The sequence below is a fragment of the Bactrocera neohumeralis genome, unplaced genomic scaffold (assembly GCF_024586455.1).
Source record: "Bactrocera neohumeralis isolate Rockhampton unplaced genomic scaffold, APGP_CSIRO_Bneo_wtdbg2-racon-allhic-juicebox.fasta_v2 cluster10, whole genome shotgun sequence".
In the NCBI taxonomy this organism is placed as follows: domain Eukaryota; kingdom Metazoa; phylum Arthropoda; class Insecta; order Diptera; family Tephritidae; genus Bactrocera; species Bactrocera neohumeralis.
The window spans coordinates 11,066,240-11,132,260 of record NW_026089623.1 but is presented as its reverse complement, the minus strand read 5'-3'; the positions used below and the strand labels follow the sequence as shown (position 1 = coordinate 11,132,260).

Below are 66,021 nucleotides of genomic sequence, written 5' to 3'. Positions count from 1 at the left end.
ATCTACATAACAAGCAAAAATATAGTCCTAACAGCGATAGACAAATTTTCGAAATATGCGCAAACCAAAATACTGAAATCGAGAGCAATAGAGCATGTTAAAGAACCTCTTCGCAAACTACTCTTTCAATTTGGCGCACCCGAATCGGTCGTATTTGACAATGAAACATCCCTCAACTCAGCAACTATAAAATTTTTATTGGAAGACACACTTAACATAAAAATTTTTAAAACACCGCCTTATGCAAGTTCCGTTAATGGTCAAGTAGAGCGTTTTCACTCGACACTCACGGAAATAACGGTTGTTTAAAAGCAGAACGAAATTTCAATTCATTCGTCGAACTCCTTGACAATTCCGTATACGAATACAATTATACAGTTCACTCAACCACGAAAAAGAAACCAACAGAAGTATTTTTCGGTAGAAGAGTCTCCACGGATCCAAATCAATTCGAAAAAGCAAGGGAAGAAAATATCTCGGAATTACCCTTCTCGTGCTCATCTGTGAATTTGGTGCTCTGGCGAATTTATTTAATTTAGATTTATTTAATTTATATTTAAAACTTTATTGTGAAAATTTCTGGATTAAGTGATCTTTTAAGATAAGTATCAGTGTTATATTGTGCTGGTGAAGCAATTGATTTTACTTTAATTCTGTTCTGGCTAATTTTAATTTATTGGGCCGAGTCATTTTCAATTTGTTTTTGTTGCTACATTTTAAATTGTGCAATTGTTAGTGTTAATTTATATTGCTTACTTAAATTTCTTTCTTGTTTTTTATTCATTTCCATCTTTGTCCACAGCTGTTCGCGAGCTTCTTACTTTTCGTGTGTTACAGTGCATCTCAAACTGCTCGCTACATTGGTTGTTATCTTTGATAACAAATTATTTTATTGCATTCATTTGTTATAATTATTTTTGTCATCGCGCTTTTTACTTTTATTATTTAACAAATTTTTTATATTTTTGTTTAATACTGTTTTTGTTCATTATGACTTGTAACTTTCCGAACTGCTCTGTGAAAGGCGAGTCGGAACGCTTTGTTTCTTGTTGGCTTTGTTATGGGCTTGCCCATCTTAAATGTACTGGACTGACAGGTAGGATTTTGGATTCCATTCTTGACAGTAAGGGCTTGCACTCGTCTTGCTTGAAATGCAGACCTACTGAAATTGAATTGCTTAAAGTTTTTAAGCAGGCGCGCAATGGTTTCAAGGAGATTGATCGAGAGCTTGAAAACCTTACTGAAAAATTTAGGCGTTATGAAACGCTATTTCAATCATTTCAATGACTAAATATTCAGGATGAGAATCCAAAACCTAAACGAAAACGTCCGTCTGATGAAGATACCACTGTATCTTCCTTAAAAAGAATGCCCCCACCCACTATGACCTCATAAATCTTGCATCCCCTTGTCCTCAAGGAGAGAAGGTTCTGTCTGCTCAGGACACAGAGAAAACTGTTACTGAACACGGTAAGCGGAAAACTTCTCAAGATCCGCCTCCAAATACCTCCAAGTCAGCTAATAAAAACTTAGTGGTAATACCGCGGAAAAAAGCAATTTTTATCTCGAGACTTGCTGCGGATACCACAGTCGAGGATATAAAAAGTTACATCTCGTCGAAATTAAAAAGGAAGATACAGACATCCGTAAATTTAATTTCAAATACAACAGGGATATTTCCTCGTTTAAGATCGACGTATCCGCTGACAATTTTCCATTGATACTTGACAACTCATTCTGGCCATCTGGGGTCTTTGTGCGCGAATTCGAGCACAAACGTGATAAGCCCCCTGTAGTTATCACTAAAAAAATAATTCGCTGATTATTTATTATCAAAATGTTAGAGGGCTTAATACAAAACTTACTAATTTGTATCTAAGTAGCATTCGTTGTAACTATAAAATCATTGCTTTCACAGAAACTTGGCTAAAGCCCCACATTTTTTATAACGAAATACTCAACAGCGAATTCGAAATCTTTAGATATGACCGGCTGAACAGAAAAGGAGGTGGTGTCTTGTTTGCTGTTCATTCTTCAATTCCATCTGAAGAAGTCGATGTTCCGCATGCAGACTTCATAGAATTTAAATGCATTCGTATTTGCGTTAATAGTGGCCATATCTACTTAACATTGTCTTAAATATATACCGCCTCACTCGGACATATCTGTATATATGCAGCATGCTTCATTAATAAGTAATGTTTTCTCAATGGTTAATGATACTGATTCCATGATTGTTTTGGGAGATTTCAACTTACCGTGCGTATCATGGAAATCTAGTGATGATCACACCATCCCTATTAGTACTCGTTCATGTTTTAACGAGTTCTTAGATGAAATGTCGGAGTTGGGTCTTAACCAAATTAATTTAATTTCATAAGAGTTTGGTAAGCTCTTAGATCCAGTTTACGTCGATAACGCTTCAATGTTCTCTGTTGTCCGATGTGATCCTTTGGTTCGGCCAGAGGACACGTATCATCCTGCTTTGGAAATTAACATCGAAATCATAGCCAACTTTGCTCATAATAATACACAAGACCTTTGTTTTCGGTTCAACTTTGCGAAAGCTAATTTTAAAAAGATTAATTACGAACTTTCTAAAATAACTTGGCCAGATTACAGTGGCAATATTGAATTTAGTGCTTCCCATTTTAATGAAACTATTGTAAACTTATTTGAAAAATATGTTCCGAAGTGTGTTGTTACTCAAAAAATTAGTTCTAATTTATGGTTTTCGAAAGAATTATTTAAATTAAAAAATAGAAAATCTCGTGCTTTTAAACTTTTAAAAAAAACTGGTTTAGTTGCTAACTATTCAAAATATTCTGAACTGCGTCGACAATTTACTGAACTTAACAAAATATGTTATCATAATTATATAAATAAAGTAAAAAATAATATTATACGTAATTTTCCGTCCGCTATGAAATATAAGTCTAGTATGTCTAGTGACAATCACACCATTTCTAATATGTTCGCTGAATTCTTTAGGTCCAATTACTCTCCAAAATCTCCACAAAATGTCCCGCATCAGCACAAGTTTTGTCCGATTTCTGTCATTAATGCACCTAAAGTTTCAGAAGCAAACGTCTTAAATCAGTTAAATATGTTAGAACAATCATACAATTATGGCCCAGATATGATTCCCTCATGCTTTCTTAAGAAATGTGCCAAATATATATACCAACCCCTAACAAAACTATTTAATTCATCTCTTATGCAAGGCTTATTTCCGTCCATATGGAAAAAGTCATTTATAATTCCTTTGCATAAGAGTGGTTTTAGGTCATCTATTGAAAACTATAGGGGAATAGCAAAGTTGTCTGCAATACCTCAACTTATTGAAGCAATTATAACAGACGACATAACCTTCCGGATCTCTCCACTAATTTCTTGTTCTCAGCACGGTTTTCGTAATGGGAAATCTACAATAACTAATTTGCTTGAATTTGTATCACATGTATCAACGGGCTTTAGGGAGAATAAGAACACTGATGTTATATACACAGATTTTAGTGAAGCTTTTGATAAAGTAAACCATTCAATTCTTTTGAATAAACTTGATCTTCTTGGTTTTCAACCAATATTTCTAAAATGGGTTGCTTCTTATCTTAGTAATAGAATTCAACAAGTCATATTTAAAGATACTTTTTCTGACTTAATCAATGTTCCTTCAGGCGTTCCTCAAGGTAGCCATCTTGGTCCAATTCTGTTCTTGTTATTTATTAACGACATATCATCTGTTGTTAAGTTTTCAATGTTTTATATGCTGACGATGTTAAACTTTTTAAAACGTATACTTCAAACAGCGAAAGATGTCAGTTGCAAACAGACTTAAATAACCTAGTTTCTTGGTGTGATAGAAATGACATGCCATTGAACCTTAAAAAATGTAAAACGATGTGCTTTTCACGTAGAGCTGTAGACCCTACCTCATATGCAATACAAAACTTTAAGTTGGAGCAAGTATGCAGTTTTGTTGATCTGGGAGTAACTATGGACCCCAAACTCAATTTTAATCTTCATCTTCCACGGTTTTTAAAGCTAAAGGCGCTCTTAGTTTTGTTAAACATTGGTCTAAAGAATTTAGAGATCCGCTTACGAGAAAAATTCTTTTTACATCTCTGGTGAGGCCTATATTGGAGTATGCTTCTGTGGTTTGGAACCCTAGTTACCAAGTCCATTCGGATAAGTTAGAGTCCGTTCAAAAATAATTTTTACTTTTTGCCTTAAATCATTTGCATTGGGATTCCAGGTTAAATCTTCCCCCTTACATTAACCGTTTAAAACTTATAAATCTCCCGACACTCGCTAGTCTTAGGGAGATGCTGGGTGTAATATTTCTTGTAAAACTCATGAATGGGTCAGTCTGTAGCCCATCTCTTTTATCTGATATTAATTTTAACGTTCCCGCTCGCCCTACCAGGCAGTTTAGACCCTTACTTTTAAAATTTTCTAGAACAAATTTTGAGTTAAACGAACCATTCCGCCGTATATGTCATGATTTCAATTTTCATTCCAGCACATTTGATCTAACAGACTCACTCTTTACCATTAAAAAAATTATTTTATCTACTCTTAACAAGTAACATTTAAAAATTATGAACTTTAATCTAATTCTTAATTTCGGCTGTTGAAATTTTTGTTTCTGTAGCTGAGCAGCTTAAGATCGCAACGCTTAAAACTCTCTTGCCTTTTATGACTCGGCTAATTCCTCTCGTTCGCGGATTGCGCCCCTCGCGTCGGTTGGGCGGGAGGAAGGTAATCGTTCGGTATTATTAATCAAAAAACAAGCAAGTAAAAGACCTTTCTTATCATAACAAAAAACGACATCCCATAAAAATTTACCACCCAGGAGAAATTATTTATGTGAAAATAAACAAAAGATTAGTTACGAAAATCTCTCCAAAATTTAGAAAAGAAATAGTAAAGGAAGACAGAAATTCAACAAGTTTAACGGAATCAGGAAAAATAGTCCATAAAGGTAATATTAAAAATCAAAATTAACCTCTCTCTTTCAGATGTCTTTTAATTTACGATGCCACTGCGACAACGGACATCTACGACTACTCGAACGCACAATTAGTTACAATAAATGGCGGACTAGCAAAAATTCAGAACGGAGCCTTTAGACTAATACACGTAATAGACCTTAACAAATACGAACAATTTATGATGGACATTGGTAAATTCGTTTACTCGGACATACCTAAGGACACTATCCTATATCCTATCCTAAAGCATGAACTAACCCAACCCCTCCAAATTTTAGAAACCATTAAACCGATTGAAAAAAGGTCAAGAAGATCAATAAATATTTTGGGAACGGCTTGGAAATTAATCGCCGGATCCCCCGATCATGAAGATCTGGAAATAATATCCAGTAACCTAAATGAAATTGTTGAAATGCAACCCTTTAGCAACTTACATTTTTGAGTAACCCTGATTTTTAGTTTTGTAAGAAACCCAAAAACCAGAACATTCTTTCACTTGCATTTTAACTTTTGAATAAACTACATCTTTTTGTCTTTTTGAGTTGAACATTCCAAAGCGTTTTTCTTGGATTCGTGCAGTGCAAAAGTAAGATATCCAACAGGTTATGGGCCCAGGTGCAAATTCCTGGGAACCTAGTAAATCGCGTTAAGTAATTAATAAAAAATATGAGTTCGTCGCTTTTTAACATAGAAAAATTGGATGAGTCCAATTATGACTCATGGAACTTGCAGCTACAAAGTGTGCTTGTCCATCAAGAGTTGTGGTCTGTTACGGGCGGAGAATTGCCCGCTCCAAAAGAAGGTGCCGATGAAAAAGTTGTGTTGCTGTGGAAGGCAAAAGATGATAAGGCAGAAGCAACAATAATCCTCAGCATTACGCCTATGCAGATAAGCCACATTAAAAACTGCAAATCGGCGAATGAGGCGTGGAAATGTCTACAAGAAGTGCATAGACCAAAAGGGCCTGTGAGAAAGGTAACTTTGTTCAAGCAGTTACTTGGAATTCGAATGAATGACGGTGAGTGTGTCCAGCAATACGTTTGCAAGTTCACGGCAGTCGCAGAGAAGCTTGCTGAAATTGGAGTGTGTCTCCAGGATGATTTATTCGTTATTATGCTTCTTGCAAGTCTGCCGAAATCATTTGAGAGTTTGGTGGTTGCTTTGGAGTATCGCGATGAACTACCAAATCTCACAGCTGTTAAAATTAAGTTAATAGAAGAAGGCGAGCGACGTAAAACATGCCAGTCTGAGCATACCGAGGGTAGCGTGCAAGCTTTCGTAGCACACGCAAACACAAACGCAAGAAAAAATATTTTTTAACATGCAAAATCGAACGACAGCGCAGATACCGTAAGCAAACGCAATGACAATAGCAAAAGATCAAATTTAAAATGTTATAGTTGTGGCAAAAAAGGTCATTTCGCCGCATAATGTAAAGGGAAAGATAGAGAAAAATCTTCGCATCAAAATGTAACAAGAAACGGACTGTTTGCTGCTGTTAGTAGCAGAATTTTACACAACGATGTTTGGTGCGTTGACAGCGGCACTTCTTCACACTTATGTTGCAACCGCAACATGTTTGATGAGTTCGAGCCGTGTGAAGAATCAATTATGTTAGCGGCGGAACACAAAATATTAGCAAAAGGCAAAGGTGTTGTTCGATTGAGAACAAACGAGTTTGATGTGACTCTCGTAGATGTTTTGTTCGTGCCGGGTTTACAGTGCAACTTTGTGTCAGTTGCCAGAGCAGTTAACAGTGGCTACACTGTCGAATTCAAGGGAAACACGGCGAAGTTCTTTGACAAGCACGGAGGAATAATATTATGTGCACAAAAGGTCAGAGATTTATATTTACTTGTAATAAATAAAAATAAATTGTTCTTTGCGAAGAAAATTGCTGACGACGTGATGAAGTGGCATAATAGATTTGGCCATCTGAATTTCGCAAGTTTACGGCAGTTTAGTAATAAGCAGATGGTGTTTGGACTTCCGATTAATATACCGACTGATGTCAACTGCGCTTTGTGCATGTCGAGTAAATGCACTCAGCGGCCATATAGTAGCTCACAAAATTATGCAGCCGATGTATTGGGGGTGGTGCATACTGATGTTTGCGGTCCGGTAAATGTTGCATCGATCGGTGGAGCCCGATACTTCTTAACCTTCATGGATGATAAAACGCGCTATATATTCGTGTATTTTTTACGGCACAAAAGCGAGGTGTTCGAAAAATTCAAGGAATTTAAAGCAATGGAAGAGCGTCAAACTGGGGAGAGATTAAAGATATTAAGAAGCGATAATGGGACAGAGTTTGTCAACAATATTTTTGATGAATATTTAAAAGCGAATGGCATTTTACGGCAATTTACGGTCCCGTATACGTCACAGCAAAATGGTGCTGCTGAGAGGTTAAATCGCACTCTACTTGAAATGGCAAGGTGTATGTTGCTGGGTGCAGGTCTCGAACAGTCGTTATGGGGTGAAGCGGTATCTACGTCCGCGTATTTGCGGAATCGTTCTCCAACCAAAGCGTTAGATAGTGTAACGCCTTATGAAGCATGGCATGGGCATAAGCCAACGGTGGTGCATTTAAGAGCGTTTGGATCATTTGCAGTGGCACTTGATAAACGGCAGCGAGACAAATTCAAGCCAAAGGGTAAAGAATATGTTATGGTAGGATATTCTGACACTTCAAAGGCGTATAGATTGTACGATAAAGAAGCAAAGCGTTTGATTGTTAGTAGGGATGTATACTTCATCGAGCAAACGCAACACAAGCAACAGCATGAGGCAATTTTAGACGTATTGAATCCGATACACGTCTCCGACGATGAGCAGATGGCTCAGGTACCTGTCATTCAAGTTGATGAGGCAAACAATAACGCGAACGAAGATGAAGTTGTCGATGATGGTGGCATGCAGCCAGAGAAAAGTGATGACGATTTCGAGTCTGCTGAAGATGAACCAACTCCGCTTAAACGTGGGCCAGGTAGACCTAAATTAATTCGTACTGGTGAATGCGGTAGACCGAAAAAACAGTATAATTACTTAAGCTTGTTGACGTATGACGATATTAAAGTACCTGATACAGTAGGTGAGACGTTATCAAGTGAACTTTCTGGCGATTGGTACAATGCAATGAAAGTTGAATACGAATCGTTGTTGAAGAACAAGACTTGGAAACTTGTGAAGCTACCAAGAGAGCAAAAACCAGTGCGTAATAAATGGGTGTTCGCGGTCAAAAGAAATAAGGATGGAAATGTAGAACGGTTTAAAGCGAGGTTGGTTGCGAAAGGGTGTTCGCAAATTTACGGTGTAAACTATACCGAGACTTTTTCACCCGTCGTACGTTACAATACCATCCGAATGATTTTTGCGATAGCAGCGGAATACCGTTTGCACTTACATCAAATGGATGTATCCACCGCTTATTTGAATAGCGATTTTTCTGAAGATATTTATATGAATCAACCCGAAATGTTTGTGGATAAGCGTTATCCTGATCATTGCTTAAAGTTAAAGAAAGCTTTATATGGCCTTAAGCAATCCGGTCGCCAATGGAATATGAAATTAGATTCCATATTGAAGCAGATAGGATTCAAACAGTGTGAGTGTGAACCGTGCGTATATGTTATGCACAGGGGCAAGCAGTTGAATATTATAGCCGTTTATGTTGATGACTTACTGATTGCCAGCTCGGATTACAGTCACTTAAAACTTATAAAGAATATGATATCAAATAAAGTTGAAGTTGTGGACAAGGGTCAAGTCCAGCACTTTTTAAGCATGGAGGTTGAGAGAGATGGTGAAACTGGAGCTATTGCTATTAGTCGGAAGGGACATATTAAAAGGTTATTGCGCGAGTACCAAATGGAAAATTGTCGACCGATCGCTATCCATTTAGATCCAGGACACCAAGTTGTGTGTAATGACCAGAATTGTAAAAAAGCAGATCAGGTGCAGTATCAATCACTCATTGGGTCACTTATGTATCTAGCTGTGTGCACGCGACCTGATATCTTGCACTCGGTTTGTAAGCTAGCACAGCGTAACAATGATCCACATGTAGAACACTTATCAGCAGCAAAGCGCATATTAAGGTTTTTATGCACCACACAAGATATGCAACTGAGGTATAACAAAACCGGTAAACCAATTGAGTGTTTTGTGGATTCCGACTGGGGTGGCGACACAGGTGATCGGAAATCGTATACTGGGTATGCAGTTATGTTAGCCGGAGGAGTGTTTTCATACGAATGTAAAAAGCAGACGACGGTAGCACTTAGCAGCACAGAAGCCGAATACATGGCGCTAGCATGCGTTGTTAAAGAAGCTGTTTACTTGAAGCAGCTATCAACTGAAATGGAACTCGAATGCCCGGATGCGATGATAGTGAACGGAGATAATTTAAGCGCGATGAATTTAGTCAAGAACCCCGTATACCACGCTCGAAGTAAACACATTGATATTAAATATCATTTTATAAGAAATATCTATCGTGGTGGCGAAATCGAACTTAATTACTGCAGCACTAGTAATATGATTGCAGACATATTTACTAAGAACCTAGCCAGACCTAATCATGAAAAATTTACTAAAATGTTGAACTTGAGTTAAATACATTTACTTGTAACGCTCAAATATGTTCGTTGAGGTGGCGTGTTGAAATGCAACCCTTTAGCAACTTACATTTTTGAGTAACCCTGATCTTTAGTTTTGTAAGAAAAACAAAAACCAGAACATTCTTTCACTTGCATTTTAACTTTTGAATAAACTACATCTTTTTGTCTTTTTGAGTTGAACATTCCAAAGCGTTTTTCTTGGATTCGTGCAGTGCAAAAGTAAGATATCCAACAGAAATTAATAATAATAATAATAAACAAGTAATTATAAATGACATCTTTAACGAAAAATTAAATAACGTAACTAAAATAGTGAATAAACTTTTTAATAATATAAGAAAAGATTCGGATGTAGAAAATGAAACAATTATTAATTTGCAAAACAGAATAAGATTAATAAAAGAAGAATTGATTAAAGTAAAATACGCCATACAATGGGCGAAAAAAGATTTTTTGAATACATGATTGTTAAATAAAAAAGAAATTGAAATTGCTTTAGAAAAAGTAGAGAATGATGAAATTCCATTTAAAAATGCGGAAGAGGCATTAGAATTATCGAATACTAATATTGTTAGCAAAAATTTGAAAATTTTTTACTTGGTAAAAATACCATTAACTCTTAAGGAAAATTTCCAAAAAATTATATTAAGACCTGTTTTTAAATCTGATAAATCTATTATTAATATTGAATATAATAAAATTTAAAAAGGAAAAAAAAGAAATATATGGAATAAAAGAAAATTACGATAGCTTTAAGAAAATTGAAATTTGTAAACAAAATCAAGTAATTAACATAAGTAATAACACCTGTATACCTAGAATAATCAATAGTTATTATTTAACTTGCACCAAAAGTAACGGGCACCACATTCCACAAATTGAAGAAATAAAAACCGGAATTTTACTACTTAATGGCTTTCAAGGACACATAGATGCTGACGGAATGATCAAAAACTTGTCAGGAACGCAGCTCATCAATTTCCATAATTCAACGCTGAAAATCAATGGTCAAACTTATATTAACCTCGATTTAATTCCACTTCCCGCTATCCCAGCAGTCCTGCCACTCGCACCAATTGAGAAAAATAGAATTGAATTACTTTCACTAGAAGCTTTGAAAGAACTCCACATATGTAAGTAACATTCGAAGAATAAATCTCCTGAAGGCAGCAACTATATCCAACGGCTCACTTTCGCTTGGAGCAGTTGCAGCTACCTCCATCGTCACAATAATTTTTTGCAAATTTTGGAAGAAATCTCAAAATAAAATAAGCATCTCATCCAATAGCGATGCTAACCAGATCGCGGCAACAAACCTCAGGATGAATCAAATCAAAGATTCCCCAAATGATCAGCCAACATACATAAATTTCAACAACTTACCTTATTTTTGACAACGCTCGAGGACGAACGCTTTTAAGAGGGGAAGTGTTAACATGACATATGTTAACATTGCCGAAATAATAAACTAATTCATCAGCAATACTTACAAATGCAGTTAGAGCGGACATGGAACTCAAATTACACAATGTTTCCCACAGCACAGCCCAGACGCACTGTCAGCACACGCGCCACCTAAATTAGCGAATTCGTGGAATTTAAGCTTTTAGATTAAGAACATTGTAAAAATCACTTTTAAAAATAAAGTCATAACGAGAAGGCCGTGCTGACCAAAAACGATTTTTTTTCTTTCAATCAGTAGGAAAATCGTTAAGTTATACATATATAGCAGACTAACTTATTACATGGTTCTTACTTTTATTTATACTAACTAGTATGTTTACTTATTACTAGTTGATAGTTTGTTTAGATACAGATTATATTATTTGTTTAGGTTTGTTTACATATATATTGTTTGCTTAGATACATTTGCTTTGTTTTAAGATAAGGTTGTAGTGGTATTGAAACTCAATGTTGTTTTGATACTTCTTTGTTTAGGATTGTTTGTTGTAGTGATAGTGTTTAGGTTGTTTGTATTCTGTTTTCTGAAACAAAAGGTTGTTTTGATGTTTGTTACTATTATAAGGAATACGTTCCTTAACTCGGACATGGCTAAGAAATATAACCACGTGGGGCTCTATAACAAACTGCCTTTGGTTGTTGGACCCCAAATGAAATCAACATTTTCTCACTCATCCGCATGCGTGTTTGGTCAGAGCCAGCACGTACCAATGAGTTCCGTTTAGATGCCCACTTATGGAGGAAACGCCTTTCGAAGTGTACAACTCCTCGCGTCACAGCTTTGGCTAATGGAAATAGATGCATTGCAATGACACAATATAACAGCTTTTCTCCTGCACGCAACTGTTACGGGTAACCACATGGAGATTTAGGGCCCATCAACGATAGTACTTGGAGATAGGTTCAGAATAATTCTGATATGAGAACCCATCACATAAAGCGTCTAGACCGGAAGGCTCGAAGAATGGCCATTGTTTATAACGAATTACGAATAGTCAACAGAACGCTGCGGGTTTTCTGAACAAGAAAATTTAATACGATTACAAAAATCACTGCGCGGTGCCGCCCTTGAAGCTGTTCGAGGAAAATTGATGATACCATCAACATTTCATCCAGCTATCGAAACTCTTCGTGTGTGTTATTTGCGCTGGCATCATGTGCAAGCCAGGTGACGCCACTTAATGAAACCAACGGTAACGCTGCGGAAGAAAAAGTGTTAGAAAAGAGTTGTCGTGCACGACGAAATACCAATGGAGCTTAGCCAACGAAAACGCGTAAAGAGGAAACTAAACTAGCTTGTTCTTTGTGCGACAAAGAGCACAATCTTGCCGATTGTCCAAACTTCCAAGAAAAGAGCCGAAATGAACGTTGGAAGTTGATCAAGGACAAAATGCTATGCATTCGATGCTTTAAATCCCACTCTGCACCTCTAAGCAAGTTTGTGGAGTAGATGGATGTAGAATGGTACACAACCCACTACCACATGACCAGAATTCTGCAGCTAAGACTAATCGGGTAAATACCAACCTAATTAATGAACGTAAGCTTAGGAGACCCATTTTTCGTTACATTCCGGCAATATTGTATGGTCCTAAAGCCACAGTGGAGATATTTTCGTTGATTGATGAGAGAGCATAATGCACATTGATGGACAGTAAGGTGGCTGAGCAGCTAGGTCTAGACGGTCCTGGTGGAGACTTGTGTTTGAATTGGACAGGAGACATAACACAGCAGGAGGTAAACTCAAAGGTTTTAAGCTGTGAAATATCTGCAAGAGAGAGAAACTCTAGGCGATATCGTATACACTATATACGAACAATCACTGACCTCGAGTTACCGCAACAAACTCTCAACGTAGACACTTTAAATGAGCACAAACACCTGAAGTCATTGCCTATTCTACCCTACACCGACTGCAAAGCGCGATAATGGACAACATGGCTAAACTTTGTGTACCTATGGAGATGAGTCAAGCTGAAGGAGATCATCGAATAGCTGTGCGTCGCGTCCACGTTTCCACTTGTGCTAAATATGATCAGCTTGACAACTTAATGAAAGCCTAATTTTCTATCGATTCAGTGGGTACAGACGAGCGTGCATACCACACAATGGAGAAAACAGTCTTCTATGATGCCACTGTAAAGAAATGGGAAACTGGCCTTTTGTAGAAATACGACCACATTGACTTGCCCGACTAATATCGTATGTCCTTCGATATGAGTCGGGTATCTGTCTCCAATGTCTGGAAAAAAAGATGGAAAAGACCTCCGATCTGAAGAAGTATCTTGTTGGGAAGTTAAATTACTATCTCGAAAAATGTTACATAAGTAAGACGAGTAAGCACAAACCCGAGTACAAATGCTTCAGAGGGCAAGGATCAGAACTTCAAAAGATTCCCGGGACGTGGTGGTTACCAATCAGTGACGAACTAACATATGTCCACATTTTCAAGCCGGATATATTCAATGAATCCACTTTTCCAACGAAACGCACAAATGCTTCGAGTAATGATGACTATATTCGACCCTTTGGGACTGTTGAGATTTATTGTAATTCAAGCTAAGATGATATTACAAGATGTGTGGCGATCGGGCGTAACTTGGGATGAACCTGTACATGATAATGAACGCTTCGCCTAGTGGCAGTGGCTGCGAAAGCTACGCTGTATTGATAAAATCCGCATTTCAAGGTGCTACTCTTTCGCAAATCGCAGCATCGATAACCAACTTCATATCTTCGTTGATGCCAGCATATGCGGCTGTGGCCTTTCTACGTTCAAGTATAGGCTACAAAGTAGCAGCCAATTTAAGACTTCGTCTAGCTAAGTTCATAGGAAAGGAACTCTCCATACAAATCAACTGCCGGATCTTCTGTTGTGATTCGAAGGATGTCCTATATTGGATTGGGTCTGACGCCAGAAAATTCAACCAGTTTGTAGACGCGCGAATTGGCGAAATTCTAGAGGATTCCTAAATCAACGAGTGGCGGTGGGTGCCAACGAAGGAAAACGTAGCTGACGACGGTACGAAATGGCACAACAATATCGAATTTAACAGCTCTGGGAAATGGTTTATTAGCCCTGAATTCCTAAGTCTATCAGAAACTCTCTGCCCAACATCCGAATTCAAAAAGCCACAAACCGTAAAAGAAACTATACCACACGTAACAATTGATTCGTCGAAGGATATTGGTGATATGCAACCAGATCATACAAGGTTTAGTCAGTGGGAAAAACTACGCGCTGTACAGATTTGCGTTCTTCGTTTCTCCGTATGACTCTGAAGAAAACCGCAAGAAACCCGGTTACTCAGACAATTCTTTCCAATAGCACCTGTACAAATGCTGAACTGCTTCTCTTTCGAAAGTGCTAGCAAGAATGCTATGGCGAGGAATTTGATCAAATAAGAAAAGGAGCGGTAAGTAAGCTCGGACTGCTACGCGTAAAGGGTGGGATCGAAGAAGCAAGAGGAGGACAGCAGATATCAAACAACCGATTATACTTCCCCGTAACAATACTGTGACTCATCTGATCACAGATTTCTATCATCGAAAGTTCCATCACCACCATAACGAGATAGTGGTAAATGAGATGCGACAGCGATTCTGCATAAATGGTCTACGAGCTTTGGTGCGAATGATATTAAAAGTATGTCAACAATGCCGTAATCGGATAGCCACACCAAATCCGGCAGAAATTGGAAAGCTACCACCAGAGCGCCTCGCGTCATTCATTTTTATAAAAACAACTCAACGCTTCTCATATCTTCTGCCAATTGTCACGTCGAAGGGTACGAAATAGTCCACTTCTGTATAGGCGAAGGGATCAGTGAATGACGCGAGACCATACGTGTATATTGAATTTTCATCATCACTATCTGCCGACTCATTCCTCCTACTGCTGAAACTGTTTATATCACGACGAGGAGTTCCACGTGGAATCATCTATGACAACGGCACTAATTTCAGAGGCGCTAGTCGTATTCTGACAGATGAAATCGAGAAGATATCATCTGGCACACTAATGGAAAAATACCCCGAAATTGAGTGGACTTATACCACCAGCATCACCACATATAGGCGGAGTGTGGGAGCGCATGGTACGATCTATAAAGTCAATATTGATGGTCATATTACCAAAAGAACGTCTACAGGAGGAAGTACTGAGAGTAACTTTAGCCGCCGTCGAAGATATTAATAACATACGTCCCCTTATCTACGTTCCACTGGAATCATACAATAGCTAAGCATTAACGCCAAACCATTTTCTTCTGGGAAATTCAAGTGGCATAAGAGAAAAAGTTGATTGCGATGTTGCCAACCCGTCACTGCTAAATACGAAATTTCGAGTTGGCTGATCGATTCTGGAGCAAAATGGTTCGAAAGAAGACCAGAACCCATCGCTCCAAAGACTTTGTAATAATTGTTGATGAAAACACGAAAAGGAACACTTGGAAAAAGGAATAGTTTTGGATTTCATAAAGGGCAGCGATGGACAAATAAGAAGCGCCGTAGTCAAGACTTCCAACGGCTTAATAACGCTGCCAGTAGTATAACTTACATTAACTTAAGGAATGTACATTAAAATACCACTCTAAGAATTTATTAAATTTTACCACTTCTTACATTCCACATCACGCGCACACAAATACCACCACATCACAAATACAACACACATGAGGACATCATACCAAACTAACAAAAGGGACCGACTGACAGAGCACAAGCCCTTTTGATTTAGATACGACACCCCTGACGGGTCTCTTTTATTCGATCCCTTTCGCAACGAAATTTTTTCCGCTTACTAATATCCACAGTAAGTAGAGTGAAAAGGTGAAATTATATATGGTCCTTCGAGCCGGAAAGAATAGATAAAAAATTAGTCATATCAAAAAAACGTTCAAAACGACCTCAAAAGAAGCTTCAGTAGATCCCGAGCTAGAAGCAACAATAACTAATTTAAATAGAAGCTTTTTTAAAAATCAATCGTTCACATCCGAATAACATAAACAAATGTTATGCGTACTGTGTAGAGGAGGAGTGAATATTAGTGATCGAAATAATTTCGTAAGAACGTAAAAGTTATGTACCAACTGTTTGTCACATGCGCACATGCTTAAAGATTGCGAAAGCAAATTTAATTGCGTATACTGCCATAAAAGCCATCATTCAATGTGTATATAACAAATTATTCCAGCTTATCCCCAAACAGCGCAAACGTAAAATGAGCAACAGGTTTAGTTGCAACAATAAATTCAGAAAACTGCCAAGAAGCACCATGCTGCGTTAAAAACCCACACGCTACTTAACGAAAATCACAGTAGGGTACTACTACCCACAGCAGTCGTCTCCATCGAATACCGAGGAGAACTGTTTAAACTCAGAGCCTTAATAGACCAAGGGCACATTTTTAGCCCGCAAAGTTAGCAAAGTGCGCACGAGGGCTAGATGAGGGGAATATCAGTTCACGTAGGGAAGGGCATAAAAAGTTGCGAAAAAAATCAATTACATTTCTCGGTAATTTAATGTTCATCGCAGAATGGTTGCGGCAATACTGACATTGTATACAAATTAAAGAGCCGATGTTTACTTCATATCGGAATTTTACAGTTGTGTGAACAAAAAGAGGTAAACATAATTTGCAGGTTTTAGAGTTTCTCATTAATATTTGTTTTTATTTAGGTAGGAAAAAATTATATGAGTTATACTTGTATCTAAAAACAATTTTATTTAATAAGAAAATAGCACATTTTAAAATTTCATAACACTTTATGGTTGTTCCTATTTTATTCACACCAATGTACATGTGATAGAACAGTTAATGGTGGTGATGCCAGTTGTAAAAATTCATTTTAGCTACAATTGGAAAAACTTTTCTCAAGTTGTGGGCTTTTATACGTACATATGCAAGGCAGTTTTATATATCTGCATATGTATATAAAAAAGAAAACATACTTGTGACCATAATATATATTTTGTTTAAACATATTACAGTTCCATTTAATGAAAATGCTCATATAAATATATCATTTGTGATATTTTCAGTTTGGTTGTTTTACCAAAATATTCAAAGAATTGAGGATTTTTTTTTATTGTTTTGTTAAATTATAAAGATCTAAATTACCTCTGGAAATGTATTAATATAAAAATTCGCGCTATAGAAAGAGAACATATATTTTCAAAAAAAATAAGAAATCATCAAGTAAAAATATATTTGCGCTGTACATATGGCATTATTAATTGAGAGTGGCTAATCACATAAATAGAATACAAACTAAAAATAGTTAATATATTTATAAATAATAGCATTCGACTCTGATTTTGAGTTAGTTTAAGAAAATTTCGAAAATATTGAAGACATTTTTTATAATTACTACAGTATATCGAGATTGGTAACCCTGCGTTGTGAGAGAGCAATCTGCTGATTCGTTTCTACGGGGAAAACCCCAAGTAGTTGGAAATTCTATGGTAAGCGGGCGGTAGAAGCGGTGTTGGCTAATCATTTACATTGCGCTCTCATAAGATTCATTTGGGCATATGTGTTGGAAGAAACAGTGGTTCATAAACTGAAGTTATTATTGAAATTACTTTTTATAAGGAAATTTTTCAATAATGCGTGAAGCTACAGCAAATGAGATTAAACAAAACATAGAATTTATTACTTCAAATAAACTAAATTAAATGCTAAAACAAAGACGTATTAAACAAATTTATTACTAAAATAAAATATTTATTATGCTTTTTGTTATTTGTCTTACATTTTATAAATTTATAGTAGTTGCAAAGAAACTTAAAATTGATAAGCAATTTTACAGTTATTACCCACAGTGCAACGCGCTCTCATTTGTAAACATGGTGTGCTCTCATTTGTAAATATGGAGTGGTAAAATACGTTGCTCTCACTTCCCTCTTCATGTTTGCCCGCGATGATCCCCTCATCAAGCCCTCAAAATGTGCGCTCGTGCCCGAACGGGCAAAACGTCATGAGGGCTAATATGCCCACCCCTGGTTTATAGCGCTAGGACACAAAACAGGCTACAGTTGCCAACAAAACTATCCAATTTTGAAATCACGGGAATGGGCGGAAGAGTAGTTCAAAACTCAAATAAAATCTGCCCCATTACCTTCATTTCCCCCAAAGCGGATAAGCGCATACAAGCAGATTGTCTTACCGCAATTAACAAATATGCTGCCCAGCTATTATATAAATAGCAAGCAGTGGCAAAAGGTTTCAGACTTAAAGTTAGCAGACGCAAACTGCAACTCACCCGCTCAAATAGAACTTCTACGAGTATTAGGCAGCGCTCTCATACCACAAATATTACTTGAAGATATTGAGAAAATTGCAAAAACACTTCTAGCGCAGAAAACCATTTTCGGCTGGGTCCTAAGTGGACTAGTTATGGAATCAGTCACAACAATGACAACTCAAGTTGAGGAAATTTCAAACGAGTACCACAATTCACAATTGAAAAAATTTGGGAATTGGCAGAACTCCCCACCATATCAGTCACAACCCCTGAATATCAGTATTATGAGAACTTTTACAAAGCTACAACTACTAGATCAAAAAATGGTCGGTACGTCGTACGACTACCACTTAAGCAACAATTTCCTAACACACTCGCCTTAGGTCACTTTCGCAGCTCTGCAATGCAGCAGTTTCTGAGTATGGAAAGAAACCTACTTAAAAAAGGTGAACTCAAATCAGAATACGATGGTGTGTTAGAAGGATACCTCCATTATATCACATGGAGGAAGTAAGCCCAGAGTAAAAATCGCAAACGGCAAATACTACTCCTTTTACCTGCCACATCACGCAGTAGTAAAGCCAGACAAAACAAGAAAAAACGATAACTTCGGTTGCACCGAAGCTAAATACCCTTCACAGGTGCATTACTGTTAGTAACTATGTGTTCAGTTTGTATGGAAGCTATATGCTATAGTTAACCGATCTGATCAATTTCTTCGGAGATTACATGGTTGCTTTAGAAAATAATATATGTATACTAAATTTCGTGAATATATGTATCTTGTCAAATTAGAAAGTTGTCCATACAAGAACTTGATTCCGATCGTTCAGTTTGTATGGCAGCTATATGCTATAGTTAACCGATCTGAACAATTTCTTCGGAGATTACATTGTTGCCTTAGGAAATAATATATACCAAATTTCGTTAATATATCTTGTCAAATGTGAAAGTTGTCCATTCAAGAACTTGATTCCGATCATTCAGTTTGTATGGCAGCTATATGCTATAGTTAACCGATCTGAACAATTTCTTCGGAGATTACCTTGTTGCCTTAGAAAATAACATATACCAAATTTCATGAATATATCTTGTTAAATGTGAAAGTTTTCCATACAAGCATTTGATTCCGATCGTTCAGTTTGTGTGGCAGCTATATGTTATAGTGGTCCGATATCGGCAGTTCCGACAAATGAGCAACTTCTTGAAGAGAAAATGACGTTTGCAAAATTTCAAAACGATATCTTAAAAACTGAGAGACTAGTTCGTATATATACAGACAGACAGACGGACATGGCTAAATCGACTCAGCTCGACATACTGATCATTTCTATATATACTTTATAGGGTCTCCAAAGATTCTTTCTGGGTGTTACAAACTTCGTGACAAACTTAATATACCCTGTTCAGGGTATAAAAACAGCAGAAGTAAGAGTTGTCTTCAATGCATCAAAATCCACTAGCTCCGCGAATTCCTTAAATGATATAATATTTACGAGACCTACATTCCAACCAGATTTAATGCTCCTGGTATTAAATTGGCGTATATTCAAATACGTTTTCAATGGGGACGTTGTTAAAATGTTTCGGCAAATAGTCGTACATAAAGACGACCAAGATTTTCAACGAATTATGTGCAAGACCCACATTCCAACCAGATTTAATGCTTCTGGTATTAAATTGGCGTATATTAAAATACGTTTTCAATGAGGACGTTGGAAAAATGTATCGGCAAATAGTCGTACATAAAGACGACCAAGATTTTCAACGGATTATGTTCCGAAGATCCTCCACCAGTCCACTACGCGACTTCAAATTAAAAAATATACCTTTGGCGACGAATCTTCCACGAATTGGAAGAAAACGCAAAATCAGAATTTCCTCTGGCAACGAAAGTGTTAAAAACTCAAACGTATGTAGACGACATTCTGTCACATTCTACCACGAATACGAATCTTTATCACAAGTAATAAAAGCCCTCAAATCCGCAGGGTTTTCATTTAAATAGATTACGAAAAATCGTCCAAATATACCAACCGAAAATTTGTTGGACACTACCTTCCTTATATTCGAAAAACAAAATACAACAAAACCTCTGGGCATCCAATGGAATGCGATATCGGACCAGTTCTCATGCACGACTGAGTCCATATCCGCATTATCAGCCATAACAAAAAGACAGATTTTATCCTCGGTGGTAAAACTTTTCGACCCCGCAGGATAGCTTTCGCCAATTATGATCCAAGCGAATTCTTAATACAAGAAGTATGGCTAGATGGAACCAACTGGGACGAACAAGTGAAACCTCTTCACTTAGAAAAATGGTCACAGTTCGCTAACAATCTTAATGAAATATCACAGATACAAATTTCACGATGGGTAAATTATTCCCCCGAACACAAGGTCGAATTACATGGCTTCTGTGACGTTTCTGAGAAAGCATACTTGTCACATTATTTCTCAATTACATCCACACCTTAATGCTACGCGCCGAACATCGCCTAATGCAACATATGATACGTCAAGAAGTGCATCTTCAAAAGATGCGAACGCAGTTTATGGCAGCACTTCCACCTGAACGCTGAAATTTCGCTCTGCCTTTTACCACACAGGTGTCTTTTCAGGTAAAGGCGTCCATGCTAAGGTCTCCCTCTCTCATGAAGGGCTATATGGCTGTCTTTGTATGTTTCACAACAAAGGCAGTACACCTTGAGCTATGTAGTAATCAGACGACGGAGGCTTTTCTCGCCGCAATTGCTCACTTCGTCATAAGCGATAATGGCAAAACAAGTGTCACCTGACATCGTACAAAAGTACGCTCCTAAAGGCATCAATGGCAATTTATACGCCCTAGCGCTCCTCATATGGGCGGTTTATGGGAATCAGATGTAAAAAGCTTCTAATCGCACTTTAAACGGGTAGCTGGAAATTACATATTCAATTACGAAGAGTTCACGACGTTATTTATTCCAATTGAAGCCGTTCTCAATTCACGGTCACTCACAGTACTCTCGCAAGACTCATCAGATTTGACCGCATTAACTCCCGGGCATTTTCTAAAAGGAGCACCCATTTTGGCCATTCCTGAGCCAGGAGTGGAGTCGCTATCCCTATTAAATCGATGGATAGATTTAAAAAGATACCGTTGGAAGACTCCTGAACAAGCGCCTAAACTTGGAGATTGTGCCCTCATCCATAATGATTGTCTGCCCCCTAGCGAGTGGCGGCTTGGCCGCATAGAAAAGCTACATTACGGCTCCGACGGTCACATACGAACTGTTGATCTTCGTACGCAAAACGGAACACTAACCAGACCGCTCGTGAAGCTGTGCTTTCTACCAACCTCCGATGATCGCGAAACCGCAAACAACAAACCGATCTTACCGTGATACAATAAACTAATCAAATGAAAACAATAAAACAAGAAACACGCCGAAACCAACCCTTAAAAAATAACAAACCGTCAAAAAGTAACAAAGAAAACTAACAAAAATGGTAGATCAATACTAAGATCCATTCATGCCACATATCTCGGCACGATTCCATGTGTCCAATTATTTGACAGATATGTGTAATTAATTATCTACTTTATACAGAGTACTATGGATGTAGATACGTCAGTTATACCAACACCAACCGCGACAATAGTGGCAACTGACCTCGGAAAGGTATCGTATTAGATGCCTCTTATGTCGACGCCCACATCGTCTGCACAACCACGTCGCTCCAAGGGTCTTAACAGCGTTGTGACAACGGTTCAGCTGCTGCAGCGACCTCTATTCCAAACAGTCGCCTAGGGGGGCTGGGATGACTAAATGAACCTCTTACCCCCCCTCGCAGTACAGCACTGCTACACCACACACATCATACACACCACTTCATCACACACCACTTGTTACATTTTTGCTTTGAATTTTCAGTTATTTGTGAAAAGAAGACACGGGTACTATGTCAGTGTCGCCGTGTATCTCATACTCTTTTCACGGGTTTTTTCCAAGATTTGGCAGATGGTGAATATCTGGTCTGTTGTTGATTTTCCAGCACTAAAGTTACATTGATAAGGTCTGATCAGTTTGTTTACGGTGGGCTTTAATATTTCACACAATACGCTTGATTGAACCTTATATGCGATGTTTAGGAAACTTATCTCAAGGTATTTGGCGCAGATTGTGGGGTTTCCCGTTTTGTAGATTGGGCAGAGCAATTTTAAATTCCAATCGTTGGGCATGCTTTCGTCCGACCATACAAAGTCTACAAAGAAGCTGATGCATGCTCCTTAGCAGTTTTTCGCCGCCGTGTTTGAATATCTCCATTTTCATGGTTCATGAACGTCTGCTGCATCTGCGTTATAGTTTCACTACCATTCAGCAGGCTGAAGAAGTGTTCCCTTCATAATTTTGGTATGTTCTGGTCATCAGTTACTAGATCACTTATGAGGGTATTACAAGAGTATACTCCGGTCTTGAAATTTTCTGTTAGTCGCCGCATCTTTTCATAGAGTTTTTGAGCATTACGTCTGTCGGCCAGCTGGTCAAGTTCTTTGCGTTTCGTTTCCCTCTTCAACTCTCGTTATCTATCCCATTCCGTACGTGTTGTGGTCGATTGTACCAATGGTTTCGGTTGCAACTGTATGTAAGGAGCTTGAAATGCCAACCCGCAGTTTCATTAGACCTAGTTGTTGACGAGTGCTCTCAGAAAGCAGGAGTGCAAGTCGAGTAGAAAGTAAAATGGACCGGATGGTCTTCATAAACGTCGAAGGGATTTGATACGTCCACGGGAAGCATGCCATAAACGCGTGGTTTGTGATCACTCATGGTATGGGAAGAATTTCATCAAAAGCCAAGACTGAAATATGCTTTGTGAGGCAAAATGAATGCAAAAATCTACACTAATTTGTTGGAAAACGAACACCTTGATTTTGCCGGTCAAGTATGTTGCATACATGACGCTACGTTGCTAATGCTCTGATTATGTGCAGACCAAAATTTAGTGCTGCCAAATATTTGTCTAATTAGCGTGACAGCATAATGTGATGCTATTGCAAATGTTGCCAGACATAACGTGAAAGTTTGACTAATTTATAATGGGACACTCCCAGATAATTTAGTATTTGTTGTAATATGGCGTTTTTATTGACGTGTGTATTACAAAAGGTGATATCCTCGTACTTGACAAAGTCCTGCCTACAATTGGTGCTGTCATGTTGAAAATCGAATTGGCATCTGGAAACTAATTTTTCGATAGCTCCCTTTTTCCAATAGGCACGTTTTATTTGACAAGCTCGTTAAGTTCGCCAGAAGAAGTTCCCATTCGAACAGAAGACTGAGAAGCGGTGTACTCTAGATTTTACTCAATAGGAGTTTCTGACTTTGTAAATAGTGATGTTAGTAACTTGTTGAGAACTAATATATTGAGGCTATCTAGAGAATCTCCCTACAATATTCCAGTATGGGTGGTAGATAAAAAGGGATTAGACGAACAAGGAAACAGACCAGTTATAGACTTAAGAATTCTTAATTCTAAAACGGTTGAAGATAAATGTCCCATATCAAATATAAGTGCAATTCTGTCAAATCTCGGTAAAGCCAAGTATTTTAAAAAGGTAAAGCCAAGTATTTTATTAATTAATTTAAAATTTATTTTTGAGTCTGTAGCGCCCTCAAAATTTTTAGTAAATGCCCTAAAAAAATTTATGAAACCCATATGAGCTCTTAATAGTATTGATAATAACCCGTGCCGCAACGACGATTTAATTTTTTCTTTGCGAAACCAATTAATACATTTCTGCGGCACCGAATTATTTTTGTAGGAAATTGACCGTTCTACAAAAAGTTTCTCAAAGTTGAAAGTTTTTGAAGTGAAATTTGACACAGATATCACTGACTGGCCAAAAAACAAAAATATTTCGATTTTTATGTTCCCGAGCCACAATTATTTTGAATTAAATAATTTTTTGCATCTTTTACAATTATGATTTCGTCATTAATATTAATTATTTCTGAGTTAACATTTGTAATTAATTCACATGTCTTATCTATTGTACAGTGTTTTCATATGGTACGTTCATTTATGTATTTATTCTTCTTGTACTCATAAATCGTATCATTATATTTGATAACATTTGAAATTTTAGCATTTATTTCTTTATTTAAATAAGGGATTGGTATTATAGTTATTACTTGTATATTAAAATATATTTTAGGTACTTTGATTACAAATATTAATTCTCTTTCTTTTTCAAATATTGCCGTTCTTAAGTATTTAATTTTTCCAATGTTTATATTGTAATAATCTATTTCATTTTTTGTAAAGATATTGGCATCATTTATGCCATTTGTAGTTATATATGTTTAAATATGCTCAATATGATTTTTAATTGAATTTAACATAAGTAATTTTTCTAAATAGGTATTTTGCAGCAAAACATCTTTTCTACTTTTATGCAATCCTCCTATCTGATAAAGAACATTCTTCTGATTCTGGTTTATTGTTTCCTCAATAAGCTGTTTTGTTGAGTTAAAGTGACTGTTAGTTTTTTTTTGCTGATTTAATTCTGTTATAGAATTATGTAAGTTAGAATCGACTATGTTAAGGTGGTTGGTGATATCTTCTTGGTTAGTATTATCCATTGTACCAAAAAGATATTTATGTACATGCATTGTCTACTATGCTTATTAGTCCCCTTTTTTGTCTACTTGTAGGTGTTATTGTTTTTAGTGTACTTATGAGTGTATCTACTTGATTTATTATATAATTTCTTTGACTTTCACTAAAAATATTTATGTTATCTTTCATTGATGCGAGTCGATTTTTTGTTTCTTGAATATCTACTTTATGTAAAATTAAATCGGATTCTATCGGTATGCTTTGATTATTATTATAAATTTCTATGTATCCGTTAGTTTGTATTATTTTTTTAGTGAATAAATTACCTCTTACTCCTACTAAAGATGATGAGATTAATAATAATATCCACATTAATACCTGCAAATTTAAATTAATTATTTATTTTAATATAGATGTTCAATGATTAGTTGCGAAATTTGGTAGGTCTTTTTTGTTAGTGTGTGGATTCCTTGTAAGGGTTTTTTCTTAAACTTTGATTCCTCTTTATGTCTTACATTTTTATAGTGTTTTATAAATCCTTCTTGTCTAGTTTCGGTATACTCTTCCCTATTCATATTTGCTTTATTTATTTTTGATAGTTTTATTTTACAGAGCCTATCATAAATTATTGCGTGATCTATTATTTTATTTTGCGTTTCTATTAGGGTGCATTTAATTGTTTTTTCTGTGATAAGTATCATTGCAGTATGTGATAGCTTTAAAAATTTGTTGGGTAATTGGTAAATAATGCTCAAGATTTAGAGTCCGAACTTTTTCTGTGATTGTATTATTTAATCTTTCCACATCACTATTTCCAGTGTGACAATTCGGTTCAGTTATGGGGTATTGTATTCCATCTCTTTTTAAAAAATCTTCAATATGTTGAGCTCTAAATTCATTGTCGAACACCATTTTCTTTACTTTTCCTTTTATGGATAAATATTGTTGTAATTGACTTACATTGGTTTTGCTATTTCTATTTGTAAGTGGTGGACATGTAGCATGTTTTGAAAATTTATCTATGAAGACGATAAATGAATGTTTGCTATTTACGTAGGTATCAACATGAATTATTTCATTAGTAGTTTTGGGTGTTTCAGTAAAAAAAAATAGTTTTTTATAGGATTTCGATCAAATTTTCCGCCTGAACATATATTGTAATTATTTATTACCCGATGTATTTGCTCTTTAATATAAGGATTATATAATTTATTCTTTAATTTTTCGTAAGTGGCTATAATTCCACAGTGACCACTTTCATCTTTATGAAATAATGCAATTTGTTTTCTTAATTCTTTTTCGTTGTCAACGTCTTTTACTAAATAAGAACATTTGACAAATTTCACGTTAAGATTAGATGCAAATTTTTCTTCAATAATTTTATGTACTTTATAATATTCGTGATCGTTCAGATGCGAATATATACCTACTTTTCCTCTACATATTTCCCTTCTAATAATGTCTCTTATTCCATTTTCTTCAATATCTCTTTGATCAATAAAAATTCGTTTGTAATAGAATATAGATTCGACGGCGGTTTGTTTCTCCTTTATTATTATTATTTGCATTTTAAACCTGTTAACAATTGTATCTAATATTGGAATTTCAAATCCTGTATTTTCTTAGGATGAATGGACAGTTTCTGCTTCTACTGAAATACTGCATCCTTCATCCCCTTGGAAAATTTCTATGTTGGAAATAATTTCGTCATTTCTTATTCTGCTCAAAAAGTCTGCTATATAATTGTTTTTCCTTTTAATGTATTCTATGGAAAAATTATATTCACCCATACTCACTATTCATCTTTGAAGTCTTGGACTTATGTCCTTCCCTGAGTATTTTGTCATTAGCCATTTCAATGGTTGGTGGTCGCATTCCAAATCAAATTGCCTACCAAAGACATAAGGCCTAAAATATTTCACGGCCCATCCCAGTAGCAAAATAATTCACTACTGAAAAAAGTAAGCGAGTTGGTAATGGGTTGCGGGGCAAGAAACGAAAAAAATTTCGCTTTAAAATCGTTGTTGTTATCTTCAAGAAATGTGCGAATTTTATTCATATGAGTTGGTCATCCGCACAACTGATCGACCCAGCCCTTTGGGTATGTGAGCGCTTCAGTACTAAATTTCATAGGAAATAGGTTGTAAGCGGTCGCGTGTGAAGTATTAAAAGTTATTTAAGTATGTACAGCAAACGTCATCAAAGAAGATTAATTAATGCCGAAATAAATGAAATTCGAATGGGAAAAGAAATTCGACACTCCGAAAGTTTTTTTTCAACTCTGTGTACAGTTGATTTTTTTCACATTTTCCAATAAATTCATCCAGGTAAATATGTTTATAATATTAGTTGAGCCTTTAGCCTTCGACACACAAAAGAAATTTTGCACGAATTTACATTGTGTTCATTATCCACCGCCATTTTGCAAATATGAGCGTTTGGGGAATATCGGGCCACATAGTTTTTTACATTTGACATGCTAACTTCATATATTTGACGTGTATAAGTGATTTTTCGTGCAGAATTTCAAACACACAATAGTTTTTCAACATTTCCTGATAGTTTCGTGCTCCGAAAAAATTTTTTTTTCGACAACATTTTGGAGGCGATCAAGTCGGTGAAAATACATCACAACAGCGTTCGACAATCTGCGACGGCACACAAAATTCCGAGGACCAACCTGATGCGTTATATTGCAGCATTTGATGGTGCGAGCATCGACGTTACTACTGCCAATGCCGATGTAATGAAGAATTTGCTGGCTGAAAGCACGACGATGGGCACAAAAACAGTGTGTTCTGCTGGTTTCTTTCTTTTTCTTTCATCGAATAATAAATAATTTTTTTTTTATTTCAGATCTTCAACATCGAACAAGAGAAGGCGCTGATAAGCTACATTCTCCAGGCCAGCGACATCAACTATGGAATTAGTTTGATGGAGCTTCATAAGCTCGCGCATGAAGTGAAGCATGATGCATGGAAAAAGTCCAACATTGGTGTCACTTTCGATCTGCATCATGTGCCGCTCCTTGTCGATCAGTGCCTCGATGTTATGTTAACGCCGAAAACCATCAAATCCGGCTTCCGAACAACTGGCATCTACCCGTTCAACCCGCAAATTTTCACTGAAGTTGACTTTGTCGCTTCGGAACTGAGCGGCGAAAATTTGTTCGGTGACGAAGAGAAAGACGCCGACAATCAACGTCGAGTTCTTGCCTCTGGTGATGCCATTGTGACTGCTGCGATTGAGGAGGTGTCAACGTCGGAGGCATCGACAAGTGCCCCAGCTTGAACAAGTGGTGCTGCATCATCGTCGTTGTCTCTTGTTTCGGCTCCACAGCTCCGTGATGCATTGAAATTTGTTGGCCCGTTGAAATTGGGCACACCTGCGCCGAAATCAAAACGTGGCCGCAAGACAATGGAGTCAACGATTTTGACATCGCCTGAGGTTGTCGCAGATCTGCGTGACAAGGCCGAAAAAAGCGGCAAAAATTGACGAAGGCAGCCGATGAACCAGCAGCCAAGAAGCAAAAAGGCCGTGGCAAATCGAAGACGCCACGGAAGAGAAGCCCGTCTCCGTCCGAAACCGACATCGAAGAGGACTTCGATTTTTGCACGATTTGCAAGAAAAAGATGCCGAAGCACGAGAATCGTCAAAACACGGCCCATTGCATCGTTTGTGATCGAGGGGTTCACTTGAAATGTGCCGGACCGAACCCGAACACTTACACCTGCATCCACTGCGAGTCGGAATAATTTTTTTCGCCAATTCCTATTTTTCTTATTATTTATGAATCTCTCTTTCATTTCCATTGATAAATAAACGTTTTTCATCGGTAACAATCATGTTTTAATCGATTTACAAAAATAACTTTTATGTGACTTTTTAACCGAAATCAAAACGTGGCCCAACATTCCCCTAATTCAAATGACAATAATTATAATCTTACTGAATGTGACAATGTGGTTGAAATTAACAATGAAAATTCTTGAACTGAAAATGTGAATGAAAGTAGTTTGGTAGTTGACTTAAAACAATGGGCAGTGAAAAATAACGTAACTCGTGTGGCTTTTGATGGTTTATTGAAACTTTTAAATAAATGGCATTTAAATGTCCCAACTTGCGCAGAGTCTCTGATTATTAGGCAGGATTCAATTATAAGAAGTGTTTCGCCTGGAACATATTTGCATTTAGGAGTCGAAAAAACTGCGTAGAATAAGTGACATTATAAAACAAATGGAAATTGTAATGTTAGATATCGGTATTGACCGTCTTCCACTAAATAAGAGCTCACAGCAAACGTTATGGCCTATTATGGGAAAGCTTTTTCCACAATTAAATACTGATGTATTGTTATTTGGCGTTTATTTAGGCACAAAAAACCATCCAGCGTGAATAGTTATTTACAGGAATTTGCGTCTGAAATATCCAATTTACTTAAAAATGGTATAAACATAAGAGGAAAGGTATTTCAAATCAAAATCAAAGCGTTCTTATGTGATTCACCCGCAAAGGCATTTTTATGTCAGACTATGGGACATAATGCATTAGAAGGTTGTACTAGATGTTGCCAGCAAGGAGAACGCATAAACAACAGAACAGTTTACAGCACATCAAAGGCATTGTCACGCACTGCCGAAGGATTTTCATTACGAACAAGTGAAAATTATCACAAAATTTCAACGGATGCAAGGTCTGTTTTAGAGGAAATGGATACAAAAATGGTGACACAGTTCCCACTAGATGCACTGCACTTGATTGATTTGGGTGTGGTGGTTTGATTGTGGTTTAAAATCAATTTTAAAAAATTGAACAATGAAAACAAAGAGAACTTGTCCAAAAAACTTGTATCTTTAAAAGACTTCGTTCCTAAAGAATTTTCTCGAATACCAAGAGATTTTGAAGAAATTAAACGGTGGAAAGGTGTAGAGTTCCGACAGTTTATACTCTACACATGCATTTTTGTCTTAAAAGATTATATTGACGAAAACGTGTATGATCATTTCCTTTTACTTCATTCCGCATATAGGATTCTTCTAACTGAAAAAAGTATGTATCAAATATCAAAGTTGTTCAAGATATTTTAGAATATTTTGTTACACTTTTTCCCGTAATTTATAATACAGAGCAAGTGTCTTTCAATGTACACTCTCTTCTGCATTTGACAGAATGTGTTGAGGAAATAGGATTTTTAGACTCGTTTACATCGTATAATTTTGAAAACTACATGCAAAAGATTAAAAAGTACGTCAAAAAGCCAACGAACATTTTAGAGCAAATAAAAAACAAAGATCAAAACTGTGAACTTATTAGGAAAAATAAATTTAGTGGTTCAAAAATTAATAGATTTGGTGACATTACATCTTTTGTTTCTAATTGTACCACTCTAAAAGCCAAACCACCTGACAATATTTGTTTTGAACTGCACTCCACTGCAAACGAAGAAACGTTTAATATAAAGCAGGTTAACTACAAACTTTTTTACTTTCCAATTAATGCCAACGAATATTCATTCATTCCTATACTGCATTCAATTTAAGTAAAAGTCGATACACAAAGATGTCACAAAACTTATTTATTTCAACTCCGGTATTCAGATGCAATGCTACATTAAGCGATGAAAACATTAGTCCAGGTATGTTAATATTAAATAAATTTTCAACAAATTTAATTAACTTTTTGGTGAAGAACTTTTTGACCGAAATTTTTCACTTTTTCGAGCCAAAAACTCCAACCCCGGAAACCAAAAAAGTTAATCTCAGCCCTAACAAGTAATTTAATTCACTATTGTTTTTTGTGTATTTGTAGTTCCGGAAAATACTCAAAATGAACTAAATAAAATCAAGCAAAAAATAGACGAACTTATGACAAAATTGGATGGTTAGAATCAATATTACCATTAGTATTGATTATGTATAAAGTGTTTTCCTGACGACATTCATGCTAAACTATTTTCGTAAATTTTTAAAAAATTTTGTTAAACAAATTTGTGAATTTTTCTGTATTTTGTAAACAGTTTGAGTTTGTTGTTGTTGTAGAATTATTTTAACATATATAAAAATAATTTTAAATTAAGAATGAAAAACGGAGTGAATATCATAAGAAAACAAATTTGTACTTAAATTTTTTAGTGACTGCACATAATTTTCTACATAAACATTTTTATTTTAGAGCAGGCAAAATCTATTGCAGCCTTAATAAGCAGCCAGGCACAGAACAATTTGCTGATAAAGTAAGTGCTTAATAAAGTGGAGAAGAAAACAAGATTCCCAGTTTGCGACGTAATGCAACTCACGGAAATTGAAGATGATGTTTCCAAAAATAAAGATATATACGTAAGTCTAAAGTCTTACCAACATATAAATCGGTGTATCAGGTGTCTATTATAAAAAATATTATTGGATCAATTGGAGTTACAAAGGGAATGAAAAAAATTCTCAGCGATAGCGTCATGGTGCAGTTAAATTATGATGGACTACAAGACAAGGTGGCATTCAAGAAGTTTGAGTGCCTAAATAGTGCCATATATGGTAAATTTTACTTTTACGTAATTAATAAGTCTTTGTTTTCATACACTTTGTTTATTTTTTTTAGAAGCAATGCAAGTGGAAGGTTTCACTAAAGGCGATTATGAGCGGGAGCTCAAAAGAGCTTTCAAGATGGGTAAAAACCGATATCACAAAGCGGGCTCTTTGAAAAAGCAAAAAGATAAACAAATATAATAAATTAAAGTATGAAAACAATTAATTTAAGTAACATTGACATTATTTTTAAATGTAAAATCTTAATTATAGTAATTTGTACTGAAATGGATTTCTTTATTATTTCTAATTGAATTAAAAAATATAAGACTATAAGATATTTATTTTCGATTCGTTTTAGTAGGAAATGCGCACAACTGATCGATTCATATATTTAGGTATGTGAGCCGGTAATGCTTACAACTGACTAATTCATGTCTTCAGATATATAGCTTGGTAATGCGTACAGCTGATCGATTTGTATCCCTGGGTATGTGAGTTGATCTGTTCTGAAATTCCTAGGACATCGCTGTGTTAAAATTCAGCAATGAATTCAGCAGTAAGACCCTCACTTTGGCTCTTACCAACTCATACACTACCTATTGCGAAATTACTAGCATCAGTTGTAATCCTAAATTGTTTATTAAAATTAGGATATCGTAATATAGGTGAATTTGTAACTATATCCTTTAATTTTTCAACCGCTGCAATAAATTGTGGGTTGTATATATTTATTGTTTGTCCTTTTTTTAGATATTGCGTCATAGGATGTGCAATTTTTGCAAAATCCTTAATAAATTTCTTATAAAATCCTGTCATTCCTAAAAAATGATTTTATTCTTTTTTGGTATTAGGTATCTTTAGGTATTGTATGATTTTAACTTTGGTTGGACTTGGCTTAATTCCTTTTAATGTTAAAATGTGGCCCGAAAATTGAGTTTCTTTCTTGAGAAATTTACATTTGTACACTTGTATTTTTAACTTTGCTAGCCTTAGGGCTTCGAATATTTGCTTTAAATTTGTTAAGTGATCTTCTAAAGAAGTGCAAAATACTAAAATATCGTCCATATATACGACGCATATTTTATTAATATGTTCGTTAAGAACTCTATTCATCAATCTTTGAAAAGTTGATGGAGCATTTTTTAATCCAAATGGCATTCGAATTAATTCTTAATGCCCAAATGGTGTTGAGAAGGCGGTTTTTTTCTGTCTTCCTCTCTAACTGAGATTTGGTGAAAACCTTTGGCTAAATCCAAGGTGATGAAGTACTGTGATCTACCTAGTTTGTCTAGGATTGAATTTAAGTTTTGAATTAGAAATTTGTCATCTACGGTAAATTCGTTTAATTTTCTGTAGTCGATGACAATTCTATATTTCTTTTTCCCGGAATTGTCTGTTTTTTTCTCTACAATCCATAAGGGACTTTTGTAGGGTGAATTGCTTTCATTAATTATTTTCTGTTGTAGCATTTCTTCATGAATTTGAGGATATCTATAAATTTTGAAGTATAAAGGCTTACAATTTGTTGTTATAATTTCATGCTGTACCTCATTGGTGCATGATAGTTTATCTCCTTCTTTAAAGAAAAGGTTTTCAAAGTCATTGAGCAGCCTTAAGGTTGCTTGATTTTCTTCTTTATTCAAATGGGAAAATTTGAATTTATCTCTTAGATAATTTTGTTTAGTATGCTCTAAATTGCAAAAATTCTCTGTGTATTGGGAATAATTAAATTCTTCGAAAAAAAATTGTATTACTTTTTAAATTTCAACGTAGTTTTCCGCACAATTAATTTTTGCCTGTAAAGGTTTTAAGAAATTTTGGCCTATTATAGCTGAAAATGTTGTGTTTGAAAAGTTCAATAGTTTCCACTGAAGGGAGCCAAAGCATCCAAATTCTTTTGGAAATGGTGTGGTTACTACAATTTTTATTTGATTTACCCCGTTTAAAGTTTTGTATTTTATAGCATATTTCATTGTTATTTTGGGATAATTTTCCGATAATATTCCTTCTTTTAATATGCTTGTAGTTGATCCTGTGTCTATAAGGCAACTAATTTTAGTTTTTCCTATCGTTATATTTATTATGGGGAGTTTTGTTCTTAAGGCGTTATTAAAGAATTTACTTCGTTTTCCTTGAGTACACCTATTTCCATTGGTTCAGGTGTTAGTGTAGTATTATTGTTGTTAGTGCTTCTACGCGAAAATCTGCTATTATTACTACTATTTCCACTGCCGTAAATTTGTGTAAAATTGTGCGAATACTGTTCATTTTGCCGTGTATTAGTATTTTGTGTGTTTTGATACTTTTGGTTATACATATTGGTATTTGGTTTAATTCGTGTAACCGAGCTGTTCCTATTTGTGTTTTGATTAGTGTGAAAATGTTACATTTTATTCATAGTAAAATTTTGTTTGCTTAAGTTTTTTCTGTGTGTATTGTGTATAGTTCTAGTGTCATCTAAAGCAGTGGTTCCGAAACTTATTTTGTCTACCGCCCACTTTGAGAATAAATATTTTTTTAGCGCCCCCATTTTTTCACCTATTTAAAAACCACTGTAACTTCAAATTAATTATTGTGACCTATATATGTATATTAACGGAGAATTCTAAACGAAACTTTTACTATAACCAGCAACTTGAAACCTGAACGCAGTAGGTAACATACGACGGCGCTTAGGTCTCAAGTTAACTCTTACGGGCTCCACCTGCCAATAAGAAAGATTATTGAAACACAACTTTATAGTATTAAAACAGAGAATCTTTTATTTAAAATAAAACTAAAATAATCGATCCATATATAAAAACTAATGTGAAGGATGAATCTGATGCTGTTTAATAAGTTTGTTAATATCTGGTTCCAATACTCAAGAACAGTCGCAAGTCGCCACGTTCGGTAACAAGCAAACGATTTCTATTTTTGGTAAGCAGTGTTGTCACAGCACTAAATCCACGTTCACACAAATATGACGATGGGAATGCTATCAAGAATCGTTGAACGATTGACCACAATCCAGGGTACATTTGCGAGATCGGTTTTTGTAGCCAAAATTCTTGGTAACCATTTTTGAACTTGATTTTTATTTTCTCGTTGGTTGTCAATTTTATAAGTTCTTCCAGCTGAGGTGACATTGCTGTGTTGACATTTGAAAACGGATCCAACACCCAGTCTGGTATTTCCATGTTCAAAATGTCCTGGTATCGTTCGGTAAAGTCAATGTGGAGGTTTTCCAAATGTTGGCAGTAGGTAAACAATTCGTCGGTACTGCATGACACTGATAAATTCGGAAAATTGTGAAACTCACGTCTGCCCAGATTCTTTTTGTGTAGAAGCAGTTTGGCTGCGAAAGCAGCAACGACGTTGTTTGTTTTAATTAAATTTAGTTTATAGCCTTGCAGTTGGAGATTCATGTCGTTGAACAATTTGTACAGGTCTGTCATGTAAGCTATATCATTCTTTGATGTTATGAGCTTGTCTTGAAATTCTGTATCTTTAGTTTCCAAGAACTCTATAACAGAGTCAAACAGGTTGTAGAATCGAGTCAGACAACACAGTAAAACAGCTAATCTGGGGGGTGAGAAATTCCAAGTCAGGGTGATGGTACTAGGTCAGTATAGTAAAACCCTCAAAGGGTTTGGCGTTCGTATGTGTCAGTGTTTTATATGACCTTTGTTTTTTATGACCTTTTAAATTTTTTCCTTATCTTGATGTTTTTTCGCTTAGTTGTAACAGGAAGATGGCGTGGTTGTGAACCGATTTCACCCATATTTCGTTCACGTCACCAAGGTGTTAAGAAAATATTATATACCGAATTTCATTGAAATCGGTATAGTAGTTCCTGAGATATGGTTTTTGGTCCATAAGTGGGCGACGCCACTCCCATTTGCAATTTTTAAAAAAAGCCTGGGTGCAGCTTCCTTCTGCAATTTCTTCCGTAAAATTTAGTGTTTCTGACGTTTTTTGTTAGTCGGTTAACGCACTTTTAGTGATTTTCAACATAACCTTTGTATGGGAGGTGGGCGTGGTTATTATCCGATTTCTTCCATTTTTGAATAGTATATGGAAATGCCTAAAGGAAACGACTCTATAGAGTTTGGTTGACATAGCTATAGTAGTTTCCGAGATATGTACAAAAAACTTAGTAGGGGGCGGGGCCACGCTCACTTTTCCAAAAAAAATACGTCCAAAAAAACGGACGAACGAAAGACAGACATCCGGATTTCAACAACTTACAACTAAGCGAAAAAACATCAAGATAAAGAAAAAATTTAAAAGGTCATAAAAACAAGAAAAGACGTTAACTTCGGTTGTACCGAAGCTAAATACTCTTCACAGGTGCATTTCTGTTAATAACTACTATGTGTTCTGTTTGTATGGAAGCTATATGCTATAGTAATCTGTTCTAAACAAGTTTTTTAGAGATTAAATTGTTGCCTTAGAAGATAACATATATCAAATTTCGTGAATATATCTTGTCAAATGTGAAAGTTGTCCATACAAGAACTTGATTCCGATCGTTCAGTTTGTATAGCAGCTATATGCTATAGTTAACCGATCTGAACAATTTCTTCGGAGATTACATGGTTGCCTTAGAAAATAACATGTACCAAATTTCGTGAATATATCTTGACCAATGTGAAAGTTGTCCATACAAGAACTTGATTCCGATCATTCAGTTTGTATGGCAGCTATATGCTATAGTTAACCGATCTGAACAATTTCTTCGGAGATTATATTGTTGCCTTAGAAAATAACATATACCAAATTTCGTGAATATATCTTGTCAAATGTGAAAGTTTTCCATACAAGCATTAGATTCCGATCGTTCAGTTTGTATGGCAGCTATATGTTATAGTGGTCAGACGGACAGACAGACAGACGGACATGGCTAAATCGACTCAGCTCGACATACTGATCATTTATATATATACTTTATTGGGTCTCCGACGATTCCTTCTGGGTGTTACAAACTTCGTGGCAAACTTAATATACCCTGTTCAGGGTATAAAAAACTGACACATACGAACGCCAAACCCTTTGAGGGTTTTACTATATACCTAGACCTAGTACCATCACCCAAAAATGACTTGGAATTTCAAACACCCCCGTCAGACAGAAATAATCCCAAAAATGTTCCACAGTGCAATTGCCTCTTGATAGCGAACTTCAGTATGAAACAACTTGAAAGCCAGTAGTGATAATATAATAAAACTACACCCCACTCATACACACCACACTCAACACGACTACACCATCTACATCATCCACACATCATTTCATCACACTCTCATCTCATCATTATCTACACCACACCTTTCACACCACACCCGAGGACACCAAACACAATCAACAAAAGGGACTGGCGGACGGCGCCAGCGCCTCTTTTTCATACGATCCGTGCGCTTACACATACGTGTCATCCCAGTCGTCAGGTTTTTCTCCGTTTTAATTCGCTACCACAGAGACATCGCCAAATCACCGGGTAAGTGCCGCGAGTTTTATCAACCTTTTTTACATGGTCCTTCGAGCCGTACCGGACGGCACAAAGTGAAAAAAAAAAAAAAAAAAAAATTATTACGGTCACGCGTTAACAAAATAATAAAATAATCACGGTCACGCGGTAACAAATTAATCACGGCGGCAACAAAATTATAAACATACTTATTAAAACTAAACTAAACAAAAACAAAAAAAAAACGGTAGTGAAAAAGTGACACAAAAAAAAAACAAAAAACCCCGTTGGTGACAAAACGGGAAGAAAAGAAAAAAACCGGTAGTGACAAAACTTTGTAAAATCAAAAAAAAAAAACCCCGTTGGTGGAAAACGGGAAGAAAAAAAAAAAAACCGGTAGTGACAAAACTTTGTAAAATCACAAAAAAAAAAAAAAAACCCGTTGGTGGCAAAACGGGAAGAAAAGAAATAAATCGGCAGTGACAAATCTTGGAAAAAAAATATACATATATACATAGTATATATAAATAAATAAACGAATGGTGACAAAAGTTAGCAAAACGACAAAAATTTTTTTTGCATACATACATGTGAACAACATACATACATAAAACAGTGAACAAACGTGCAAAGTGCAAAAAAAAAAAAAAAAAAGAAGAAGGAAAGTGCGGTGGAAAAAGAAAAAAAATTTATGATATACTCATACATACATAAATGCATATGTATATAAATTAAAGAGAGATAGTGGAGTGGCTAAAGTGACTGAAAACATAAAAAAAAAAAAAAAAAAACCTTAAGAGTGCTTCAGTGAAGTGAAAAAATTGCGCTGTGAAAACAAGAGAAAATAGAAAATATAACAAAGTCAATAAAGGCATAGTTAGTCAGGTGCAGTGAAAAATAACTTACAAACGGAAAAAGAAAAGGCATAAGGAAATCACAACAATAACCACCAGCACAAGGATTGAAGAGCAAGACGCCGGCAGACGCACAGGCACAAGCACAGGCACAAGCGCAAACAGAAGCGCAAGCAAAAGCACAGGCACATACACTCATATTATCCCCAAAAGCCCCTGGCGGAAACCAAAGTGAGTCGTATCGTTCCTTTAAATTTTTATATATCACATTCTATACATACATATGTATGGTTTAAAAACGAAAACTTAAATTTACGGTTCAGACCAAAATTCGGGTCGAAAAATAATTGAAAACCGTTACCAAGCTGTTTTCGCTGTTCGGTTTATTTTTCGGGAAAAACCGAAAACCGCTAAGAAAGCAGTTTGGTACTGTATATGACAGATTAGTAATTTGCCGGTAAATGCCTTCCGTTGTGTTATAACACAAAACTACCCAGGAAAAAAAAATATATAAAAATTCAAGTATTTACTTGAGAAATTTCCAGCAAGACCCCTTATACTTAACCAAGTATAAGCAGGATTGCTTAAAAAAAAAAAAAAAGGTACAGCAATCAAAAAAAACAAAAAAAACGTATCAGCGATTTATATTTTACACCATACATACATATGTACATATATTTCACGTATATTTCTAAAAACATATAAACATATAAAGAGCATAACTGGTTAATTTAATACTGAAACCATATGCATATATTCATATTTCAAAACATATACATTTAGTACATATGTACATACATTCTAAAGTCAGAATATCATTCTATTCTCTTTTCGCGGCCTCTTCTCACTGCGTACATATATACATACTTATGTATATGCGGCGCAGTTACACAATTATATACTTCTCACAAGTAAACTTGAGCGAATTACCTACGATCGGTTAATTCTCTCTTCGTGGTTTTTTTCTCACGAACACATACATATACGGGCGCATACAAATATATACTGGAAGAAATACCCAATCGACATTGGGTACGAATTATACAACAATAATTATAACATAAAAGGTTTCATAACATACTTGAATATTTGTACAAAAGTGTATTGTTTCATATGTAAATACGCTCATTGCTTCAAAGTCCACATTGGCATATATTCCGCGATACCCCTTGGTTTTCGTCCAACAAAACCAAGCAGGATTGCGTATAAAATATATTCAAAGTCCACATTGGCATATTTCCCGCAATACCCCTTGATTTTTGATCAACAAAAACAAGCAGGATTGTGTAAAAAACAAAAGCGTAATACATATGTACATACATGCATATGTACAAAGTGCAGTGATCTCTAATACGAGCGCTCATTAGCACATAATAAATAAAATATCCACCTATAGGTATACCCTATAGGACATTTGGACATAAAAAATATATAAAACGAATATATATAGAAAAATAAAAATATAAAAGGTTTCCGGTCAACAATAAATAATTAAATCAAATTTAAACGATATTCTGCATACGCGTAATATTTTACTTGAAAACTCTTATTTACTTAAAAGAGTTCACGTCTAAAAATTTCGTTCAAAACTCTTATTAACTTAAAAGAGTTCGCGATTACACACACTATTAAATACGTAAAGCTTCTCGTCATATCAAGTTCATTCAAAACTCTTATTTACTTAAGAGTTCTCGTCTAATCATATACATAAATATATACATATATAAACGAAAATATTATTTGATTCTCGGTTTATCAAAAACCCATCGGTTTTATTGATTTTTTTGAGACTCTTGTATACAAAAGAGTCTTCTTTTCAACATTTAATATACGAAATATTTTCAAAATATCTACAAGTCTAGTTTTCACTAAGACGTTTTGATTTATTATATACATCTTTTAAATGAGCTCAGACTCAAAGGAATCTAAAACAACTCAGTTGCTAAAAGTTCCAAAAATGATTACAGACGAAAAAAGTCCGTGTACACCGGCTGAAGCTACACGCTCAAAGCAAGGTGCTACAAAACTAAAGAGGGGTAAAGACATTTCTTATACAAAATTCATTGCTGAGAGTGACAGTTTGATACGATACTGCACTCGATTTTCATCTTCACCGATTCAAGACAATTCTGAATCGGTCTTAGAAATCAAAAAAGATAATTTAGACAATTTCTGGACACGTCTCCAAGCGGCATATGACGCAATCGTAGAATCTGACGACTCAGATCTACCGGAAAATTTTAAATCCTCGGCATACACCAAGTATGAACACTGCCTAGACCAGTTCGAAGACACAAAAGCAATGATTTCTGATCAACTAAAGCTTTTAAGAGCAATTGCACCTACTCCACAACCGAGGTAGAGCTGCCACAAAGACAAGCCCAAGAGGCAAGTTCAGGCATTCACCTTAAAGTGCCAGTATGCGACACAGATATATTTCATGGTGGTTATGAACAGTGGCCGTCCTTCCGGGACATGTTTACAGCTGTGTACATAAACCATCCTAAATTATCACAAGCGCAGAAATTGTATCACCTCAGATACAAAACCAAAGGTCAGGCAGGCGTAATAGTCAAACAGTTCGCTCTCAATGACGAAAATTTCAATTTTGCTTGGGAAGCTCTTAAAGCACGTTACGAAAACGAGAGAATATTGGTCGACAAGCAAGTGACGATACTAATGAATTTACCAAAAATTCAGAAAGAAACCAGTGAAGAATTCATAAAGCTTCAATCCACGGTTTCAAATTGTTTGTCTGTTTTATCAACACAGAATATTCCCACAGATAATTGGGACCCCATTCTGGTAAATATATGCACAGCTGCATTACCAGAAAAATCGTTACTTTTGTGGGAGCAATCGCTCTCATCGCGAAGAAAGTGCCCAACGTGGCAGCAAATGAAAGAATTTCTTACTACCCAATATGAAATCGCAGAAAGGGTAGATAAAAAACTAGTCAGAACGAAAAACGTTCAAAACGACCTCAATAGAAGCTTCAATAGACCCCAAGCAAGTAGTCACAATAATTTAAATAGAAGCTTTTTTAAAAATCAATCGTTCACTTCTGAACAATATAAGCAAACGTCATGCGAACTTTGTAGAGGAGGTCACAAACTAAAATCATGCGAAAAATTCAAAAAAATGAATGTTAGCGATCGAAACAATTTCGTAAGAACGAAAAAATTATGTACAAACTGTCTGTCACATGCGCATACGCTTAAAGATTGCGAAAGCAAATTTAATTGCGTTTACTGCCATAAAAGACATCATTCTATGTTACATATAACCAATTATTCCAGCTCACCCCCAAACAATGCAAACGTAAAAAGAGCAACAGGATTAGTTGCAACAACAAATTCTGAAAACTGCCAAGAAGCACCATGCTGCTCAAAGGCGATGAAAACCCAAACGCTACATAGCGAAAACCACAGTAGGGTACTATTACCCACAGCAGTTGTCTCCATCGAACACCGAGGAGAACTGTTCAAACTCAGAGCCTTAATAGACCAAGGATCACAACGATCATTTATAGCGTCTAGGGCACAAAACAGGCTACAGTTACCAACAAAACTGGCCAACTTTGAAATCACGGGAATGGGCGGAAGAGTTGTTCAAAACTCAAATAAAATCTGCCCCATTACCCTCTTTTCCCCAAAGCGGATAAGCGCATACAAGCAGAAGCTATTGTCTTACCGCAATTAACCAACATGCTACCAAGCTATCATATAAATAGCAAGCATTGGCAAACCTTAAGCATTGGCAAAAGGTTTCACACCTTAAGTTAGCAGACCCCAACTGCAACACTCCCGCTCAAATAGATCTCCTATTAGGCAGCGATCTCATACCACAAATTATTCTCGAAGGTATTGAGAAAATTACCAAAACACTTCTGGCGCAAAATACCATTTTCGGATGGGTCCTAAGCGGACTAGTTGCGGAACCAGTTACAACATTGACAACTCAAGTTGAGGAAGTCTCAAATGAGTACCTCAATTCACAATTGAGAAAGTTTTGGGAACTAGAAGAACCCCCCCCCATATCAGTCACAACCCCTGAAGATCAGTATTGTGAGGATTTTTACAAAGCCACAACTACTAGATCAGAAAACGGTCGGTACGTCGTACGACTACCACTTAAGCAACAATTTCCTAACACACTCGCCTTAGGTCACTCTCGCACCTCTGCAATTCAGCAGTTTCTAAGTATGGAAAGAAACCTACTTAAAAAAGGCGAACTCAAATCTGAATATGATGGTGTGTTAGAAGAATACCTCCATTTGGATCACATGGAGGAAGTAACCCCAGGGGAGAAAATCGTCAACGGCAAATACTACTCCTTTTATCTGCCACATCACGCAGTAGTGAAGCCAGACAAAAAAACAACAAAAGTAAGAGTTGTTTTTAATGCCTCGAAAACCACTAGTTCAGGGAATTCCCTAAATGATATCCTATTTACGGGACCCACACTCCAACCAGATTTAATGCTTCTGATATTAAACTGGCGTATATTCAAATACGTATTCAATGGGGACGTTGAAAAAATGTATCGGCAAATAGTCGTACATAAAGACGACCAAGATTTTCAACGTATTATGTTCCGAAGATCCCCCACCAGTCCTTTACGCGACTTCAAACTAAAAACAGTTACATTTGGCGTTAACTGTGCACCATATCTAGCCATTCGAACACTCCACGAATTGGCAGACAACACAAAGTCAGAATTTCCTCTGGCAACTGAAGTGTTGAAAACTCAAACGTATGTAGACGATATTCTGTCTGGAAGTCACACTCTTCCACAAGCATACGAGGCCTTATCACAGGTAATAAAAGCCCTCAATTCCGCAGGGTTTCCATTAAAAAAGATTACGGCAAATCACCCAAATATAATCAAAAATATTCCAAACGAAAATTTGTTGGACACTAATTTCCTTATATTCGAAAAGGAAAGTACAACAAAAACACTAGGCATCCAATGGAATGCGATATCGGACCAGTTCTCATACACGACAGAGTCCATATCCGCATTATCAGCCATAACGAAAAGACAGATTTTATCCTCGGTGGCAAAACTTTTCGACCCCGCAGGATGGCTTTCGCCAATAATGATCCAAGCGAAAATCTTAATACAAGAGCTATGGCTAGATGGAACCGACTGGGACGAACAAGTGAAACCTCTTCGCTTAGAAAAATGGTCCCAGTTCGCAAACAATCTGAATGATATTTCTCAGATACAAATTCCACGATGGGTAAACTACTCCCCCGAACACAAAGTCGAATTACATGGCTTTTGTGACGCCTCAGAAAAGGCATACTGCGCTACTATCTATGTGCGCACGCAAAGTGACACCACGACCACAAGCCACTTATTAGTAGCAAAAGCAAAGGTGGCACCTTTAAAAACTATAAGTCTCCCACGACTTGAGTTATGTGGCGCACTACTACTGTCAAAATTAGTAGCCATGGTGCAAATGCATTTAAATATGACAAAATGCAAACTATATATGTGGTCCGATTCTGAAATTGTACTAGCCTGGTTGGAAAAACCACCACATGCATGGAAGACGTATATTTCTAACCGAACGTCTCAAATACTTGACCTAGTGGGATCAGCCACTTGGCGTCACGTAGCCAGTGCTGACAATCCTGCCGATCTAGGTACAAGAGGGTGCAAGCCACTGCAGTGCTGACAATCCTGCCGATCTAGGTACAAGAGGGTGCAAGCCACTGCCTTGCCTTGCCACCACCACCCTCTGGTGGAATGGCCCCCGATGGTTGATAGAATCTCCTGATTCTTGGCCACAATCCCCCATGCGCAACATTATCGCACCAGAAGGTCGAAAAATCGCCACCTTTCACACATTATTGGATGATGCCGACATCCTTGAACGATTTTCATCGTTTCCAAAAGCTCTCAGAGTAGTTGCTTATATGTTCAAATTTATCGAGCAACTCAAAAGCAAAGTAAAAGGATCACATAATTTCCCATGCAACACAGTGACGCACCTAGAGTTACAAAAGGCAAAGGTCGCACTAATAGCATATACACAAGCGCGCTACTTCAGCCGCGATATATCACTACTAAGAGAATCGAAGCCGATTGATAAAAAGAGCTCACTCTTAGTCCTCAACCCATTTCTGGACACGAAAGGTCTGCTTCGTGCCAATGGTCGGCTTGCTAATTCGAGCCTGACATACAATGAACGCCACCCCATAATAATTCCAGAGAGGTCACCATTTGCCACATTATTCCTCCATTACATCCACATCTTAATGCTACACGCCGAACATCGTCTCATGCAACAGATGGTACGCCAGGAGTATTATATCCCCCGTCTTAAGCCGCAAATCAAGAAGTGCATCTTCACGTGCAAGATTTGCACTATGCACAAGCAGAAGATGCGAACGCAGATTATGGCAGCACTTCCACCGGAACGCTGCAATTTCGCTCTGCCTTTCACCACAACAGGTGTTGATTTTGCTGGGCCTTTCCAGGTAAAGGCGTCCATGTTAAGGTCTCCCACTCTCATGAAAGGCTATGTGGCTGTCTTTGTATGTTTCACGACAAAGGCAGTACACCTTGAGCTATGTAGTAATCTGACGACGGAGGCTTTTCTCGCGGCATTTGCTCGCTTCGTCGCTCGACGTGGCTACCCATCAAAAATCATGAGCGATAATGGCAAAACCTTTATCGGAGCTCAACGAGCCACAGAAAAGCAATTTGTGGATTTTTTAAAACAAGTGTCACCCGACATCGTACAAAAGTACGCCCCTCAAGGTATCAATTGGCAATTTATACCCCCAAGCGCTCCTCATATGGGCGGTTTATGGGAATCAGCTGTAAAAAGCTTTAAATCCCATTTCAAACGGGTAGCTGGAAATTATAAATTCAATTACGAAGAGTTCACGACGTTATTAAATCGAATTGAAGCCGTTCTCAATTCACGGCCACTCACAGTACTATCGCAAGACCCCTCAGATTTCACCGCCTTAACGCCAGGGCATTTTCTAAAAGGAGCACCCATCCTGGCCATTCCTGAGCCAGGCGTGGAGTCGCTATCTCTATTAAATCGATGGGAACGAATTAAAATTCTCCATCATGATTTCAGCCGCCGTTGGAAAGACGAATACATAAAGGATCTCCACAAAAGATACCGCTGGAAGACTCCTCAACAAGCGCCTAAACTTGGAGACTGTGTCCTCATTCACGACGATTGTCTACCCCCCACCGAGTGGCGGCTTGGCCGCATAGAAAAGCTACATTACGGCTCCGACGGTCACATACGAATCGTTGATCTCCGTACGCAAAACGGAACGCTAACCAGACCGCTCGCTCGTGAAGCTATGAACCAAATAATATCGCGATATAATAAAATCACTAAATTAAATACGAAAACGAAAAATACGCAAATACAAAACGTAAATAAAAATAATAAACCGTACGTAAAAATAACAAGCCGTAAAGAAAACAAACAAAAAATGGTCGATCAATACGACGGCCCATTCATGCCACATATCGTGGCACGATGGCCCATATCAACTTACAATGACAGATATGCATAATTAACCATCTCATTTCCCGCAGATTACCATGGATGTAGATACGCCAGTTGCAAATACGTCAGCCGCTCGGGCGGCAACCAATGTGCCACGCAACGGGCCTGCACCAGCGCCCCGAACGGTAGTTGCAACAGCACCGGCTTCGGCTCCGGCAACCACGCCAGCAACTGCCCCGGCAACAACGCCGGTATCTGTACCGGTAACCGTGCCTGCAGCGGTACCTGCACCCGCGCCTCGTGGTGGCACCCGACCACCACCGATTACATCGAGGACTCCGGAGATCCGTCAGATAAGGTGCCCCATCTGTCGACGCCCCCACCGGCTGCACCATTGCGGCATATTTCGGGGTATGCGACCCGTGCAACGGCAGCAAGTTGCCCAGGCCCACGGGCATTGCCATAACTGCCTGTCACATACACATGTGACTGCAGCGTGTGAGTCACGCGGGCTGTGCCAAATATGCCACAGGCCGCATCACACGCTGCTACATCGCAGCGCCACCACCTCGTCGGTCACTGGGCTGAGCACGCGAGGCCTTTTGCTAAAATAGGGGGGCCGGGATGGCTAAATGAGCACCTGACCCCTCTCTTAATATAATAAAACTACACCCCACTCATACACACCACACTCAACACGACTACACCATCTACATCATCCACACATCATTTCATCACACTCTCATCTCATCATTATCTACACCACACCTTTCACACCACACCCGAGGACACCAAACACAATCAACAAAAGGGACTGGCGGACGGCGCCAGCGCCTCTTTTTCATACGATCCGTGCGCTTACACATACGTCATCCCAGTCGTCAGGTTTTTCTCCGTTTTAATTCGCTACCACAGAGACATCGCCAAATCACCGGGTAAGTGCCGCGAGTTTTATCAACCTTTTTTACAATTTTCAATGAATTGAATTTAATGTATTCCGCTGCAATTGCCGTCTCTTCTTTTTACTTGACATTGTTTTGCTTTGAGAATGAGCACCTGACCCCTCTCTTAATAACCACACTCAACACGACTACACCATCTACATCATCCACACATCATTTCATCACACTCTCATCTCATCATTATCTACACCACACCTTTCACACCACACCCGAGGACACCAAACACAATCAACAAAAGGGTGGCGGACGGCGCCAGCGCCTCTTTTTCATACGATCCGTGCGCTTACACATACGTGTTTAACTTACCACGCCAAATCACCGGGTTGCCGCGAGTTTTATCAACCTTTTTTACAATTTTCAAGAATTCGAATTTATGTATTCCGCACAGTATTGCCGTCTCTTCTTTTTTTACTTCCGACATTGTTTTGTAAAGGAGGCGTAAGTAATGCTCATCTATTGCGCGCAAAACCACAAATGAATATAAAATAAATATTACATTGTTTATGTATATAGGAATGCTTAAGCACAATTATTATATAGTAGTCCAAAAATATGAATTCTTATTTTTTCCAGAAATACATTTGTAAAAAAAAGGATCTTTATCCTTTTTTTATTTTTCCACATAAAAGATTCAAAAACTCAAAACGTGCGCTACATCAGCTACCTACCCGACGTCATTTCGCAAGTGATAAAATAAATTATTCAAAAGCTCAAAGCATGCGCTACATCAGCTCGAACCTACCTACCCTACACCTTTGCGCAAATGATTATATTATGATAGCAAGTGCCCACATACAGATTTGGCAATGGCAATAGCAATACGTTTGACAGTTAGTATTCTATAAATTCTATCCTGTCGAGATGCCCCGTTATGAAACGAAGCGACCGATTGACATGATTTTCATTTTTTCTATATTCAATAAAATAGGACAGATATATGAACTACGCAGAGAGAAATATAGACATGGATAATATGATACGAGACTCTCGCATTGGCTCTCATTTTTCTCTCAAACGCGTTTCCTGATTATTTGACAGCGAAGGAGATCAGGGAATTTCGATCAGCTGACTTCAGAAAAGGCGGGATGCCAGAAGTAAACCGCCATAATTATTTGACTAAATTAGTGTGAAATGAAATTTCATTGAGCTGTGCGAACATATTTTGGCAAAATAAATGTTTATGTAAATTAATTAACGATTTTGCATTTTAGCATTTATATATGTACGCATTTTCAAAGTGTTTAATTTAGTGTTTTGTATAATTTATTAAATATCCAATCTAATATTTTTCAGCTGTGGCATCATTGACAAATGTTATAAAAATTGCGAGTTTTGACAGCTCTGTCTCGAATCAAAGAGTCTCGTATCATATTATCCATGATATATAACCGAGTTTGAGCAATCTTTTAATTCATATTAGTTGATGTTCACAAGTTGTTGTTGAGAGTCGAGAGCTCATGTAGTCGTTGTCCAAGAGGCCTCCTAGCTAAATAAAATTACAAATAACCCCCCAGGCCTCTACACAACGCCCCTATTTTCTTTCTGGGTATCTCACCGCCCCCCTTGACACCTGCAGCGCCAACAAGGGGGCGTAATCGCCCACTTTGGGAAACACTGATCTAAAGCTTTAATTTTAGAATATTTATTTATAATATCATTAAGCGAACAATTTTCATTTAAATATGATCTCATAGGTACATCAATTTTTTCAATTAATAAGCTAACTAAGTCTTTGTCTACCCTATCTGGCCTATAAATATGTATAAGGCTTATCCTCATCAAATAAATAGATTTGATTTATCTCAAATTTGAAAATAATCAAATAATTCTCTTAAATTACTTACTTTTATATTTCTGCATTTGTTAAAGATGTCACCATATGTTGTCTTTGGTCTTCCTTGTTGTATTAAATTAGTTTTAAAATCTTGCCATGTTGGGTTGTCTCCTAGTTCTTGTATGTGTCTTCCTGCATCTCCCAGGATTTTTGATAATGGCTTCCACTGATTTTATAAACGCCATTATATTATGCCCCTCGTCCAAACACCTCAGCTGTCTAAATTGTTGTAACAGCTCTTTCGTGTATAATAATGATTGTGTCTGCATCTCGTTCTCGAATTGAAGCCTCATTTGGTTAATTGCTTCCTCTTGTTGCCTAAAGACATTTGCCATTTGTTGTTGTTGATTGCTTTGTCCTTCCCTTTCGTCAAGGTTCCTGTTGGCGTCGAAGCGGCTCATGTTTTATTTTATCCGTGTATTGATTTCCACAAATAATTTTTTTTTTTATATTTTCGCACAAATTTGAAACACTGCGTCTGCGTTTTTAATGTCACTTATTTTTACGTTTTATGTTAATTTTATTTAATTTGATTTTATTTAAATTTCACTTGAACAGTTTATTATTTTGTTCACTTTCGCGATAGGTAAACTTTTATTACCGGCTGCGCCAGAAATTAAATAAGGCTGAGTTAAAAAACAAGCTTAAGCTGTTACTTCTTCCTTTATTCAAATGAATCTTAAGACTAATTTTACAATAGTTTCTTTCTTAAAATGAAACCTTCAATATTGATCAAAATAAGTAAATGTAAACAAAATCATATATGTAATCTTTTAATACTTTTCCAAGTATTAAATTCGGTGCATTGACATTTATGTGGCTTAAGTACATTTTTTAAGTGGAGGTACAAATATTCCTACGTAATTGGATATTACTTTGACTTTTGCTTATGAAAGTAAAAGTAATAACGTTTCATGTAGTATTCATAAATTTAAGTTCGGTGACATGTTGGGTTGATTTAAATATTTTCTTATGATTTCGTCTACGTTGGAGTTTTCATTACATAATGTTGTTTGTGGAACTATATACATATGTAACTCGCGCGCATATATGGGAAGTTGGACTGTGGGTAATAACTGTAAAATTGCCTACCAATTAAGTTTCTTTGCAACTACTATAAATTTATAAAATGTAAGACAAATAACAAAAAGCATAATAAATATTTTATTTTAGTAATAATTTTTTTAATACGTCTTTGTAATAGCATTTAATTTATTTTATTTGAAGAAAATGGAACTGCAATATGTTTAAACAAAATATATATTATGGTCACAAGTATCTTTTCTCTTTTAATACGCTTTTATTAGCTTCACTTGTATGTATGTACACCCGCGGCCAAGCGTAACTTACCATTAAGAAATTTCTAGCGAACACGTGTTCTAACACTCATTGTACCGGTACTTGTTGCGGTAATGGAATTTTTCCGTTAAGTTTTAACGAGGTGATCTTCGACTTACACAAATATAAAATATTTAAAAAAAATAAGTTGTGTCAAACATACATATATCAATCGTTAAGTCCGAAAAAAAATGTTAGAAAGTGTTTGGGAGGAGGAAATTTCAAGCAGTGTTTTGGAGAAACTTGTTGGGTCAATGCCTGCTCGTATCGAAGCTGTAATATCCGCTAGAGGTGGACCGACGCCATATTAGATTTCCCGTTATTCTTTTTGAATATGTTGTAATTCCATTTTCAATTGAAACAAAAAATTTTGTTAAGTTATTACAAGAATTAGTATTAATGAAATCAAAGACTTGTGTGCAAATAAAAAAAGTTGTCTCAATTTAATTTTACAAATGGGCCAGATTAAAGTCAACAGTTAACCAAATATATTCGAGCCATCTATATATTCCCCGTATTCTATTAAATCCATAAAAAAGTTACCCAAAGAACGAAAAAATTGAAAATAGTGAAAAAAATCAAGTGGTAAGTTACGCTTGGCAGCGGGTGTATGTATGTTTGTAACTTTTTTAAGTAGTACTGAAACGTAGAATATTTGAGCGACACTGTAGGAAGGCGACAGTAAGTTTAAGCAGCTCACCAAAAATATGCAACATCTATATAAAACTAGTTTTGGCGACATTTGAGTAGCATATGTATATACTGAAATATACATATGTATGTATATCCTTAAAGAAAGTATACTTTATATACATATACTCATGTATATAAGTATAACCGCGCTCCAGAAGAAATAATATCAAATACTGCAAAACATGTGACTTTTGGGTAATAAAAAAATTAATTCTTATAATAAAATTTTTGTAGTAAAATAAAATTCAGATACTAGTATTCAAAATGCCTCTGAGAAGCAGCTGCAGTAGGAAACTCCTTTTTTTTAACTTTTACTGTTACGTCGATGTGAGCTTTTTAAAAATTGTCACCGAATCTAATGGCGTAGAATACGATTTAAGTTATATTCGTTTATATTTTACAATATTGGTAAATCTCATAGAAGAAAAAATAGATTCTTTCAATATAAAATAAGAATTCATAAAAATTTTAAATACACAAAGAAATATATATATATACCCCTTATTTGAATCCCTCTACCTGAAAAAATGGAAAATGAGACAACCTACCTAGCTTACCTTTTTTCCGGGTCGACCACTTGAATTATAAGTGCTAGTCAAGAGCAATAGAAATGGATTAACCCAAGGTTATACCGTTACTTTTTTGGTTCCCGCGGGACATCATAAATATCAGGAATGTATTAGGTATGCAATCAAACGAAAAAAACAGTCGAAGTGTGCGGTTGTGACAATTTAAAATTATAAGCGAAATATATTTACATAGATTTTCAAAAAGTCTTGTGTCGTATAGTATATTTGATTAAAATCTTTTCATTATAAGCCAATAAATTAATTTTATTTAACGAATTGTTTATACAAAAAACAACAAATCTCAGTGAAAGAATGGAAAGATCGTCAGAACAATTAAGCGAATTAGAGAAAATAAAGGAGAAAAGAAGGCTCTATATGAGAAGTTATAGAGCCAAGCAGTCGAAGGAAGGCAGAGAGACTCGCATGAAGCAAGTGCGTCAGCATGCAGCAGAAAGCCGAGCCTCAGAACCAGAGGAAGTCAGAAAGGATCGTTTGCAGCAAATGCGTCAGCATGCAGCGGAAAGCCGAGCCTCAGAATCAGAACAAGCCAGAGAGGCTCGTTTGATGCAAATGCAGAAACAAAACGAAAAGGTCCGAAGGTTACGTAAAGCCAGTAATACGAGCTTTAGGCAGGCAATTAACTCGTTTTGCGATGCGATATGTGAAGTTTGTACTAAACGATGCTATAAACATAAAATTTTTATGTGGATTGTAGATGCCAGAGAAAACACATATTTGCCTAATGAATTAAAACTAAAAATAATGTTGGTTGTTTGCAATCGTTGCAAAACCCATTTGAATTCAATGAAAAATATTCCACCATAATGCTAGAATAGTTGTCATTACTTAATTTTTGGAAAATATTAATGTAACGCGACAGTTTTCAGTATCTAGGCAAAAGGTATATTATGCACTATATTGGTTGGTCGCTAACAATCACCTTTATAAAGACGTCACTATCGATCAAAACGTCATAATGAATGAAGAGGATATTATTAGAATAGAAAAAGATCCACTAGAGGTTTTGAAGGAAATCAATGATGAACTTAACAATAACACTAGTGCTTACTCAAGAATATGTGATTTTTCGAGAATTGTGCGTGCTTCATGGCACCAAGGAAACGAGCTCATATTCACATCAGGATTTGCAGGTGTACAATGCTGTGCGATGGAATTGTCTAACATCCTAAGAGCCAGTATTCTTGCACCACAACAGTGGTTGACAAACACCCTCAACCTGAATATGATAACGGGTGACCAAATCTACTGCAATATAAGATTTCAAACGGAGCGAAATTTAATGGCCTATCGTATTGAAGACGATGGATACCTACTGGTGCGAAATTTCCACGCAATAAAAGATGTTTTAGTCGCATTCGGCAAACGGTTTCAGATCACTTTTGCCGATGAACCAAGCATATATGGAAGCTTGAGCGACAAGAATAATGAAACAAACTTCGGACGCACCCTTGGTCAAGGGGTGGAAGAACTTTTCATGGAACATAGCGCCGGCATAATAATAACAGATGGACAATCATTCGGAGTGATGTACTATGATAACAAATATTACTTCACTAACTCACATTCTTGTGGTCAAAAGGGATCTAGAGCAAAGGATAACAATGGAAAAGCCTGCATTATCGAATACGACAATTTAGACGAGTTTTTGAGGATTTGTAAACGTACAACAGACAGCAAAAATGTGCAGTATACTCTTGATTACGTTGATGTTGTATATGAAACAGATGAGCCTGATGAGATAGAAATACAGCAGAGTATTGAGATAGTAACGGCAGCGTCTGAAATGATTACTTCTCAACATGAACTACCTAATCATAATAATTAATTAATTCCACTGCAGACATCTTTGATGGCGCCGATTGATGTAATGCAACCCAATGTGGAAGCTGAACTACAGGTTTCACGAAACCTTAACGAAATTACCCGCAAAACGAAAGACAACATCGTTAATATCGGACATGAACTGAAAGCAGAAGAATTTGCCTGGTACTTCTTCTTTCCTTACGGAAAAAACGGGTTCAAAGAAAAAAGGCCTGTAAATATTACAGCGTTAGACTACTTTCAGCTTAGAATTTTGGGAAGTGACACAAGATCTCAACGTAACGACTATCTATTTTATGCCTTATTCTTCTCTGAATATTATAGAATCAAAAGCACTACATCTGCATGCGGCTAAAAAATTGTTAATCAAGAAGGAGCAATAGAAGATGTCCATATTTATGTACAAAATTTAAGAGGTTCGGGAGCTTATTGGAGATCATCTCTGATTGAACTATTAGCTCAAATCAGATGTTTAGGACCTCCAGCATACTTTGTAACATTTAGCTCAAATGAGCTCAACTGGCTAGACCAACGAAAGGCTTTGCTAATAGCCAATGGTTGGGCTGATGTTGATCCCAGTACTCTCGATATTTATGAGACCCAAAGACTTATCGAGAAGTATCCAGTAATTTTGAGTCGACATTCCATGTTAAGAGTAAATGCTCTAATGAAATTTATAAAAAACAATGATTATGTGTTTGGCGGAAAAGTGAAGGATCATTGGTGGCGCATTGAATTCCAGAATCGGGGCAGTCCTCACCTTCATATGGCGATTTGGATGGAAAATCATCCCGAGTTTGACTCAGAAGAAGGGAAACTTCTTCTGGATCGTAATTGTTGCTGTAGAAACCCTGCAGAAGAAGAAGACCCAGAGCTTCATGAATTAGTTAAAAAATGTCAAATTCATCGGCATACACAAACTTGTTCAAAAAATAATACTTCTGTAAGATGCCGATTCAACTTTCCACGCCAAAAATGTGACGAGACACGAATTGTGTCACATCCTTCAGATGATTTTCTTCGTAACGGAGGTAGAATTTGTTTACTTAAGCGTCGAAAGGAAGATGTTTGGGTAAATAATTACCACCCAGAGTTGCTAAGACTGTGGGCAGGCAACATGGATATTCACCCATGTGGATCAAACGAAGCGATAGCGTACTATATAGTACCTATCGAAAGCAGAACCTGCAGGTATAGATTCTGGAATTGCGCAGGCAATACAGCAAATTCAACGCGAAGAAACTGATATTTCACGCAAACTGTTCAGCATATGTATGCAGATTCTTCATGAACGACAAGTATCAGCTGCAGAATGTGCATATAGACTTTGTCATATCCCATTACGAGACAGTTCTCGAAGCTGCATTTTTCTGAACACAAGAAAGGCAGAACAGCGTTACAGAATATTGCAATACAACAGAAACGGGCACGCAACTGGTTATTATAGTAATATCTTTGAAATATATCAAAAACGTTCGTTACAATCTCCCGATTACGATTTTGCAAACATGAGCCCTACAGAGTTTGCAATGTTGTTTGAATCATTCTATCCGAAAAAAGTAACCGAACTGAGGAAAGTGTTGATCACGACGCGTATGAAGAATTTTTTAACACACGTCGTCCACTCATTACGCTATTAGATAAGAGCAAAATGGTTGTGAGAAAGGTTCCCGCAGTTGTTAGGGTGCCATATTTTATAGCAATATCAGATCCCGACAACTTTTTCTATAGCTTACTTCTTCAATATATGCCTTATCGTTTGGAAACTGAATTACTTGAAGGTTTCGATAATGCAAAAGAGGCGTTTTTACATCGAGAGAATCGTTTGAAGGAAATGAGCAGGTATATGCGCCAATTTCGAGAGCGTGACCAACAGCTTGAAAATGCATTCAATCAGATACATGCATTTGAAATTTTAGAACAGCCAGAGATTATATGAAAGTTATGAAAGTTGGTGCTCTTACTGGAGTTGCAGCACGGTTGGTCGGAGGTTCTACACTACACAGCCTGTTGAAACTACCAGTACAAAAAGATGGCGTCATCAATAACATGCCACTTCTTACAGGAAATTATTTAAGAGGGATGCGCCAGTTATGGCAAAACGTTGAGTTTCTGTTCATAGACGAAATTTCTATGGTGCCTTATGAAATGCTTTGCATGATCGAATCTCGTTTGCGCCAACTAAAGAGACAGGACGCTTGTTTTGGAGGTATAAATGTCTTACTCTTTGGTGATTTAATGCAGTTACCACCTGTCCGATGACATCAAGTATTTCAACAGCCAGAACATATGAAACCCGCTACACATTTGTGGCGACAATTCCGCCTGGTTGAACTCCAACAAAACATGCGTCAACAAGAAGATACGACATTTATAGATGTGCTTAATGCTTTAAGAGTTGGAAAGTTGACGTCGAAGCATCTTGAAGTTCTTCTTGAAAAAGTGTCAACAGATACCACTGAAGAATCCTCGATTGAGAAAGCTTTAAGGATTTACCCTACTAACGACCAAGTTGTTATACATAATAAAAAAGTTCTGAAGAGCTTTCAAGATAAAGGGACTGTTATTTATACGATTAAAGCACAAGACCAACTCATTGACGCTACACGAAATTTAGGTAATAAGGACTTAAATACTGTAATACCGAATGATATCAATAAAACAGGAGGTGGAGCAAAAGTGATGTTAAGGTCGAATATTGACGTGTCAAAAGGTTTAGTGAATGGTAATATGGGGTTTGTTACAGAAATTATCTGGCCAAATTTTCGCATGGTGAACACATAATTAAGAAATTATCGATACAATTTACAGCAAAATACAGCTATGGAATCGCTGAGAGACGAATGTCGCCAATAATACTGAGTTGGGCGTCGACCTTTCATAAGATGCGAGGTTGCACAGTAGATCACGCAGTATTTTATCTGGGATCTCGACTGTTTGCTGCTGGACAAGCTTATGTAGCACTTAGTCGTTGTAGATCTTTGGACGGAATTCGAATTGAAGAACTAGACTTTTCAAAGTTGACAGGTAACAGTAAAGCTTTAGAAGAAATGATTCGATTAAGAAATAATAATTCGTAAAGTCTTCAATAGAATTTGGTCGCAAATAATGTTGTATAACAATTAGTCAATGAAAGGATACGAGTAGATATTAAATGCTGTCTAATTATCGATTTACTTAACCAATACTACATGTCATAGTTCATATTTTAACAAATTTGGGGTTTCTCACATCAAACTAAAAAATTAAAAATAAATATAGTTTAAAAAAACTAAAAAACACGCTTTTAAAACATATCAAACTAAAAAGTGAAAAATAATTCTTTGTATAAACTAACAAAAATAATGAAGGAAAAATTCCTGTATTATTGTGAGAAAAGCGTGGGGTGCTTTGTGACATATTTTTCATATATCGAGCATTCCACGCTATTTTCACAATAATGCAGGAATTTTTCCTTCATTATTATTGTTAGTTAACATCGGCTCTTTAATTTGTATACAATGTCAGTATTGCCGCAACCATTCTGCGATGAACATTAAGTTACGGAGAAATGTAGTTGATTTTTTTCGCAACTTTTTATGCCCTTCCCCAGTGGCGGAGTAAGTATTTTGCCGCCCTAGGCCCTGTCTGTTTAGCCGCCCTTTTTAGAGGATGAAAATTTATTTCTTTGAGTCCATTCATATTATTAAGATACAATATTTATTTCATAAAAGTATAATTGTTAAACAATACAAATAAATATTAATTTATGTTGTCAGTCTTTCTCCTGAACAGTTCGTAGCCGGAATACTCAAAAAAATACGTAGAGCAATGTTTACATTTGGATAAACATCTTGAAGATTTAGAGAATGCAAAAAATTGTATATTCCTTGCGCGGAACGAATATCTTTTGTGTTCATTAGAGAATCTTTGAGTTGACAGTGCAAATGAATACATTCATTCGCGAAAGTATCTTCCAAATCATCAAAATACTGAGTAACTAATTCATCTGCGCGAATTTTTAATTCATTGGTACCTATTTCATATAAATTGTAAAAAAAATTAAATTTTTCGTAAAGATTATGATAAGCAGGGACGCCAATTGTACACTTAAAGTATCTAAAATTAGATAGTAAACGTTGGTTCGAAAATTTTCTTCTCCAGATAAAGCTGTTCTTTCATTTTCCCGTGACTCGTCAGCCTGAAGTTTTCGGGTTTTTTTACGACGGGTGTCATAGTGGTAATAATTCTGAACTCCAGATAGTGCTTTGGCTTTTTTTCATAATCAGAAAATTGTTTTTCTCTCATATCTTGGAGAAATAATGCCAAAGAACTGTATATTCTTATCACAGATGATAAATCAGCTTTAGAATCCTGAAGCTTCTTACCCGCAGCATTAAAGCGATCCAAAATTGCATTGTAGCTCGAGCTTTGAAGTGACTAATGTTAGTTTTGTGAAAGTCAGAATTTTCATGAGCTTCAATGCGCGCTTTTGAGTTTTTCCAATCTCTAAACCCTTGACCAGTAAAAGCGTTTACTTCACCACTCTTACCAAATAGTAAACATAGAGCACAAAATACTGATCCTTTACTTTCTGAATAAATTAACCACTCACGATGTTGAATTTCTCCGTTCTTTAAATTACGTTGGAATAAGCTTTTAGAACAAAATCTCGTTTTATCATTATAAAAATTTCGTGAATTTTTAAAATCCGTTACATTATTTTGTGGTTTATAGTTATAAAATATCGTGTTTCATCATTTATATTCCACAGAAAAGGATCACCACTCAATTGAAACATATCATTTGTTGATTGACTTTCTTCCGCATTTTCTAATGAAAGAAATATTGACGACGTTTTGTTTGTATTTGTATCTTGCAATAAAGGAGGATTCGATTGTATTTGTTTGGTATCTTGTGCTGAAGTGTCATCTAATCCCGGCTAAAAACCAAAAAATCTTTTAGCCGCGGACATTAATTCATTCATATTTGAAATTAAAATTTTCCCTGATTAGACAAAAAGATTAAAAAAAATTCAATTCTCAATATTTCAAATACTTACTTTCTCTAAAAGTTCAATTTATGAAAAATTATTTTTAATCTTTTTTTAGAGTTATGTATATTTAAAAACAAAGAAACACTTGCAAGAGTATCATAGTACTTACGTCCGATGAACCTAATGCTTGCTGATCTTCACTTACAAGTTTTTCTGCATTTGTCATAAAATTAGATATTTTTGGAATTTGATTTAGTAAAGTTTCTTGTTTTAATGATTTTTCTGATATCCTTTTACGATATTCCGCACCGCTCAATCTTTTCCGATAATCACTCATTGCTAATAAAAAAAATTCAGAGAACCTCGACAACTTAGTTAAAAAAATGGGTAACTCAAAGTAATAATTGAATTTTTCAATGGTAAGAAAAACAATAATAATATTATGAGACTTTTATACTTGAACGGCTTTCATAAGACTGAAATAATTTGTATTATGCGTAAAACAAAGCAAAGTCAAACCTCTGTCAATACAAACTGCGCGCAGCGCTCTTGTTTTCTGTGCGACTCGCGAAATACGTATTTATTTGCAAAAAACGGTACTTTTTTGAACGGTATATATTTTTTTTTACTTAATCTGTTTAGTCCAGCGTTGTCCACGGCCTATGCGCACAATAGCGCACGGACAGTGCCAGACACCTCACACCAACATGCGCACACGATAGTATTCAACTTCGTAGGCACGGACAGAATTTTGCGATCAGTTGACCTAGAATCACACCAACATGTCACGTTGGACAACCACCGCGAAAAACAACAATTACTGAAGATAGAGCCATAGTCCGGAAAAGCAAGGCCGGCCCGTTTAATTCTATATTCAAATAATACAGGAAATCAATGACGAATATGGATTAAATATATCGCGGAAGACTGTTGGAAAACGTGGGCCCAATTATTCTCATTAACGGAAAAATGGATCGGTGTCAATATTTAGACATATTAAGGAACGAAATGAAACCATTTGCTTTTAATTGCATGCCCCTTCGCTGGACTTTAATTCAGGATAACGACCCTAAGCATACGGCAAAGGTCACAAAGGATTAGCTTATGAAAGAAAATATAAATGTTTTGGATTGGCCAGCGCAAAGCCCTGCCTTAATCCCATAGAAAACCTATAAAACGATGTTAAACTTAAAATTGCGGCTAAAAATTTGTCAAATTTTGAACCTTTATGGGAAGGTATTAAGGAAGCTAGGTACTCCCAAAGGAGAGGTGTGAGAAGCTTGTAGAAAGTATGGTACGCAGATGTAATGCCGTAATGCAAAATCAGGGATATAGTACCAAGTATTAGAAACGTAAGTATATTATGGAACCAAATCGTTGATTAAATTTCATTAATTTCACATAATTTTTGCAGGTTTCCTAAATTGTGCTATTTGAATGTCCAAGGCATTTTAGAGCGAGTTCAAGTTTTTCAATAAATATTAATTATTCGTGAATTGCTAATTGTTATTTTTTACTTAAATGGATAAATTAATAAACAAATAATGATATTTTTAGCCCTTTTTAGCCTTTTAAAGAACTTTGTCAATTGTATAAGCTCTTATTGCTTCTTATGACTATGTGTGTTATTTGCGTGACCACGGCTGTATATATCGACGTAAATACATATATATTTGAATTTTAATAACATTTTACAATAATTACGAATTATTGCTTTAAGCTATAAAAGTTCGTTAATATTCGTCAATATAATTCACAATATTGCGAAAATGAAACATCAATGTTATTAAATTTTTATTTTCTTCAATTTGTTTCTATTTTTCAAAAAATTGGCTATAAAATGAATATATTCATTTACTTGATTCTATGGAAATCATTTTTAAGAATAAAAATATTTTTATATACAAACAAAAAGATGAATTTTAAATGAATACTTATATCAATTCATATATGAAGCACCGGAATCATTGAAAATATAATAAGAAAACATTGTGCAATTTTAGAAGCGGCTCACTTGTATGATTAACTTTACTAAAGATACAACAAGTCAACAGAGCTTTGAAAATTCTTCAGAAAAAGCTTATCAATATTCAATTATTTCTGTTATAAAACATTTTTTATCACTATTGCACTCACGAATAAGAAAGTTAATCAGAAAATGAATTACATTCTATTTCATAGAAATTTATTTGTAAATTTATAAAAAAAAATCAGAATAAATCCTTAAAATCAGAATAAATCCTTAAAATCAGATTTAAAATTTTGACATTCTGAAAAATTTGCCGATCCCCAAATAGTGCCGCCCTGGGCCGGGGCCTCACGGGCCTAGGCGGTAATCCATCACTGCCCTTCCCTCCGTAAACTGATATTCCCCTCATCTAGCCCTCGTGCGCACTTTGCTAACTTTGCGGGCCCATCCCTGCTTTGGAAGAAGATATCGTCGTAATAATCATTGAAGAAAGCGCAGTCTAATCATCATGAACTATAATTATGTTTGGCCAAAAAACAAGGCACACCATTAATTTTTCAGACAGGAAGGTCGAAACACTCATCTATTCTCATGCAGGCGAAATACTCCATATTGGCATATTTTCTACAGATAAAAAATATTTCTTAACTAGTATCGATAAATTTTCGAAATTCGCCACAAGACAATCTATAGCGTCGAGAACTATACTTGATATAGAACCATAAGTTTTACAACTTATGAATTTCTATGCGCATACATGAATTCTATTTTGCGATAATGAACCATCTTCGGGGACAATAACATCGCTTCTGGTAAATAGTTTCAACGTTCAAATTATAAACTACGTCAAATGAACAGGTAGAGAGATTTCATAGTACCTTCGCGGAAATTGGCAGATTCACTTACTATTCTAAACTATATTTTTATATTTATTATTATACACACTCGGATTACATCCCATTAATCGATGGAAATGCAATTATTTCGCAATGTTAAATAAATACTCTACAGGTATGACAATAATATATTTAATGGAAGTAGCATATGTCAATATAATACTAGATCGTAATTTCCTAAATTTCGTAATTAAATATCCTAAACCCAGATCTAAAAAGACAACTCTTTTTCCTGTCGAACACAACGGCACGATACTACATTCCCCCAAAGGCAATAACGTAGCAGATTGCGGCGATAAGATCCTGGCAATTGGAAATTACACCAATACATTCAAGAAGATTTTCTGCAAGAAATTACCCTTTAACCCTTATGCTCAACAACTACACTCCGGTGGCACGGTGCATTGCAATACCCATCCCAGCCACCTAAAACCGTTGGAAGTAATAGACGACGATATCATCATTTAAAATGATGTGACTGCCATTATAAAAATGGATAACAGTTCCAGAAAAACCATCCATGGCACATTTCTGGAGACATTCGATGAAGAAGTAGAAATAAATGGGAATATGAAAAATATTGTTGGACGACCGGGCTCAGTGACATCGGCGTTCTTGAATATCACTGGTCATCAAGAAATTTTGAGTCTACCATACCTACAAAGACTTAATATCAAGAATCTACAATACATTGGAGACATAGATAAAAAGCTGACAATAAGGCCTGCAACGTTAAGCGTGGCTATTATCCTCATCATAGCTATTGTACTTTGTATCTTGAAGGTGCTCCAAAAATTACATGCAAAGAGACGCACATCTTCCTTAAAAATTGCTATTGACAGCCTGAGGAAACCTGAGGACGGCCAACATTTAGAAGGGTAGAAGTTAACTCAAGTAGCTCAACCACAGACAGAGAACTCGCGCGAGTCATGATATTTAATAAATCAAACACGAATTTTATATTTTTATTAGTATATTTATATAAAGAATTTACAAAAGAACGAAATAAGAATAAGAAAGAGAGAATATGAGAATATGAGCAATGAATAAGTACAAAAGTAATGTCAAATATTTAAATATAGTTAAAAAAAAACTAAAAAACACGCTTTTAAAGCGTATCAAACTAAAAAGTGAAAAATAATTCTTTGTATAAACTAACAATAATAATTAAGGAAAAATTCCTGCATTATTGTGAAAATAGCGTGGAATGCTCGACATATGAAAAATATGTCACAAAGCACCCCACGGTTTTCTCACAATAATGCAGGAATTTTTTCTTCATTATTATTGTTAGTTTATACAAAGAATTATTTTTCACTTTTTAGTTTGATATGCTTTAAAATCGTGTTTTTTTAGTTTTCTGCACATACTTAGTCCCTGCGAAAATTTGGCCAGATAATTTCTGTAACAAACCCCATATTACCATTCACTAAACCTTTTGACACGTCAATATTCGAACTTAACATCACTTTTGCTCCACCTCCTGTTTTATTGATATCATTCGGTATTACAGTATTTAAGTCCTTATTACCTAAATTTCGTGTAGCGTCAATGAGTTGGTCTTGTGCTTTCATCATATAAATAACAGTCCCTTTATGTCTTCTGCATATACTTGGTCCATGCGAAAATTTGGCCAGATAATTTCTGTAACAAACCCCATACTACCATTCACTAAACCTTTTGACACGTCAATATTCGACCTTAACAGCACTTTTGCTCCACCTCCTGTTTTATTGATATCATTCGGTATTACAGTATTTAAGTCCTTATTACCTAAATTTCGTGTAGCGTCAATGAGTTGGTCTTGTGCTTTAATCGTATAAACAACAGTCCCTTTATCTTGAAAGCTCTTCAGAACTTTTTTATTATGTATAACAACTTGGTCGTTAGTAGGGTAAATCCTTAAAGCTTTCTCAATCGAGGATTCTTCAGTGGTATCTGTTGACACTTTTTCAAGAAGAACTTCAAGATGCTTCGACGTCAACTTTCCAACTCTTAAAGCATTAAGCACATCTATAAATGTCGTATCTTCTTGTTGACGCATGTTTTGTTGGAGTTCAACCAGGCGGAATTGTCGCCACAAATGTGTAGCGGGTTTCATATGTTCTGGCTGTTGAAATACTTGATGTCATCGGACAGGTGGTAACTGCATTAAATCACCAAAGAGTAAGACATTTATACCTCCAAAACAAGCGTCCTGTCTCTTTAGTTGGCGCAAACGAGATTCGATCATGCAAAGCATTTCATAAGGCACCATAGAAATTTCGTCTATGAACAGAAACTCAACGTTTTGCCATAACTGGCGCATCCCTCTTAAATAATTTCCTGTAAGAAGTGGCATGTTATTGATGACGCCATCTTTTTGTACTGGTAGTTTCAACAGGCTGTGTAGTGTAGAACCTCCGACCAACCGTGCTGCAACTCCAGTAAGAGCACCAACTTTCATAACTTTCATATAATCTCTGGCTGTTCTAAAATTTCAAATGCATGTATCTGATTGAATGCATTTTCAAGCTGTTGGTCACGCTCTCGAAATTGGCGCATATACCTGCTCATTTCCTTCAAACGATTCTCTCGATGTAAAAACGCCTCTTTTGCATTATCGAAACCTTCAAGTAATTCAGTTTCCAAACGATAAGGCATATATTGAAGAAGTAAGCTATAGAAAAAGTTGTCGGGATCTGATATTGCTATAAAATATGGCACCCTAACAACTGCGGGAACCTTTCTCACAACCATTTTGCTCTTATCTAATAGCGTAATGAGTGGACGACGTGTGTTAAAAAATTCTTCATACGCGTCGTGATCAACACTTTCCTCAGTTCGGTTACTTTTTTCGGATAGAATGATTCAAACAACATTGCAAACTCTGTAGGGCTCATGTTTGCAAAATCGTAATCGGGAGATTGTAACGAACGTTTTTGATATATTTCAAAGATATTACTATAATAACCAGTTGCGTGCCCGTTTCTGTTGAATTGCAATATTCTGTAACGCTGTTCTGCCTTTCTTGTGTTCAGAAAAATGCAGCTTCGAGAACTGTCTCGTAATGGGATATGACAAAGTCTATATGCACATTCTGCAGCTGATACTTGTCGTTCATGAAGAATCTGCATACATATGCTGAACAGTTTGCGTGAAATATCAGTTTCTTCGCGTTGAATTTGCTGTATTGCCTGCGCAATTCCAGAATCTATACCTGCAGGTTCTGCTTTCGATAGGTACTATATAGTACGCTATCGCTTCGTTTGATCCACATGGGTGAATATCCATGTTGCCTGCCCACAGTCTTAGCAACTCTGGGTGGTAATTATTTACCCAAACATCTTCCTTTCGACGCTTAAGTAAACAAATTCTACCTCCGTTACGAAGAAAATCATCTGAAGGATGTGACACAATTCGTGTCTCGTCACATTTTTGGCGTGGAAAGTTGAATCGGCATCTTACAGAAGTATTATTTTTTGAACAAGTTTGTGTATGCCGATGAATTTGACATTTTTTAACTAATTCATGAAGCTCTGGGTCTTCTTCTTCTGCAGGGTTTCTACAGCAACAATTACGATCCAGAAGAAGTTTCCCTTCTTCTGAGTCAAACTCGGGATGATTTTCCATCCAAATCGCCATATGAAGGTGAGGACTGCCCCGATTCTGGAATTCAATGCGCCACCAATGATCCTTCACTTTTCCGCCAAACACATAATCATTGTTTTTTATAAATTTCATTAGAGCATTTACTCTTAACATGGAATGTCGACTCAAAATTACTGGATACTTCTCGATAAGTCTTTGGGTCTCATAAATATCGAGAGTACTGGGATCAACATCAGCCCAACCATTGGCTATTAGCAAAGCCTTTCGTTGGTCTAGCCAGTTGAGCTCATTTGAGCTAAATGTTACAAAGTATGCTGGAGGTCCTAAACATCTGATTTGAGCTAATAGTTCAATCAGAGATGATCTCCAATAAGCTCCCGAACCTCTTAAATTTTTTACATAAATATGGACATCTTCTATTGCTCCTTCTTGATTAACAATTTTTTAGCCGCATGCAGATGTAGTGCTTTTGATTCTATAATATTCAGAGAAGAATAAGGCATAAAATAGATAGTCGTTACGTTGAGATCTTGTGTCACTTCCCAAAATTCTAAGCTGAAAGTAGTCTAACGCTGTAATATTTACAGGCCTTTTTTCTTTGAACCCGTTTTTTCCGTAAGGAAAGAAGAAGTACCAGGCAAATTCTTCTGCTTTCAGTTCATGTCCGATATTAACGATGTTGTCTTTCGTTTTGCGGGTAATTTCGTTAAGGTTTCGTGAAACCTGTAGTTCAGCTTCCACATTGGGTTGCATTACATCAATCGGCGCCATCAAAGATGTCTGCAGTGGAATTAATTAATTATTATGATTAGGTAGTTCATGTTGAGAAGTAATCATTTCAGACGCTGCCGTTACTATCTCAATACTCTGCTGTATTTCTATCTCATCAGGCTCATCTGTTTCATATACAACATCAACGTAATCAAGAGTATACTGCACATTTTTGCTGTCTGTTGTACGTTTACAAATCCTCAAAAACTCGTCTAAATTGTCGTATTCGATAATGCAGGCTTTTCCATTGTTATCCTTTGCTCTAGATCCCTTTTGACCACAAGAATGTGAGTTAGTGAAGTAATATTTGTTATCATAGTACATCACTCCGAATGATTGTCCATCTGTTATTATTATGCCGGCGCTATGTTCCATGAAAAGTTCTTCCACCCCTTGACCAAGGGTGCGTCCGAAGTTTGTTTCATTATTCTTGTCGCTCAAGCTTCCATATATGCTTGGTTCATCGGCAAAAGTGATCTGAAACCGTTTGCCGAATGCGACTAAAACATCTTTTATTGCGTGGAAATTTCGCACCAGTAGGTATCCATCGTCTTCAATACGATAGGCCATTAAATTTCGCTCCGTTTGAAATCTTATATTGCAGTAGATTTGGTCACCCGTTATCATATTCAGGTTGAGGGTGTTTGTCAACCACTGTTGTGGTGCAAGAATACTGGCTCTTAGGATGTTAGACAATTCCATCGCACAGCATTGTACACCTGCAAATCCTGATGTGAATATGAGCTCGTTTCCTTGGTGCCATGAAGCACGCACAATTCTCGAAAAATCACATATTCTTGAGTAAGCACTAGTGTTATTGTTAAGTTCATCATTGATTTCCTTCAAAACCTCTAGTGGAGCTTTTTCTATTCTAATAATATCCTCTTCATTCATTATGACGTTTTGATCGATAGTGACGTCTTTATAAAGGGGATTGTTAGCGACCAACCAATATAGTGCATAATATACCTTTTGCCTAGATACTGAAAACTGTCGCGTTACATTAATATTTTCCAAAAATTAAGTAATGACAACTATTCTAGCATTATGGTGGAATATTTTTCATTGAATTCAAATGGGTTTTGCAACGATTGCAAACAACCAACATTATTTTTAGTTTTAATTCATTAGGCAAATATGTGTTTTCTCTGGCATCTACAATCCACATAAAAATTTTATGTTTATAGCATCGTTTAGTACAAACTTCACATATCGCATCGCAAAACGAGTTAATTGCCTGCCTAAAGCTCGTATTACTGGCTTTACGTAACCTTCGGACCTTTTCGTTTTGTTTCTGCATTTGCATCAAACGAGGCTCTCTGGCTTGTTCTG

The 66,021-nt window shown here is 36.3% G+C and overlaps 2 protein-coding genes across 2 annotated transcripts; both read left to right on the top strand.

Moving 5' to 3' along the window:
• Positions 1-27,353: 27,353 nt before the first annotated feature.
• On the top strand, positions 27,354-31,446 carry LOC126765094 (uncharacterized). The gene is made up of 3 exons (XM_050482710.1): positions 27,354-27,721; positions 27,787-30,565; positions 31,102-31,446. The coding sequence occupies exons 1-2, from the start codon at positions 27,614-27,616 to the stop codon at positions 28,219-28,221; spliced, it is 543 nt and encodes a 180-aa protein (XP_050338667.1). The 5' UTR covers positions 27,354-27,613; the 3' UTR covers positions 28,222-30,565; positions 31,102-31,446.
• Positions 31,447-43,496: 12,050 nt separating this feature from the next.
• Positions 43,497-45,863, top strand: LOC126765177 (uncharacterized). Its single transcript, XM_050482756.1, has 2 exons — positions 43,497-45,172; positions 45,339-45,863. The coding sequence occupies exons 1-2, from the start codon at positions 43,565-43,567 to the stop codon at positions 45,861-45,863; spliced, it is 2,133 nt and encodes a 710-aa protein (XP_050338713.1). The 5' UTR covers positions 43,497-43,564.
• The last annotated feature ends 20,158 nt before the right edge of the window (positions 45,864-66,021 follow it).

Coding starts and splice junctions, on each gene's coding strand:
- LOC126765094 (XM_050482710.1), top strand. CDS start 27,614: ATGCGTTATATTGCAGCATTTGATGGTGCGAGCATCGACGTTACTACT. Junction 27,722..27,786: donor CGACGATGGGCACAAAAACA/GTGTGTTCTGCT, acceptor TTTTTATTTCAG/ATCTTCAACATCGAACAAGA.
- LOC126765177 (XM_050482756.1), top strand. CDS start 43,565: ATGCGCAACATTATCGCACCAGAAGGTCGAAAAATCGCCACCTTTCAC. Junction 45,173..45,338: donor AAAATACGCAAATACAAAAC/GTAAATAAAAAT, acceptor CATTTCCCGCAG/ATTACCATGGATGTAGATAC.